The sequence below is a fragment of the Eleutherodactylus coqui genome, chromosome 1 (assembly GCF_035609145.1).
Source record: "Eleutherodactylus coqui strain aEleCoq1 chromosome 1, aEleCoq1.hap1, whole genome shotgun sequence".
NCBI lineage: Eukaryota > Metazoa > Chordata > Amphibia > Anura > Eleutherodactylidae > Eleutherodactylus > Eleutherodactylus coqui.
Genome location: NC_089837.1, coordinates 304,269,616 through 304,341,704, shown reverse-complemented (window position 1 = coordinate 304,341,704; position 72,089 = coordinate 304,269,616). Strand labels below are relative to the sequence as shown.

Here is a 72,089-nt window from a genome sequence, read left to right as displayed (position 1 = left end):
GATTTTTTTTTTTGAAAAATGACATTTACTGTCTAAGATTACGATTAGAGATGAGCGAGCGTACTCGGAAAAGCACTACTCGCTCGAGTAATTTGCTTTATCCGAGTATCGCTGTGCTCGGGTCTGAAGATTCAGGTGCCGGCACGGAGCGGGGAGCTGCAGGGGAGAGCGGGGAGGAACGGAGGTAAGATCTTTCTCTCCCTCTCTCCCGCCCGCTCTCCCCTGCTCCCCGCTGCGACTCACCTGTCAGCCGCAGCGGCACCCGAATCTTCAGACCCGAGCACAGCGATACTCGGAAAAGCACATTACTCGAGCGAGTAGTGCTTTTCCGAGTACGCTCGCTCATCTCTAATTACGATGAATGCAGTCTTACTTGGCATAATTTTTGGCCTAGAAGACCCTATATTGACCTTCTTTTTTTTTCCAGTTACACCCCTGTGCTCCGAGTGATCCCTACAGAAATACACTATTTTTACCCATTTTTGGCAGGAGCAAATTGTTGCCCAGATGTGTGGCTGTATTGCCATGCATTTTGAAGACTTTTGTATTAGAGAACCTTCTGGATGGCAAATTAGTGAACCTGATTTTGACTCTCATTGACATTAATGGGAGCTGGAATTGGCCGTCCCGACTCTCAACCATTTTTGTGAAATCGAGTTTCACAGAGGCAGTCAAGGTCCAATTACTAAATTCACCACTGACTCTTTTGGACCGGCAGACTAATAAGCTTAAAATTAAAATTTAACTTTTATTTATTCACTTAAAAAGTATGAAATAGACAAACAAACATACACATATATGTAGTGGATACTGTCTCACTTAGAGATCTCAATTCCTCAATTGAAGATTTCGGACAACTAGTGTGTCCAATTACTAGCAAGCTAATATAGTGCGTATATTTTACGCGTGCTCTCGGGTAGAGTGGCAATTTTGAATAATTCACAGGCTCTCCCGGCCAAAAACACACCAGTGGCGGTCGATTTGTATGATATATTTTTTGACCGCAACAAGTGTTTAATAAGTTCCCTACGCGTTTCACCCCCAACCACACAGGGGCTCCTCAGGGGCCAATAGTTGTACCAGGAATCAGTTTCTGGCAAGTGGTTATGGAGAACAAGAATGTCGTACGGAGGTCAAATCACCTCCCTCACGTACATATTCGTTAGTGATCGGCTAGTATGTTTCAAAATTATTTGTTAGTGATTAGCTGGTATAATCTTCCCACAAAAACAATCGTAGACAAAAAAAATTATCTTTTTGGGAGTTACCCTCAGGGGTATTGTTATTATAGGTAGGGAAACCCCAATAGATATTAATACGTCCCTCTATGGTTTCCACTGCCCTGTCCTCTAAGGAGCTAATCCCTCACTGATGACTCACTACAGGGAAGGTAGTAGCATCCAACGAGCAGTTGTTCTCCTTGGATATCTAATGCATCTACCTAACCTTCTCTCAGGAGTCAATAGTGACAACCCACAATCGGTTATTCACCCTCTGTTTCTAAGATAAGAGATAGCATTTAAAAGCAGATATCAGAGAATAAATGAACAGAGATGCAGCATGTCAGTCCTGATGGTGGGCTAACAGGAATAGTGAGGAAAAATAAATGAACAGAGATGCAGCATGTCAGCCCTGATGGTGGGCTAACAGCAATAGTGAGGAAAAATGAATGAGCAGAGATGCAGCATGTCAGCCCTGATGGTGGGCTAACAGCAATAGTGAGGAAAAATGAATGAGCAGAGATGCAGCATGTCAGCCCTGATGGTGGGCTAACAGCAATAGTGATGAAAAATAAATGAGCAGAGATGCAGCATGTCAGCCCTGATGGTGGGCTAACAGCTGTTAGCCCACCATCAGGGCTGACATGCTGCATCTCTGCTCATTCATTTTTCCTCACTATTGCTGTTAGCCCACCATCAGGGCTGACATGCTGCATCTCTGTTCATTTATTTTTCCTCACTATTCCTGTTAGCCCACCATCAGGACTGACATGCTGCATCTCTGTTCATTTATTCTCTGATATCTGCTTTTAAACGCTGTCTCTTATCTTAGAAACAGAGGGTGAATAACCGATTGTGGGTTGTCACTATTGACTCCTGAGAGAAGGTTAGGTAGATGCATTAGATATCCAAGGAGAACAACTGCTCGTTGGATGCTACTACCTTCCCTGTAGTGAGTCATCAGTGAGGGATTAGCTCCTTAGAGGACAAGGCAGTGGAAACCATAGAGGGACGTATTAATATCTATTGGGGTTTCCCTACCTATAATAACAATACCCCTGAGGGTAACTCCCAAAAAGATAATTTTTTTTTCCACGATTGTTTTTGTGGGAAGATTATACCAGCTAATCACTAACAAATAATTTTGAAACATACTAGCCGATCACTAACGAATACGTACGGGAGGGAGGTGATTTGACCTTCGTACGACATTCTTGTTCTCCATAACCACTTGCCAGAAACTGATTCCTGGTACAACTATTGGCCCCTGAGGAGCCCCTGTGTGGTTGGGGGTGAAACGCGTAGGAAACTTATTAAACACTTGTTGCGGTCAAAAAATATATATTATACAAATCGACCGCCACTGGTGTGTTTTTGGCCGGGAGAGCCTGTGAATTATTCAAAATTGCCACTCTACCCAAGGGCACGCGTAAAATATACACACTATATTAGCTTGCTAGTAATTGGACACACTAGTTGTCCGAAATCTTCAATTGAGGAATTGAGATCTCTAAGTGAGACAGTATCCACTACATATATGTGTATGTTTGTTTGTCTATTTCATACTTTTTAAGTGAATAAATAAAAGTTAAATTTTAATTTTAAGCTTATTAGTCTGCCGGTCCAAAAGAGTCAGTGGTCATTTTTGTGAAATCAGGCCAATCCTGACTCAATTGATTGTTCCAATAATCGCTTATCACTAATTGGAGGAATTGATATGTATTCATTTATAGTACATTATGAATTGAAGGTACAAGTTCAGTTGCTTAACCTTACCATTGCATTGTCTACGTTTACATTAATTTCTGTATTCTAAGGGCCTCCTGCCCACGGCGGTGACAGGCTCCACCAGCGGAATATTGCAGCAGAGTCTACCACGGCGACCCCCCAAACACCCATTCTCACCTCTCGGATCCGCTGCATGAATTCTGTCTGCCAGGCCGACGTGCATGCGCAGTACAGCGCATGCCGCAGCGGCAGTGGCCGATAACGTGGCCGGCGGTGGGCGGAGACGTGTATTCATACGATGCAATGGAAGCCGTCTGCCCGTATTCCTGCTGCAAATAGAGCATGCCACGATTTCTTTCACGCTGCGGAATTCTGCGGTGGAATTCTGCAGCGTGAGCATTGAGCTATAATGTTCAATAGAACGTAATAGCTGCGGAACAACACAGTGGATTTCCACAGCGCAAAACGTGACAGAAATCCAGCCGTGGGCATTAGCCCTAAATATTGCACATTTTGGTTACTCCATCTGCTGCATTGTATCCTGAATCCTGCGTCACTATGCCATCACCTGTGACAATACTATACACATCCTGTGGACTAGAATATCCATTTTTTTGAAGTAAGCAGCCATGTTTTTCTAATTCTATACAATCCCCTGTATGATTATAACTGGCATTTTAGCAAAGCTTACATGAAAGCGCTGGGGCAGAACTCCAGTCTTCAAGACAGCCCAACAGGTCATGTTTTTCAGGATTTCCTCAGTATTGCACAGGTGATGTAATTATTGTCAGTGCCTGAGACATTGCCACAGGTGTTCTTACTATAGGATATTCTGAAAACATGACCTGTTGGATGCCTTGAGGACTGGAGTTGTGCATTCCTGGGCTAGGGATGTCCAGCACTATCATCTAAACTGGAGTCTTAAAGAGGTTGGTAAATCAGCAAGAGCGGCAGACAGAGTTTAGTGCAAACCATACTGATAATGTTCTGCTTGTCTGCAGTGTGTACAGATGGTGTAGCTGAAGTTTGTTACTTTGTAGATATTTTGGAAACGTCCATAAAGTTTATATATACTTTGTTTTATGACAAAGCTTTCTGATACAAGAAAACAAAACTGCAATAACTTTTATTTTGTCATAGTCACCACAGGAAACTGCTAGATGACCACGAGAATATACAAACTTGAAAATACAGCTAAACATAGAATCTTATAAATAGGAGACAAGGGTTAACATTTGATGAATGTGTGTGACTGTAATTTGAGAGGATCTTTTTATTTAGTTTCCACTTGAAAATGTATTTCCAGCTAAATTGCACTTATACAACTTCCAAGTAGGAATGTAACTCGCTACATGGCAATTTTGGCCATAACATAGATCAGTGTAGCACAGTGTAATATGGTTACAATATGGCTCACAAGTTGCTGTGACCATGACCCACAGATTGCAAGAAAATCAATCATTTCTGGTTTTCTTGTGATCTGTTGGTGATGGCAACTAACAAGGTTAAATGCCACATTGACTTTTATTAAATGGAGAGCTTCCAGGGCCACACTGTTATCTTTGGCTTTGCAACCAAAATCACTATGTAGCTCTTGTTTTAGTGTATTATGAAAAAAGCTTGATTCAAAATACTATCACACGCATTTTTTTTAACTATGGCTGCATTCATACCATGTTTGGTAAGGAAGATGATAAAAACAGTGAGAACTAGAAGTATTAATACTTTAACAAGTGTAAAAGAGCCTTATGATCTCTGTGTTACACTTGTTATAAAAGGGTTAATACTTAGTCTCATTGAGCAGTTCTTGAAGCTAGTAGAAGAAGCATTTCCTGAAGACCATGTTTGGTCACTGTGTCCACATTCTGTTACTAGGATGGTGTGGGCAACTAGTCACATAATCCTTCATTAAACTTTGTCATGATTTGTTAGGTTCAGGAATGTGGTCCACCATGATAGACCACTTTACTTTCTTTGTCGGCTTGCACTATAAATAAAGTTAAAACTGGGCTAGGCTCTTTATAAAGAGCATAACAGTGACTTCACACAGTCGTGGGCTGCATTCCTACGAACGTATATCGGCTCGGTTTTCATGCCGAGCCGATATACGTCGTCCTCATCTGCAGGGGGGGAGGATGCAAGAGCCAGGAGCAGGAACTGAGCTCCCGCCCCCCTCTCTGCCTCCTCTCCACCCCTCTTCACTATTTGCAATGGAGAGAGGCGGAATGGGGTGGGGCTAATTCTCACAACATAGCCCCGCCCCACCTCCTTTCATTGCAAATAGTGCAGAGGGGTGGAGAGGAGGCAGAGAGGGGGCGGGAGCTCAGTTCCTGCTCCTGGCTCTTCCATCCCCCCCCTGCAGATGAGGACAACGTATATCGGCTTGGCGTGAAAACCGAGCCAATATACGTTCGTGGGAATGCAGCCTGATGTCTCTAGTTCTTTCTCTGATGATCACTGTTAATTAATTTGGACATATGAGAGAACTCAGACCCCAGTAACCTTATTACCAAAGCTTAATTTAAAGGGTTACTCTAACACACAGGGATAATTGTTCCTGGACTTTTAAACAGGAAAGAGCATTACTTAGTGAATGGAGGTGAAGCATTCATAGATTATTGATTTCCTATTTAAATAGGGCTAATACATTGTTCAGTTTCTGCACACAGAAACATCCCTTCCAGATGTTAGCTGTAAGTCAATAGGAAAATATGAAAAACCCTATAAACATTCCAAATTTTCTGGCATTTTCTCACCTTAGCTACATTTATTGAGTCCATGACATTCTTTCAAAAATCACAGCATTCTCTGGGTTTACAGCTTTTTCTGCCATCTTCCCATATGTTCTTATATAGGGAAATAAAGCCACAAAAAAATGCATGTATGACTAAAAAAACACCACCAGAAACAATGGGGCTTATTCACTAATATGATATAAAAGTTAAACACAAACTTACACTAGACAGTCTTAAAATTCACCGCCAAACACATGATAAATATGTCTTAAGCATGTAAGACAGTTTTGAAGACAGATGAAGCATAGGAGAACACAAACAATACAACAATTACATTTGGTATTCAGTTGTTAGGAAACAATCAGGGAGGGAATCATTAGGAGTTACAGGGGCAGGAGATGTACACGATAGGCAAAATGGAAAATGTGGGTAGCCATAGGGAGGTGCAGGGGGCACTGTGGGGGAGAGAGGGTTAGTTTAGGAGATTTGGTATGCTTCTTTGAAAAGGTGTGCTATTAAGGCATGCCTAAGGTTTGGTGCGCTGGAGATTGTCTGGATGTTTTGTCTGGGGTAGAGCGTTGCAGAAGAGGTCCTGGAGACAAGCATATGAGGTTCATACTAGAGGGGCGTTTAGTCTGAGTATGTTAGCAGATTGCAGTGTGCGGGCTGGGTGATGTATGGACAGGAGGGAGGTGATGGACGGTGGTGCTGCGCCATGGGAAGCTTTGTAGGTGAGGGTGATAGCCAGTGCAGCGATTGGCATAGTGCAGAGGCGTCTGAGAAGAGGCTGAATAGAAAGATGAGTTTAGGAGCCGTATTCATTTAGTGTAGATTGAAGAGGGGAGAGTCTGGAGCAGGGAAGGCTGATGAGCAGCAAGTTGCAGTAGTCAAATCGGGAGTGGATGACGGGGTAAAGGAGAGGTGGTCATAGGTGTTTTCACTCATAGGTTGAAGTGAGGAAGAATATCTTTGAGAAGAGAGTAGGGTCCCACACAGTGTATTTTCTCATTGCCGTGCGGCAGCCAAAAGCTCTAGATTGCTAAAGTTCACTAAGGCTGTTCATTGTTGAGATGTACAGTTCGCCTGAAACCGCGGATGCATCTCAGCTGGATCCCAGCCATGGAAAAAGGTTGTCCCATCAGGTTGCCAAAAGCACTTCCCATATGTTACATGATTGGACATATATCTTAGGCCGCCTGCACACAAACAAGTTTGAATTGCAGAACCCGTGGTAGTCTCCCACGTGGACGATCCGCGGCATTTTGTACAAATTCAAATCAATAGAGCATTCACATGTCCACTCACACGAGTGGACAGCAACTGAAAAAAATAAATAAATCGCAGCATGCTTTATTTTTTCCATTTTTCCATTGAAGTCAATGAATGCTGTCCGGCACATGTCCCTTCCGCAATTGACATTGCAAAAAGGCTGCGGGTACCTGCGTCATCGCCTAGCGACAGCATGGGAAAAATAAAATTTGAAAAAAATCTGTACTGCGCATGTCCAACAATGAGCTGTTGGGTCCATTCGCTGTACAGATAGATGACAAAAGACGGGTATGTGGGGTCGCCAGCCGGGATGAGAGCCAGATTTCGCTGCAGGCTCCCACATGCGGAGTCCGGCTCTGCCTTGTGCAGGCGGCTTTGATTGGAGGGGGAAATGAGGGTGCTAATAATCATTAGAAAGGTACTAATTTAGGGGGGGGGTTTTACAACACCTTTAAATACTTTCATAAGGATAATTAAATATTTTAATTTTGTGCAGAACTGATAAAGTTTAACTGCACTTTCCAAAAGCTTTTGACATATAATAGGGACATGTAAAAAGTTTTGATCACTGGAGGTCTGGCTGCCCCATCAATCACTAGAACATGCCAACTCAGTGGAAAGTCTATGGACCCGTCTTCAACTTAGCGAACAGTTAGAACCCTTGGATGAGTGCTTAAGCTGACTTATTCTAGCAGTCAGTGGGGGTCTCAGTATCTTGACTTTCAGCAATTAAAACTTTTCAAATGTCCTTATTACATGTCAAAGTTTTTTAGAAAGTGCAGTTAGAGTGGCTTCACACGGGCATATGTGTTTTTGCACACAATGCATTTGCTCTGTGAACAAGTCTTTTTTCTGAGCGTACCAGTGTATCATACTGTACTTTTTGTGCTTGCAAGCTATGTTTTTTTGTGAAATGCACACTTCCATGCCCCGATTTAAATGGCTATTTAAACAGATCTGTCTTTTTTCCTATGGAGTTGCACACGTATTGCGCATCCACACATCCCATAAGCTTCTATGTGGAGCTTTGCTGCGCAAATGTGCACAAAAGTCGAGCATGTGCACAATCCCATTGAAAGCAATGGGATCTATTCTCTGCGCATTGCATGTGCAAATTTTGTACACGCAAATACACCCATGTGTAGCCGCCTTTACACTTTAAATTTGACTTATCTAAGCTATCACATGATATCATATGACACGATTATTGCTCTATTAATTTCTTCACCTTGATTTTGAACATGTAACAAGAAGATATGCTTTCAAATCCAGGAAACTATCTTTTTATGTACTTTCAATTATGTAAACCCTATATTACCCTGGTGCTCTACATGGAGCTCATTACTAGATTACAGTCTTTTGAAATTCACAGATGTGTTTTACTGTTTGGAGAAAGTAATGTGAAAAGGTTCACTGAGCAAATAATTGATAATAACTGAGTCACTGCATATTTTAACTGTTACTAAACTGCATATAAATCAACATTCCAGAACATGTGGCTGAAAAGTGTGACTCAGCTTCACTGTCGTCCAATGTAAAATACAGAAATGCTAGTACTTTACTCTCAAGTTCTTTTCAGCAGTTAAGTATAACTCATCTAGGTCAAATTAAAACCTAAGGCCTCAGTGCTGTGTTTTTATGACTATAAAACTGTAGCAAGCAACATCCAAATGTAATTTATTCCCAAGGTGTAGCGAAGGGTTTGGCATAGGGGTGAAAATATCCAAAAAGGGCCCCAAACCCAGGTATTTGCATGATTACAACTGCAAAGGCACATCCTATTCATAGAGGTTATACAAAAAACAATATTACCACCATATAGTAGCAGATACCAGTCCTACACAGGCACTCTGTAGACCAGATAAGCGATTAAATACAGTAAAATCCAATGATTCACCAGTGGCTTTTTCTCTCATTGAATATAGTCAATTTTCCATCTTCTCCATCAGTCCCAGACCACCATGATGACTTCTTATAACCATGACTTGCTGCCCCATTAGGTCCTATTATTGTACCAGTGATGTGGCACAGTGCCCCCAAATGCATAAAAGTATTACTTCAAAAATAATGGTGTCATTATTTAAGGATCCCCGCACCCAAAAAAAAAATTGTGAAAAGAGACACACATACAGCACTATTGCAGATAACAGATAAACAGTGACCTTAATAATAATATTGCCAGAGAACTCCATATTGATCAAGTCTACATAGAAGAGCTTCATACATAATGAGTTCTGTTTTCTTGTTCTTCTTCTTGTTAATTTTTGTATAGGGCCAACTTATTCCGCAGCGCTTTCAGGTAATTTATTTATTACCCGCCGCCAAGCTGGGTACTCATTTTACCAACTTTGGAAGGATGAAAGGCTAAGTCTAACTTGAGCCGGCTACCTGAACCTGCGGGGATTGAACTTGCAACCTTCAGGTCATGAATGAGACCTTAGGACTGCATTTCTGCTGCCTTACTCTTAAGCCCAATTTAGATGGGACAAATGTCAGGCAAACGATGCCCGACACTCGTCCCTGCACATACACGCCCCCGTGCTCCTGCATGGGAGCTTTTATCATTGGCTCACAGCGGGGCGGCAGGAGAAGATTTTAGTTCTCGCTCCCGCCCCTCTCCATTCAGTTAACATAGTGGTTGTTCAATACTGAACGACTGCTATTTACACTGCACTGTCATAGTTAAACTCAAGAACTGAAATCTGCTCCTGCCGCCCCGCTGTGAGCCAGCGATAAAAGCTCCCATGCAGGAACACGGGAGCGTGTATGTGCGGAGACGAGTGTTGGGCATCGTTTGCCCAACATTCGTCCCATCTAAATGGGGCTTTAGTGTAAATGCCATTCTAGAATATGAATAAATTTGTTTTTTGGTGTTTAATTTTCCTGTAGGCTCACACTTCAGGACTACTGCTCTGCTTCCTACTCTTGGATCCGGAGGTGACGTCAGACGCCAGGTAACGGGCACCAGAAGCAGGAGCAGGTGAGCAAGCCAGGAGCAGGGGACACCGAAGCAGCACAGGAGCCTGTGCTGCCAGGAGTCCAAGGAGGCGGCCGATTAGCGGGCAGAAGCGGAAGAGCGGGTCCCAGAGCGGCAGGAGGACAGAGAGCGCGGCCGAAGGGAGAGAGGTTCTGCCAGTGAGACTGCAGGAGCTGCGGAGGAGCTGCCGACAGAGCTGATAAGTATAATCTGTGTGTCTCAGTGTATGTGTTCCTGTGGGTCTAAGTGTGTGTCTTAGTGTGTGTGTGCCTGTGGGTCTAGGTGTGTGTCTTTGACTAAGGGAGGGGGTATTACAGTTATTAGAGTGTGAGTGTAGAAGTGTCTGTGTGCAAGGTGTAAGTGCAGAAGGATTAGGGGATCGAGTGAGAGCGTTAGTTAAAAAAACTAAAAATAAAAAAGTGTGTGAGCGGTTGTGCATAGGTGGCAGCGTGTGAGCGGTTGCGCATAGGCGGCAGCGTGTGAGCGGTTGCGCATAGGCGGCAGCGTGTGAGCGGTTGCGCATAGGCGGCAGCGTGTGAGCGGTTGCGCATAGGCGGCAGCGTGTGAGCGGTTGCGCATAGGCGGCAGCGTGTGAGCGGTTGCGCATAGGCGGCAGCGTGTGAGCGGTTGCGCATAGGCGGCAGCGTGTGAGCGGTTACGCATAGACGGCAACGTGTGAGTGGTTACGCATAGGCGGCAGCGTGTGAGCGGTTACGCATAGGCGGCAGCGTGTGAGCGGTTACGCATAGGCGGCAGCGTGTGAGCGGTTACGCATAGGCGGCAGCGTGTGAGCGGTTACGCATAGGCGGCAGCGTGTGAGCGGTTACGCATAGGCGGCAGCGTGTGAGCGGTTACGCATAGGCGGCAGCGTGTGAGCGGTTACGCATAGGCGGCAGCGTGTGAGCGGTTACGCATAGGCGGCAGCGTGTGGGCGGTTACGCATAGGCGGCAGCGTGTGGGCGGTTGCGCATCGGCGGCAGCGTGTAAGCAGTTGCGCATCGGCGGCAGCATGTGAGCAGTTGCGCATAGGCGGCAGCGTGTGAGCAAGTCTAACTTTACTACTTCCGTAATTTAATTGTAGATCCCCATTAAGATGAGCTCCATGCCTGGCAATGTCATCCAGTGTGCTACTTGTGCAATGTATGCGGTCCTTGATCAGCCGATCGAGGGTGCATACTGTTGAGCAAGATGCGTGCACGTCGCACATTTAGAAGCCCAAATCCTGGATCTAAATGGGCAACTGGCAACACTAAGAGCCATTGACATCATGGAAAGGAGTTCTCTGAGCAGGCACTCGCTGGGGTAGAGGCGGGGGCGAAAGCTAGTACGGAAGAGCAGGGGGAGCAGGCAGTAAGCTGGGTGACAGATAGAAGGAGGGGTAGAGGGAAGAGAACCAGGGAGGCTAGCCCTGAACTGGCACAACCCAACAAGTTTGCAAAGTTGGCAGATGAGGGGGATGCCATTACAGATGCAGCACCGCTGCAGCACGACATGCCTTCTGAATGCCAGTGGTGGGGGACTCAATTATAAAGGGGACAGATAGGGCAATCTGCCATAAAGACCAGGATCGTCGAACGGTGTGTTGTCTTCCTGGCGCTCGAGTTCGACACATCGCGGATGCCATTGACAGATTACTGGAAGGGGCTGGTGAGGATCCAGCGGTCATGGTGCACGTTGGCACCAATGAACAAATTAGAGGTCAATGGAGGGCCCTCTAAAATGATTTCAGGGACTTAGGGTCCAAGCTTAGGGTGAGGACCTCCAGGGTAGTTTTCACAGAAATACTCCCTGCACCACAAGCCACACTAGAAAGGCAACAGGATCTTAGGGAGGTAAACAAGTGGCTCCAGAGTTGGTGTAAGAAGGAGGGATTTGGGTTCCTGACACTGACTTTGCTGTTGGCTACAGGCTCTACAGTAGGGACGGGCTGCATCTCAATGGGGAGGGTGCAGCTGTGCTGGGTGAGAAGATGGCTAGAAGGCTGTAGGAGTGTTTAAACTAGGGACTGGGGGGAGGGCAAAAAGAGAAATAAGGGGGTAGTCAGCTAGTGACCTGGGTCTAAGCAAAGGGAACGGGAGTCGAGCTGGAGGAGGGGTTAGTACAGTTAGAACTGTCAGATCAGCCAATAGTACCATTAGTAACAAAATAACTTTAAAGAACAAAAAAAACTGTATAAATTGTATGACCACGAATGCAAGAAGTCTGATCGGTAAAGTGGGTGAGCCCGAAGCGAGAATGACTGATGAAAACTATGATATAGTCGGAATAACGGAAACATGGCTTGATGATAAGTGTGATTAGGCGGTGAATTTACAGGGTTACAACCTCTTCAGAAGAGACCGTGGAAACCAGAAAGGAGGAGGGGTATGTCTGTACGTTAAATCGTACTTAATACCGAGGCTACGGGAGGATATAGATGCAGGAGATGAACACGTGGAATCTCTGTGGGTGGAAATGCAGGGAGAAAAAAAAATAACAAAATCATGATAGGGGTTTTCTATAGACCACCAAAAGCAACAGAAGAAACTGAAACCTTACTACTAAGGCAGATAGAAGAGATGTCAAGCCGCAACAAAGTAATTATCATAGGGGACTTTAATTATCCAGATATAATATGGGAAAACGAAACCTGCAAATCTCATAGGGGTGATAAATTCTTGAGAACAATTAAAGATAATTACCTTATTCAACTTGTATAAGAGCCAACTAGAGTGAGGGCCACTCTGGACTTAGTATTAACTAACAAACCGGACCGAATAATGGGGGTACAGGTCGAGGGGCACTTGGGGAACAGTGACCACAATATAATCAACTTCAAGCTGTCATTTAATAAGAAGCCTTTTCAGGGAGCAACAAATAAACTAAACTTTAGTGAAGCAAAAATTGATCAGCTTAGAACTGCTATCGGTAACATTAATTGAGACAACATCCATATATTAACAGCAAAAGGATTTGCACCGAGAGCACTGGCCCTTTAACAAATATTGCAGGAGAAATCATTGAAGATGATGGAGAAAAGGCAAACCTATTAAATAGTTTCTTTTCAAGAATGAAAAGGAAATGCCATATGAGATGCAGGGGACCAAAATGAGCCCCTCACAAAATATCTCATACCTAACGCAGAAGGAAGTGCGGAACTGGTTAAAGAAGATTAAAATCGATAAATCGTCAGGCCCAGATGGAATACACCCAAGGGTACTAGAGGAACTAAGTGATGATATAGCTAGGCCGCTATATCTAATATTTATGGATACTATCAAGACCGGGGTTGTACCACTGGATTGGCGCATAGCCAAGGTGGTTCCAATTTACAAAATGGGGTCCAAAAGTGAGCCTGGTAACTACAGGCCGGTAAGTCTCACTTCAGTAATGGGTTGGTGGTTTCTGAGAGACGCCATCCAAGAATACCTCAAGGAGAACAACGGTATAACTCCTGACCAGCAAGGATTCATGAAGGGTCGATCGTGTCAGACCAATCTGATCAGCTTCTACGATGAAGTAAGCCTGGGACCTGGGAAAGTCTATTGATCTCGTATATCTGGACTTCTCTAAAGCATTTGACACCGTGCCGGATAATAGGCTGATATATAAAATGAGACAGCTCGGATTCGGTGAAAACATGTGTAGTTGGGTAAAGAATTGGCTCAGAGATAGAAAGCAGAGGGTGGTAATAAATGGTTCGTACTCTGATTGGGCCACCGTCGCTAGCTGGGTGCCTCAGGGCTCAGTATTAGGCCCTATTCTGTTCAATATATTTATTAACGACCTGATAGAGGGACTGCATAGTAAAATATCAATATTTGCAGATGACACAAAATTATACAATATAATCAATGCAATGGAGGACAACGTACGGCTACAAGCGGACCTAGATAAGCTGGGGGCTTGGGCAGAAAAATGGCAAATGAAGTTCAATGTTGATAAATATAAGGTTTTGCACATGGGCAGGAGAAACGGATGTCACCAATATACACTTAATGGGGCATTGTGTTACCATACAGCGCGGCGCGTCGCTCCGGCGTCGGCTCTGGCGGCCTGGAGCCCTGTGTCGAGGTTATCCCAGCAGCTGTGGGCGGCGGCATGGGCGTGTCCGCCCGTAGGGTGCCGCCCGCCCTCCTCCGTTCTTCTTATACAGCAGTGGGCGGAGTTGCCTCCTCCCACTCTCCGCCCCTGGGCGGAACCTTGTGGTTAAAAGACTGGCAGTGAAGTGAGCTCATTGCCAGTTATTGGTTCTGCATGCACCTAGCCAGTCTGTCTGCGGTTCGCCTCAGCCAGTCCCTAGTTGTCGGTCAGCTCCCTCTGGTCCCCTATTACTCTGTCTGTTTGTGTTGGTTCTGTTTGCCTCTAATCTAGTCTGGCCCAGTCAGCACTAGTTGCTATCCAGCACCCTGCCAGTTTGCCTGTGAGTCCCATCTCCAGCCTTGTAAGTTTTGTTGGTCTGATTCTGCTGCCTCCTTTGTCGGCACTCTGTTCCCCCCATTAGGTAGTTTCCTGCTTGTCAGTCGCCAGGTCCCTAGCCAGGGCAGGGACCGCCGTCCAGTTGTCCGCCTGGGGTTAGCCAGGGCCGAGGCAAGTAGGCAGGGACAGTGGGGGTGCGGGAGATCAGGGCACCCCAACTGGCGCTCGGGGGGCAGAGTGCCGTAACATAATAACTGGCCCTTAAAATACTGTTTTTCTTTTCATGGCGGCGATCAGCGCCCTTGCAAACCAGCTGCAAGACCTGGTGCCGGTGATCCGGGATTTGTCAGCTCGCATGGTGGCCCAGGAGCTGTGGGCGTTGTCGCAGGAGCAGAATGCCGTTACCAGTCCCGAACCCAAGTGCCCTCTTCCCGAGGTGTTCTCTGGGGAGAGGAACAAGTTTTTCGTTTTTCAACAGGCGTGTCGCCTGTTTTTTCGGATGCGTCCCCGCTCTTCCGGCTCGGAGGTCCAGAGGGTCGGGCTCATAATGTCCCTGCTGCGGGGCTCTGCCCAGACTTGGGCCTTTTCCATTCCCAAGGGTTCCCCCTCCCTGCATTCGGTGGACTCCTTTTTTCAGGAACTCGGGGGCATCTTCGATGAACCGGACCGAGTGGGGTTGGCGGTTTCACGGTTGCTGGCGCTGCATCAGGGGTCGCTTTGTGTGGAGGATTATTGCTCCAGTTTCAGACGCTATGCGGGTGATACTGCATGGAACGATAGCGCCCTGAAAGACGTTTTTATGCAAGGTCTCTCGGACGCGGTCAAAGAACTGTTGATCTCCCATCCCGTTCCCGGGTCCTTAAAGGAGGCTATGGAGTTAGCAGTGAAGGCAGATAGGAGGCTCAGGGCTGGGAAGCAAGATAGACCGACCCATAGAGTCAGGGAGGTCATTTGTCCTGTCCCCTCCCCGTCCGTACCAGTCTCTGTTCCCGAACCTATGGAACTGGACCTGCTGGCCCCCGAGGAGCGACGCCGGATTCGGTTATTACATCATCTCTGTCTCTACTGCGGGAAAGCTGGACATCGGGTGATAACCTGCCCCCGGAGGCCTCAGCGTCCACAGTCTGAATCGGCAGAAAGACTTCCAGTCCTAGGCGATTGCAGGGAGGGTCGCCTAGGACCTCAGGTACGTCCTAGACTTCTGATACCCTGCCAGGTTAGATTCCGGAACTTCTCCCGCCTAGGGCAGGCGTTTATTGATTCCGGAGCAGCTGCTAACCTGATAAGCATGCGTCTCGTTGAGCCCCTGAGGGCTGAATTTGTGGCGCTAAAGACGCCAATTCGTTTTGCTAGCATTGATGCTACTCCTCTTGCTTCGGGCTTGGTACGATGGAGGACCCCAGTGTTACAACTCACGGTGGGGGGTCGCCATTCGGAAGGTCTATCGTTCCTGGTAATGGAGAAAATGTCGGTAGACATGATACTAGGGATGCCGTGGCTGGCGTTGCACAACCCCCAATTCGATTGGGCCACTGGGGAGCTAACCCAGTGGGGGCCGTCCTGCCATAGCCATCGCGCTTCCCTTCCTCCCTGCCCAGTCGATACCGCACTCAGTCCCCGAGGTCTCACTTACCTTCAAACCCCGCCCGCCCCGCTGCTGATGTCGCCACCGATGCCCTGCATAGGGGACGGAAGAAAGGGGTGGGGTCTCGTATGCAGTTGCGTTGTGAGGAGAGTCTGTCGGTATTTGAGCCGTACAGGGTGGGACAGAAGGGGTACCGGTCCTCTGGAAATCGCAAAAGGAGGGGTCGCAGGGGGTTCCATAAGTCGTTGTCGAAACCTGTTGTCTCTTCGGTGATGCCCACCTCCGGTCCCCCGCCGCCCACCCTGGTCTGTGATGAAGTTGAACACGAGGCTCAGGAGATCCCGGATTCTCGCCGGGGTACAGGAACCTTACAATATTTGGGGCCCCGGAAGAGTTTTTTGGAGTATGATAGCTCAGATGACAGTGATTTTAAAATTGGAGTTGCCTCATATTTTGAAGGCAGCGTCATTGGGAGTGAGGATGGGACAAGAGATAGTGGTGAACGTTCGGGCATTGACTCGGAAGACGACCTGAAACACGACGATATGTCAACGGTTGGTCCTGAAGAAGATGTAGAAAGGAGAGCCCCTGAAGGAAATGGGGCAGCCACAGGCTACCGAAGTCATGGACCTGAGGATCAGTCCATGGTGACCGCTCGGGAGGGTCACATTCTCGGGTTGGTACAGCGTTTTCACAGCCGTTTTTTGGATAAGCCTGGTCGAGTTTCCGGGGGCCCGGAGGTCCCCCGTCAGAGGGGGGGGTAATGTTACCATACAGCGCGGCGCGTCGCTCCGGCGTCGGCTCTGGCGGCCTGGAGCCCTGTGTCGAGGTTATCCCAGCAGCTGTGGGCGGCGGCATGGGCGTGTCCGCCCGTAGGGTGCCGCCCGCCCTCCTCCGTTCTTCTTATACAGCAGTGGGCGGAGTTGCCTCCTCCCACTCTCCGCCCCTGGGCGGAACCTTGTGGTTAAAAGACTGGCAGTGAAGTGAGCTCATTGCCAGTTATTGGTTCTGCATGCACCTAGCCAGTCTGTCTGCGGTTCGCCTCAGCCAGTCCCTAGTTGTCGGTCAGCTCCCTCTGGTCCCCTATTACTCTGTCTGTTTGTGTTGGTTCTGTTTGCCTCTAATCTAGTCTGGCCCAGTCAGCACTAGTTGCTATCCAGCACCCTGCCAGTTTGCCTGTGAGTCCCATCTCCAGCCTTGTAAGTTTTGTTGGTCTGATTCTGCTGCCTCCTTTGTCGGCACTCTGTTCCCCCCATTAGGTAGTTTCCTGCTTGTCAGTCGCCAGGTCCCTAGCCAGGGCAGGGACCGCCGTCCAGTTGTCCGCCTGGGGTTAGCCAGGGCCGAGGCAAGTAGGCAGGGACAGTGGGGGTGCGGGAGATCAGGGCACCCCAACTGGCGCTCGGGGGGCAGAGTGCCGTAACACATTGCTAGGGAAAAGTGATATGGAAAAAGACCTGGGGGTACTAGTGGATTGTAGATTAAACTAGAGTAACCAATGCCAGATAGCTGCTGAAAAAGCTAATAAAGTCTTGGGGTGCATTAAAAGAGGTATAGGGGCAAAGAATGAGAACATTATTCTACCACTATATAAGGCACTTTTTAGGCCCCACATGGAATACTGTGTACAGTTCTGGTCACCGGTGCTCAGAAAAGATGTTACAGTGCTGGAGGGGGTTCAAAGGAGGGCAACTAAACTAATACATGGAATGAAGCGGCTGGAATACCCAGAGAGGCTATCAAAATTGGGATTATTTACCCTGGAAAAAAGACGGCTAAGGGGTGATCAAATAACTATGTATAAATATATGAGGGGACAATACAAGGATCTCTCACATGGTCTGTTTACACCCAGCACTGCGACGGTAACAAGAGGGCATCCGCTACATCTAGAAGAAAGCAGGTTTAATCGCCAACACAGAAAAGGGTTCTTTACTGTAAGAGCAGTTAGACTGTGGAACTCTCTGCCTGAGGACATGGTGATGGCAAAATCCATAGAGGAGTTTAAAAGGGGACTTGATGTCTTTCTGGAGAGGAAGTATATTATAGGTTATAAATCTTAGGTTAATTGTTAATCCGGGTATACAGGCAGGTAGGAACTATTAGGGGTTGATCCAGGGATTAGTCTGACTGCCATTAGGGAGTGGGAAGGATTTTTTTCCCCAAATGGGCTAATTGGCTCCTGCCTCTTGGGGTTTTTTTGCCTTCCTCTGGATCAACAACATAAGAGGATAAACAGGCTGAACTAGATGGTCACTGTCTTCATTCAGCCTAACATACTATGTTACAAATTTTTTCAGGAGAAAAAAAATTGAAATATGCAACACTCATATTTCCAATAGACAGCTAAAATTTTCTGCAGTGCAGCACTTTTTGGTCCCCTCAAGAAGTGTCATATACACTCTCTTTTACTTAATTAGTGACCTAAAATATTTTTACTCTATTATTTAGAAAATTGGTTTGTTCCTACGTTCAAAAAAATTTACTCGTAGGAAGAAAGACGTGTACCATGCATCTTATGAAGCCATGATGGTCTTATTAAATTCTAAAGTACACTAAGATCACCACCTAGTGGGAACATGATTGCAGTGCAACTAAACAGGGCTTTAAGTTTTTGTAAGTTCTGCAAGTTTATAATATACTTTAAGTTTCAATTGCTCATCATTTTCAAGATATTGATTTGCTGTGAGTTAATGAGAACTTTGTTGTTAGCATTCAGAGGAAGCAAACCCTGATACAGCTGGTCCTTCTATCAGCTCAGAAATGGATATAGTTATATACATGCTGGACAATGTTCTATGCACTAAATACATCAGAAACACCTGTACGAATCTTATTGCTAGCTCTCTACAATGTATCAATCTGGAGTGCAGGTTGTTTAGGCTATGTTCAATTGGGACGGATATGCTGCTGAATTCCACTGCGGAATTTTCACAGGGCAGTTGATAAACCCTCCTGAAAACTGCAAGACATAAAACTTGCTGTTTGTTGCGGATTTTGTGATTTTCTTTTGGCTAATGGTGCATTTATTTCAGTGTAATTTTCATTTCCATTCATTTACTTCACTCAACTGTGTCATTGGAAGAACAATGCAAATTTACATTCAGAACCGCACTAAAACCGGCAATGCAACCAACGGAAACATTTGGGGGTATGGCTTTTATATTACGTCTATGTTAAATGTGACGAAAAAGTTTCTGCTCCGTATAGACAAAAAAAAAATCACTAAAAGTCATTAATATAGTTGGGATTTCAAAATGCTGTGGATTGTACGCTGGAAATTCCATAGAGGACATTCTGCAGTGTATCTGTCCTATGTGAACATAGCCTTAACCCCTTCCTGCTCCTGGGCATACATTTATGTCCTGCAGTGTTGGGGTATGTATGAAGAGAGATTGCAAGGTGACCTCTCTTCATACAGTGTGTGCATCAGCTGTTTATTACAGCTGACACCCGCTGGCAATAGCTGCAATCGGCTGTGCAGCTGATCAGCACTATTAACCCTTTAAATGCCTCGAACATCGTTCGGGGGTCCCGTACGCCCCTCCTGCTATTAGATCGCAGTGAGACGTGAGGTTGTCATGGCTGCCGGGGGCCACCCAGGAACAGGGGAGAAAACTGTCAGTTCTCCACGGTGAGCCTATCTGACAGATAGGCTCACCGTGGAGAATCGCAACAACGCTATGGAAAGCGTTCACTGCGTTTTCCGCGGCCGGATTATCACCGTGGGGAACGCAATGCATAATCGCCCATGGACAGGAGCCCTAACACTTTTTTGGGTGGGGGATAAAACAACTGTAGCCAAATTATGCTTTACGATATGTTGACATTGCAGATTTGCTGCAGCAGAGATTCCGCACAAGATGGGATGGATTTTCACAGAGGTTTTGGTGCGGATTAGCTGAGGATTTCGCCCGCCTATTAAAAAATCCACATAAATTGGCCATTTGTGGATTTAAACATTTTTCTGCAATGTGTGGATAGATATAGGATTTTTTGTAATTTCTTAAGGGTTCATTTACACGGTTGTATGCATGTTTAGTCTTTGAAATATACCGTGATTCTTATGCCTGTGTATTGCGTTTTTGCAGCGTACTTGGCATGTATTACTTTTTTGCATGTGTTTACTGTAGATGCACTGGGTTTTTTCACATGAACAAAAAAATGCAAGAAGGCCCAATCGATTTCACTATTTTTTAAACAATGTCTTCTGCCAGCATGCGCTAAAAGTTCAGCGAATATGTATGCAACTGTGTATTTATGCAATCCCATAGACTTCAATGGAAGTTTTGGTGTATGAATACATGGCAAAATAGTACATACTGTAATTTTTTTTTCACGCATCTGTAAGTCACATGGAAAATAGGTTCATCTGAATACTGCAATTCAAATCAATGGGCTTTATTCTGTCAGTATTACACGCATAATACAAAGTGCCACTTGTATTGTAATATGCAGCATTTCCACCCTGTGTGAACATATCCTGTGGGCTGCATTCACACAAACGTATATCGGCTCGGTTTTCACGCCGAGCCGATATACGTTGTCCTCATCTGCAGAGGGATGGAGATGGAAGAGCCAGGAGCAGGAACTGAGCTTCCGCCCGCTCTCTGCCTCCTCTCCGCCCCTCTGCACTATTTGCAATAAAAGGAGGTTGGACGGGGGCGGGGCTAAGTTCCGAGAATTAACCCAAACCCCGTCCCACCTCTCGCCATTGCAAATAGTGCAGAGGGGCACTGGTCCACTCTTCTGCCTGACCCCGCAGATTTGAGGCGTTTTTTGTGTCAAAAATGCCTTGCATCACTTCAGGGAAGTAGCGATCCGCTGTGTGATGCTTTGCCGGACGCATTGATAGTACATGCCACGATTTTTTCCTGCGATGCAAGACACAAATCTGGTGTGATTTTATTGTCTGTGTAAAAAGCAGCCTTACTATGCAACGTAATGACATGCACAAAACCTGCAGGAATTACCAAAATATGTAGAAATTGCAATTTTCAGGTGCATAAATACACAGCACATTTACGCAACTGAAAGCCACATATACCCGTGTAAACCTGTCCTTGCAGTCTGTGATTGAGAGCTTATTCACATAAACGCATTTGCGCTGCACATTATGCATGCAAACTTTGGGCGTGCAATAAGCAGTGAATAGAACATATTGAACTCAATGGGTTAGGTCATACGTGTATTTTGTGTGCACACATTTTGGCTGCGCAAAAAAAAAAAACTGCAGCATGTCCTTTTTTTGGTGCGTTTTATGCAACAATTAGCCCATATTAAACTTATGAGAGCTTCAAACGAGTGTGTATGTGTGCGTGTAAATTTTGCATGTGCAATGCGCGGAGCATAGAACCCATTGTTTTCAAAGGGTTTAGTGTCCAATCATAGGAGACAACTCCCTATGAGTAGAAAATCATTACAAAGTTTTAGTGCTGATGAATGCACATATAATGTGACTTGTGCTTACATTATCTTACACTGAGGAGGAGTGAAAGAATTCGGATACAATGACCAAGTAGGGTCTCAAGGAAACATTCAAATTCCCCCAATATAAGGACATTTCAGTCCAGGTTCATGAGCTTCCAAGTAATCTAGACTCATTGTCAAAAAAAAAAATCAAGCATCTAGAAGTTGTCGTTTTGCTGCATAACTCGGCATGCAGTTACATCTCAGCCAGATATGCAAATGATAAGAGTTGTGTAATTAGATGAATGGTCTTGCCACATGAGGCCCTAAAAGTGGTTCCACCCTTGGCCTATAAAAGGCTCTCAGAAGTTACTTGTATGTAGTGACCTCTTTTTCCACTTTTGTAGAGCTTGCTGACCACTAGACATGCCTCGGTAATAGAGATGAGCGAGCACCAAAATGCTCGGGTGCTCGTTGCTTGAGTCAAACTTTCCGCGATGCTCGAGGGTTCGTTTCGAGTAACGAACCCCATTGAAGTCAATGGGCGACTCGAGCATTTTTGTATATCAGCCATGCTCCGCTAAGGTCTTCATTGGTAAAAATCTGCAAAACCCAAGAAAGTGATGGAAGCGACACAGAAACGGATAGGGCAGGCGAGGGGCAACATGCTGGGCTGCATTTCAGGTTCCCAGGTCCCACTATTCAGCCACAATAGCGGCAAGAGTACCCCCCCCCCCCCCCCTAACAATTTTTACTTCGGACAAACCCTCATTAGTAAGCCACACTTTAGCTAAGCACCACACTACCTCCAACTAAGCACAAGCACTGCCTGCGGGACACACCCCTGCCTCTTCTCCTGGGTTACATGGTGCCCAACTCCCCCCCTCCCCCCCCCCCCCCCCGCACGACCCAGTGTCCACAGCGCACACCAAAGTGTCCCTGCACAGCCTTCAGCTGCCCTCATGCCACACACTGGCCTCATAGCCACACCACCCTCATGTCTATTTATAAGTGCGTCTGCCATGAAGAGGAAACGGAGGCACACACTGCAGAGGGTTGGCAGGGCCAGGCAGCGACCCTCTTCAAAAGGGGCGGGGCGATAGCCCACAATGCTGTAGAGAAGCAATGAGACATCCAATTCTGTGCCACCTCCATCAGGAGCTGCAATCGTGGGCATAGCAATGGGGAACCCATGTGCCACACAGTATTCATTCTGTCAAGGTGTCGCATCGCTCAATCCACACTGCAAAGGGAAAGCCGTCAGCGCTCTGCCCTCTACCCAAGTCAGTCAGTGTCTTTGTGCCAGACGGATCAAACACCGCGATGGGAACTAAGTTTGCACCAACAGCATAGGTGGATCCTAGGAAGCCCAAGACATGAACAAAAAATTGATCTGAGCGGCCAAACATGGCAGACTTGCACCGCGCCCACGATATAGGCCTCGGCCCACAGCTTCAGCAATCCTAGGCAGGAAGTGGACTTTCACTGCACCCAGGACATAGGCCTCTGCACAAACCCTCAGCAATCGCGGGCCTACAGCGGACTCCAATGCTAGCGTAGCTGTGCACGTCTCATTAGCGCTGTATTGCTCCTGTAGTTTGTCCCAATGCAGTGCCACGGATAGTAGAGCTAACGTCAGATTAAATACAAGTGGGCTTCGGCCCACACTGCATGCCCCAGTCTGACCGGGGTTTTTTATAAATAGTCACAGGCAGGTACAACTCCGCAATGGGAATTCCGTGTGCAACCACAGCATGGGTGGCTCCCTGGAACCCACCGGTGGTACATAAATATATCCCATTGCAGTGCCCAGCACAGCTGAGGTAACGTCAGATTAAATGCAGGTGGGCTTCGGCCCACACTGCAGGCCCTAGTCAGACTGCGGTTTTTTATTAGTAGACACAGGCAGGTACACCTCCATATTCTGAAGTCCGTGTGGACTGACAGCATGGGTGGGTCCCAGGAAGCCACTGGCGGTACATAAATAAATCCCATTGCATTGCCCAGCACAGCTGAGGTAACATCAGATTAAATGCAGGTGAGCTTCGGCCCACACTGCATGCCCCAACCTGACCAGGGTTTTTAATTCATAGACACAGGCAGGTACAAATCCCCTATGTGAAGTCCCTGTGGACCGACAGCATGGGTGGCTCCCTGGAACCCACCAGCAGTACATAAATAAATCCCATTGCATTGCCCAGCACAGCTGAGGTAACGTCAGATTAAATGCAGGTGGGCTCTAGCCCACACTGCATGCCCCAGTCAGACTGGGGTTCTTTATAAGTAGACACATGCAGTTACAACTCCATGTGGACCAACAGCATGGGTGGGTCCCAGGAAACCACCGGTGGTACATAAATAAATCCCATTGCATTGCCCAGCACAGCTGAGGTAACGTCAGATTAAATGCAGGTGGGCTTCGGCCCACACTGCATGCCCCAGCCTGACCGGGGTTTTTAATACATAGACACAGGCAGGTACAAATCCCCTATGTGAAGTCCCTGTGGACCCACAGCATGGGTGGCTCCCTGGAACCCACCGGTGGTACATTAATATATCCCATTGCAGTGCCCAGCACAGCTGAGGTAACGTCAGATTAAATGCAGGTGGGCTTCGACCCACACTGCATGCCCCAGTCAGACTGGGGTTTTTTATAAGTAGACACAGGCAGGTACAACTCCCTATTCTGAAGTCCGTGTGGACCGACAGCATGGGTGGGTCCCAGGAAGCCATCGGCGGTACATAAATAAATCCCATTGCATTGCCCAGCACAGCTGAGGTAACGTCAGATTAAATGCAGGTGGGCTTCGGCCCACACTGCATGCCCCAGCCTGACCGGGGTTTTTAATACATAGACACAGGCAGGTACAAATCCCCTATGTGAAGTCCCTGTGGACCCACAGCATGGGTGGCTCCCTGGAACCCACCGGTGGTACATTAATATATCCCATTGCAGTGCCCAGCACAGCTGAGGTAACGTCAGATTAAATGCAGGTGGGCTTCGACCCACACTGCATGTCCCAGTCAGACTGGGGTTTTTTATAAGTAGACACAGGCAGGTACAACTCCCTATTCTGAAGTCCGTGTGGACCGACAGCATGGGTGGGTCCCAGGAAGCCATCGGCGGTACATAAATAAATCCCATTGCATTGCCCAGCACAGCTGAGGTAACGTCAGATTAAATGCAGGTGGGCTTCGGCCCACACTGCATGCCCCAGCCTGACCGGGGTTTTTAATACATAGACACAGGCAGGTACAAATCCCCTATGTGAAGTCCCTGTGGACCCACAGCATGGGTGGCTCCCTGGAACCCACCGGCGGTACATAAATATATCCCATTGCAGTGCCCAGCACAGCTGAGGTAACATCAGATTTAATGCAGTTTGGCTTCGGCGCACACTGCATGCCCCAGTCAGACTGGGGTTCTTTATAAGTAGACACATGAAGTTACAATTCCGTGTGGACCGACAGCATGGGTGGGTCCCAGGAAACCACCGGCGGTACATAAATATATCCCATTGCAGTGCCCTGGACAGCAGAGCTAACGTCAGATTAAATGCAGGTGGGCTTCAGCCAAGAATGTTTTCATAGTTGCAGGAGGAGGACGGGAAACTTTTTGAGGCAGTACGTGTCCTGTCCCCGTGTCCGTGGTTATATGCACCTTCCCAGTGACCGCGTCGCTGAAAAGTTGTCGCGCCTGTGGAACCCAGTAGCGTGGCCTCGTCAACATCATGTCTTTGGGAAGCCTCCATTTCCACTACCCTGTAACATTGCAGTAGCAGCAGTATCGGCAGAGCCGAGAATTAGTAACATTTCAGCGATAAGAGTATGCACAAACCCCTGTAACATTTCATAGGCAGCAGTGAGGACAGACCCCACTAACATTTCATTTGCAGCAGTATACACAGACCCCAGTAACATTTCAGTAGTATCAGTATAGACAGACCCCAGTAACAGTAACGTAGAAGCAGTAGGGACAAAGCAGCAGATTTACATTTCCCTGGCAGCAGTGTAGGGAGAGCGTAGTATTGGTAAGATTTCAGTAGTAGGAGTATAGACAGGCCTCTGTAACATTAATGTAGAAGCAGTATGGGCAAAGCCCACTATTCGTTACACTTCTGTTATAGCAGTATAGACCTGCCCCAGTAACATTTCCGTTGAAGCATTATGGGCAGAGCCCAGTATTAGTAAAATTACAGTAGTAACACTATACACCAACCAAGGTAACATTTCGGGAGCAGAAGTATCGGCAGACCGAAGTAACATTTCTGTTGCTGAAGTATAGTCAGACCCCTGTAGCATTACTGTGGCAGAAGTATAGGTAGGCAGAACAGAGTTACATTTCTATACCAAAAGTGTAGGCCAACCGCAGACACAGTGGTGTACCATGAGTGCAGGCAAAGCCCATAAAAATTACTTGGATTACATTGTAGGCGAGGGCCCGAAAAATTGGTGTACCGACAGTACAAATGTACCCCAGAAAAATTGCCCATGCCCAACCCAGAGGGCAGGTGAAACCCATTAATCGCTTAGCGTACTGTGGCTTAATTTTTAACTAGGCCTGGAGGCAGCCCAGTCTAAAAAACAATTGGTTCAGGTAGAAGTTTGAATGCTTTAATGAGAATTGAAACAGATAAATATTATTTAGAAAAGTTATATGAGCCTTTTGGCCCACAGAAAAATTGCCCATTCGCGGTGATTACGAGAGGTTTCAGGAGGAGGAGCGGGGGAGGAGGACGAATACCATACAAAGAATGACAAAGTTCTTTAGGTAGCGCTACTGTCCGCTGGTGGAGAAGAGAAGTCTGGGGAAATCCTGGCTTTGTTCATCTTTATGAGTGTAAGCCTCTCGGCGCTGTCAGTTGACAGGCGGGTACGCTTGTCCGTGATGATTCCCCCAGCTGCACTAAACACCCTCTCTGACAAGACGCTAGCCGCAGGGCACGCCAACACCTTCAGGGCATACAGCACGAGTTCGGGCCACATGTCCAGCTTTGACACCCAGTAGTTGTACGGAGCAGAGGCGTCACGGAGGACGGTGGTATGATCTGCTACGTACTCCCTCACCATTTTCTTACAGTGCTCCCTCCGACTCAGCCAGAACTGGGGAGGTGTGAGACAGTCTTGCTGGGGAGCCATAAAGCTGGCAAAAGCCTTGGAGAGTGTTCCCCTGCCTGCGCTGAACATGCTGCCTGATCTCTGCGCCTCCCCTTCTACTTGGCCCTCGGAACTGCGCCTTCTGCCACTAGCGCTGTCAGATGGGAAGTTTACCATCAGTTTGTCCACCAGGGCCCTGTGGTATTGCATCACTCTCAAACCCCTATCCTCTTCGGGAATGAGAGTGGAAAGGTTCTCCTTATACCGTGGGTCAAGCAGTGTGTACACCCAGTAATCCGTAGTGGCCAGAATGCGTCTAACACGAGGGTCACGAGAAAGGCATGCTAATATAAAGTCAGCCATGTGTGCCAGGGTACCTGTACGCAACATATGGCTGTCCTCACTAGGAAGATCACTTTCAGGATCCTCCTCCTCCTCAGGCCATACACGCTGAATGGATGATAGGCAAGCAGCATGGGTACCCTCTGCAGTGGGCCCAGCTGTCTCTTCCTCCTCAGGCTCCTCCCCCTCCTCCTCCTCCTCCTCCTCACGCTGAGATATAGACATGAGGGTGCTCTGACTATCCAGCGACATACTGTCTTCCCCCGCCTCCGTTTCTGCCCGCAAAGCATCAGCCTTTATGCTTTGCAGGGAACTTCTCAACAGGCATAGCAGGGGAATGGTGACGCTAATGATTGCAGCATCGCCGCTCACCATCAGGGTGGACTCCTCAAAGTTTCCAAGGACCTGACAGATATCTGCCATCCAGGCCCACTCCTCTGTAAAGAGTTGAGGAGGCTGACTCCCACTTCGCCACCCATGTTGGAGTTGGTATTCCACTATAGCTCTACGCTGCTCATAGAGCCTGGCCAACATGTGGAGCGTAGAGTTCCACCGTGTGGGCACGTCGCAAAGCAGTCGGTGCACTGGCATATTAAACCGATGTTGCAGGGTGCACAGGGTGGCAGCGTCCGTGTTGGACATGCGGAAATGTGCGCTGACCCGGCGTACCTTGCCGAGGAGGTCTGACAAGTGTGGGTAGCCTTTCAGAAACCGCTGAACCACCAAATTAAAGACGTGGGCCAGACATAGCATGTGTGTGAGGCTGCCGAGCTGCAGAGCCACCACCAGGTTACGGCTGTTGTCACACATGACCATGCCCGGTTGGAGGCTCAGTGGTGAAAGCCAGGAGTCGGTCTGCTCTGTCAGACTGTGCAACAGTTCGTGGGCCGTGTGCTTCTTCTCTCCTAAGCTGAGTAGTTTCAGCACGGTCTGCTGACGCTTGCCCACCGCTGTGCTACCGCGCTGCGCGACACCGACTGCTGGCGACGTGCTGCTGACAAGTCTTGATTGCGAGGTAGAGGTTGCGTTGGAGGAAGAGAAGAAGGAGGAAGGTTTAATGGAGGTAGCATACACCCCCGCAGATACCAGCACCGATCTGGGGCCTGCAATTCTGGGGGTGGGTAGTACGTGAGCGGTCCCAGACTCTGACTCTGTCCCAACCTCCACTAAATTCACCCAATGTGCCGTCAGGGAGATATAGTGGCCCTGCCCGCCTGGGCTTGTCCACGTGTTCGTTGTTAAGTGGACCTTGCCAGTAACCGAGTTGGTGAGGGCGCGTACGATGTTGCGTGAGACGTGGTCGTGCAGGGCTGGGATGGCGCACCATGAAAAATAGTGGCGACTGGGGACAGAGTAGCGCGGGGCTGCCGCCGCCATCATGTTTTTGAAAGCCTCCATTTCCACAAGCCTATACGGCAGCATCTCCAGGCTGATCAATTTCGCTATGTGGACATTTAAAGCTTGAGCGTGCAGGTGCATCGCTCCAACGATTCTCTTAGCGACAGCTGGACGCTGCGTTGAGAGACATTGCTGGATGGGGCCGAGGTGAGGGTGTGGGTCCAGGCCAGGAGACGGTCGTGCCTGTGTCCTGAGAGGGGGGTTGGATCTCAGTGGCAGGTTGGGGCCCAGGGGAAGAGGCAGTGGCGCAAGCTGAAGGCGGTGAACGGCCTTCGTCCCACCTTGTGGGGTGCTTGGCCATCATATGCCTGCGCATGCTGGTGGTGGTGAGGCTGGTGGTGGTGGCTCCCCGGCTGATCTGGCGCGACAAAGGTTGCACACCACTGTTCGTCGGTCGTCCGCCGTCTCAGTGAAACACTGCCACACCTTAGAGCACCTTGGCCTCTGCACGGTGGCTTGGCGCGAGGGGGTGCTTTGGGAAACAGCTGGTGGATTATTCGCTCTTGCCCTGCCTCTACCCCTGGCCACCCCACTGCCTCTTCCAACCTGTCCTGCGGCTGCAATTGCCTCCCCCTCTGAAGACCGGTCCTCAGTTGGCTTATCACACCAGGTGGGGTCAGTCACCTCATCGTCCAGCGGCTCTTCCTCCGAATCCTCTGTGCGCTCCTCCCTCGGACTTACTGCCCTTACTACTACCTGAGTGATAGACAACTGTGTCTCATCGTCATCGTCCTCCTCACCCACTGAAAGCTCTTGAGACAGTTGCCGGAAGTCCCCAGCTTCATTCCCCGGACCCCGGGAACTTTCCAAAGGTTGGGCATCGGTCACGACAAACTCCTCCGGTGGAAGTGGAACCATTGCTGCCCAATATGGGCAGGGGCCCGAGAACAGTTCCTGGGAGTCTGCCTGCTCCTCAGAATGTGTCATTTTCATGGAGTGAGGAGGCTGGGAGGAAGGAGGAGCAGCAGCCAGAGGATTCAGAGTTGCAGCAGTGGACGGCGTAGAAGACTGGGCGGTCGATAGATTGCTGGATGCACTTTCTGCCATCCACGACAGGACCTGCTCACACTGCTCGGCTTTTAATAAAGGTCTACGACGTGGACCCAAAAATTGTGATATGAAGCTGGGGACCCCAGAAACTGTCCTCTCTCCTACTCCTGCAGCAGCCGGCTGCGATTCACCTGGACCAGGAACTCGGCCTATGCCCACACCCTCACGTGGACCTCCGCGTCCTCGACCGCGTCCACGTCCTCTACCCCTAGCCCTACCCCTCAGCATGGTGGATTAAGAATCGAGCAGAGACAGAGCGGTGTAAAACTTTTTGTGAATTATTGCCGCCAGTTGGTGGCTGCCAGCGGTAATTTAACGCAAAATGAAGCCAGAGATAAATTATAAGGAAGGCTGCACGCAGGCTAGGCTGTGAACTATGCAGTTTGGATGGACGTGAAGTCCCACAGGCTACGCAGGCACATGCACTGGGTAACCGTTAGCCGTAAAAAGGAATTTTTTTGTTAAATCTCCTTATTTTACTCTGCAATGCAGGCTGAGGCTAGGCAGTGTGTATTGCACTTTCAATCTATGGGCGTCGGGAAGACCGTGAACGTCTGAGACAGCACACGTATAAAAGAGCGTTGTAGAAAATGTGCGGTTTCTTGGCGTACACTTAGAGGCACACTACAGTGAGGCTACGCAAAGTGCGGACAGAAAAATATTTCTAAATGAAGGCTGCACGCAGGCTAGGCTGTGCAATGCAGAGGTACTACAACTCCCAGTAACCATGGAGTTAAATGCACACGGTCGCAGGTTGCCCTAAGAAGAACCGTTGGGGTACTTGTAGACAGGATTCTACACTACCACTGTCCCTGCCTGACCAATAGTGCCCCTATACTGAAGTACAGACTGCAGCCTGAGAACACTACAGCCTGCACGCCCGATATACATTAAAAAAAAATTGGTGCAAAAGTGATCACAGCACCCACTACAGGTACTACAACTCCCAGCAACCACGGAGTTAAATGCACACAGTCGCAGGTTGCCCTAAGAAGAACCGTTGGGGTACTTGTAGACAGGATTCTACCCTACCACTGTCCCTGCCTGACCAATAGTGCCCCTATACTGAAGTACAGACTGCAGCCTGAGAACGCTACAGCCTGCACGCCCGATATACTTTAAAAAAAAAAAAATTGTGCAAAACTGCTCACAGCAGCCACAACAGTAATGCACTAGGTGAGCTGTGGCCCTAAGAAGGGACGTTGTGGTTCTTGAAGACACTAACACTGTCCCTATAGCAGCAGCATCAGCAGCACTGTCCCTCATCTCTCTTAGCGTGTGTCTGTGGCGAGCCGCGGGCGGGGCAGATTTAAAAACTCGGGGGTCACTTGATCTCGCCAGCCACTCACTGCAGGGGGGTGGTATAGGGCTGGAACGTCACAGGATGAAGTTGTTATGCCTTCCCTGTGCTTCTATTGGCCAGAAAACGGCGCAAATTTCTCAGGGAAGGAAATGTAATGGAGTCGATTGCCGCGTGGTGCTCGTCTCGAGTAACGAGCATCTCGAACACCCTAATACTCGAACGAGCATCAAGCTCGGACGAGTGCGCTCGCTCATCTCTACTCGGTAACACAACTGAAGATTATTATTGAAATGCGAGAAGCAAGATAGTCGTATCAATGAATTGCCGCCACCTGGGCTGTTTTGTGCAGACTATTAGGAGGTCTTGAGACCAATGGATGCATGAGGTCACATACACAAGGCGATCGAGCTTAGGACGCCCTCAACAGACCACCAGTAGAGAGGATCGTCTGATCATCCGACAAGCATGAACAGCTTCAACTGTTTAGCTGTCTGCTATTCAGACACAGGTTGGCTTGAAAAAGATGTTAATGTTTAAACACCGAAACGCGTTGCCTGCTTGTTACATTAAAAACCTTTGGAACGTACCCCAGTGGATTGGAGTGTACTTATCTTTGATGTTCGAGTCAACACTTCAAGGAGGGGGCTTCTGAATACCACATACCCCCCTCCTGTCCAGTATAACTGCTATAACTTTGGTTCTTAGGACAAGTATTTTGCTCATACCATATCACATTATCACGAAGCGCAGAAACGTTTTTTCTAATAGAATATTATTTGTATCAACTGTGTGAAGTCAGCACTGTCCTCTTTCTGAGAGACCAGTCCAGTGCTAGCTTTATTAGTAGAACAAAGAAAGATATAGTGTCCAATCATGGGAGACCACTCCGCAATCATTACAAAGTCTTAGTACTTAAAGGGGTTGTCCCGCGAAAGCAAGTGGGGGTATACACTTCTGTATGGCCATATTAATGCACTTTGTAATGTACATTGTGCATTAATTATGAGCCATACAGAAGTTATTCACTTACCTGTTCCGTTGCTAGCATCCTCGTCTCCATGGTGCCATCTAATTTTCAGCGCCTAATCTCCCGATTAGACGCGCTTGCGCAGTCCGGTCTTCTCTGTGTTGAATGGGCCGCTCGTGCTGGAGAGCTGCTCCTCGTAGCTCCGCCCCGTCACGTGTGCCGATTCCAGCCAATCAGGAGGCTGGAATCGGCAATGGACCGCACAGAAGACCTGCGGTCCACCGAGGGTGAAGATCCCGGCGGCCATCTTCACAAGGTAAGTAAGAAGTCACCGGAGCGCGGGGATTCGGGTAAGTACTACCCGTTTAGTTTTTTTTTATCCCTGCATCGGGTTTGTCTTGCGCCGAACAAGGGGGCTGTTGAAAAAAAAAAAAAACCCGTTTCGGCGCGGGACAACCCCTTTAAGAATGCATACATAACATGACATGTGCTTACATTACTTTTCACTGATGTAAGAAAAGCATATACAATTAAATATGGTCTCCAGAAAGCGCTCAAGGTCCCACTACAAGGACACGCTGCTTCTATGAGCTTTCGACTAAGGTTTATATTAACCCTTGAATAGCAAGTGTAACAGGGAGATCATTTTAATACTTTCATAACAAATGTAGCTACAACATGCCAAAGAGACGCTTTAGGCCTCATGTCCATGGGCAAAAGAAGAATTAAAATCCGCAGAGGATTTTAACTCTTCTCCTGCCCGCGGATCCGCATCCCATAGGGATGCATTGACCACCCGCAGGTAGATAAATGGTCAATGGTCAATAAAACTGGTTTAAAAAAAAAATGGAGCATGAAAAAATCTGGACCATGCTCCATTTTTGTGCGGGTCTCCCGCGGGGACGGCTCCCGCAGGCTTCTATTGAAGCCTATGGAAGCCGTCCGGAACCACGGGAGACCAAAATCGGAATTTACTCACCTGCTCCGGATCTTCCCTTCGCTGCGGCTTCATCTTCTCTCCGTCGCGGCCGTATCTTTTTTCTTCGGCCCGGCGCATGCGCGGGGCACGCAACCGACTTGCCCTGCGCAACCACCAGGCCGAAGAAAGAAGATCCGGCCGCGACGGAGAGAAGATGAAGCTGCGGCGAAGGAAAGATCCAGAGCGGGCGAGAGGTGAGTTAATTCTTATTTTTATGCCTCATGTCCGCGGGGCAGGAGGGACCCGCTACGGATTCTCCATGGAGAATCCGTAGTGGGCCTGATTTTCCCCGTGGACATGAGGCCTTACAATTCCCCTTTACTAATTGGTATTTTGGTATGAAACTTCACAGCCTCTAAAACTTTGGCTTATAAACATTAAAATACTGTGTTGGACTTAGGCGGGCTGTTTCAGAGGAGTTATCTCACACATATGTATAACTAGGACAATCCGAAAGAGTTATCAAAATACCATTATCTCTAGTTATTACAAGTTGGTAGTAAAGGTGTAGAGGCTTGCTCTCCAGTAATACTCCAGTATTCCAACTGAGAACTGTACCCCCTGAGAAAGCTTGAGGGAAACGTGCGTTGGGGCACAGATGATAAAGTTGGCATTATTGATATGTTTATGTTCTTATTATTGTTTTGTACATGTAAATATGTAGTATTTAATATGCTTGTTTTATAATTATCATTATTGTAAACATGATTGTGATAGCATTGAATATTATTTGCATATACAAGTCTTTATGAATATGACATGCTGAACGCCTTCCTTTTTCTCATTAATTATTTCTTTTTTTGGGAACTCATCTCTTCTGCAATGTGAAATTTTTAACATTATTCTATTTAATAAAATTTAAAAGTTCTTTTTATTGAAGGTTTTGCATATCCAAGTAATTCTGGCATTCTTTTTTCACCACATATTGTACTTCATTTAGGTGGTAAAAATAGACCCATAGAATTTGTGTATATTTATTAAAAGCGGCAAAATTAGGAAAACTTGGCGAAAAAAAATCATTTTTTCACATTTTCAATTGTAATATCTCAAATATGTGCAAACATACTGAACACATTTTTGATAATATATATATTTCCATCTGTTTATTTTATTCTAGACCCACATTTGAAAAAACTAGTTTTTTTAACCATTTAGGAGACGTACAAATTTAACATTGATTATAAAGATTTTGAGGAACACTCTCTGTTTTCCTACACCAAGCCAAGATTGCAAAGGCTCATTGGTGTCAGAATGATGGATACCCCCACAAATGACCCCATTTTAAAAACTACACCCCTTAATATATTCACTGAGTGGTGTCATGGGTATTTTGACCCCACAGGTTTTTTTTCAGGAGTTAATGCAATTTAGAGGAGAAATAATAAGATTTCATATTTTTGCAAATATGTCATTTTTAAGGCAGTTTTTTTTTTCTATAATGCACATGAAAATGAGGATTTACACCGCAAAATGCATACCTCTGTTTGTCCTGTGTTCAGAAACATACGCACTGTGGCCCTAATCTTATGTTCATATGCACAACAGGGCCCAAAATGAAAGAAGCAGCCGGCTTTCAGAACACAAATTTAGTTTGAAGGCCTTTTAGGCTGCATTGCACTCTTGTAAAGCTCTTGACAATCCAAAATGATGGAGAACCCCAACAAATGACCCCATTTTGAAAACTAAACCCCTTAACGAATTTATCTAAGGGTGTACTGTGTATTTTGACGCCACAGTTTTTGAATGAATCTAAGCAAAGCAGAAGAAAAAAATAAAAATTTTCATTTTTTTTGGCAATTGTGTCATTTTAAAAATTGGGGTTTTTTTGTAGAGCACAAATATGAATGAAGACTTGCACCCCAAAATAGATACTCCTGTTTGTCCCATGTTCAGAAACATACCCATTGTCTCACTAATCTTATGTCCGTATGAGCAACGGGGCCCAAACTGAAAGGAGCAGCCGTTAGCTTTCAGAACAAATATTTTGCTTGAAGCTGATTTAGGCCCTATTGCCCACTTGTACAGACCTCAAGCATCCAAAACGATGGAGAACCCCCACAAATGACCACATTTTGAAAACTAGAACCCTTAACAAATTCATCTAGGGGTGCACTGCGTATTTTGACCCCACAGTTTTTGAATGAATCTAAGCATAGCAATTTTTTGGCAATTGTGTCATTTTAAAAACTGGGGTTTTTTTGTCCAGCATACATCTAAATGAAGACTTGCACCTCAAAATGGATCCCCCTGTTTGTCCCATGTTCAGTAACATACCCTTTGTAGCCCCAATCTGCTTATAGGACACATGGCTAAGCCTAAAATGGAGGGAATACCCATGGCATAACTGAATAAATTCCAGGCCCGATTGCTCACTTGTGCAGAAAAAAAATTGACTCCCTAAAAAATAATCCCCCCCCCCTCCACGCCCCTTTTGGCATTCCCTAAATCTTAGATAAAAGTAATAATGTAAACTGTGTGGTATGTCTGAAAGGGGTAATTACAGAGGCCGGGTTGGGAAGGACACATGGGGCAATAAAAGCTCCTCCCATGATTTTTTGGAGGGTATTTCTTGACCTCTGTGGCAGGGATGGGGTGCAAAAAGTGGCTCCCTGTGAGGCTTCATAAACTTGCTGAGGTACGGGGGTCTCAAACAAAAGGCGTCCAACAAGCTGCTCCTGGAACTGCAGGAAGGCGAGCGTTCCCAGGGACTTTTTGGAAATTATGTATTACAGGTAGCAATCTGAATAATGCCGAGCTCACAGGGCTAGATTTGGAATCCGCTTGTGGAGGCCTGCGGCAGATACCAGCTGTGAGCCCGTACACTGCGTATGGCCACATAATGTACTATGCATAGCTGCGTACTTACACAGGCGGTCATGCGCTGTATACCTTTTTTTGTTTGTATTTCCCATGCCATCACTTAGCAATGACGCAGGTACCCGCAGCCCGTACACAATGTGGTAGTGTATGGGCTGCAGGTATATGCGTGACCATGGAGCACAATGGGCTCTATGTTGCGGATATCCGCGATAAAATAGAACATGCTGCGATCTGTGGATTATGTAATTCCGATCCGCTAATTTGAGCAAATTGTGTAATCCAGTGCATTTGATTGAACCACATATTACCGCTGATCAAACGCATGCAGAATCCTTAGTCGTGTGAGACCGGCCTAAGGCAGATCGCTACCTTTTTATCACGTGACAGGAGACCGCTCAACGAGGCTACCGGTCACTGCTCCAGGCACCGGGAGGAAGGAGATTTTAAATTTCCCGGGCCCTCTTCTGCTCCTGTGCATGTGTCCGGTATTTTGCCGGCAGGCACATGAGCAGAAGCCAGGGGGAGATCCAAGGAGGAGGATCACGTTGAGTTTCAAATGCTGAAGCCTCTGGTAAGAAGTTTCATCTCTTCCCACCAATAGTATCTGTTAGGAACGATGAAACTTCAACTTTTATTACTTTTACGTGATCACCATTATCCATTGAATAACGGCGATCACGTGACTAGGGTCTGCTCACCGCAGCCCCCTGTGACATCTCCAGGCTCTCGGCTATCTTTGGTAGCCAGGAGCAGGGAGATTTTAAATTTACCGGACAATTCTTTACTTTTGCGCATACGTCCGCCATTCTGCTGATGGACGCATGCGCTGAAGCTGAGAAAGATCCGCGGATAAAGATTCAATCAGAAGACAAATCTGGGGATTTTAGGTATATTTTAGGTATGTTTTTTATGCTTTTATACCTTTATGCAAGTTCTATTCAAAGTTAAAATGAGAAAAACTTATATGTCGCCTTACATCAGATATTCCAAAAGTTTGCAAGGCTGAGAGACATGTGTCCAGAAATTCAGAGATGATACAGAACCGAACACGAAGGCCGTGTGCTTGGCTGTTTTCCCAGAGGCGCCGTATCAAGATAACGACTGTTCAACTACGTATATAACTTTCACTGTCTCAGGCCGGAAATCCGGACTATACATATATGGTTATGCGGTGAATTTGAGCCAATGAGACCATCACCCATTCCTAGTGATGAGACCAAAGGGTATAAGATCCCATGTAATCTGTAATAAAGTGCGCAGTTATGTCCCCTTGCGAGGAACTATACCAGACCTCCGTGTGTGGTGTCTCTTCTTTACCGCCGGCAGCGGGGCATTGGGGTGGGCCTGATTGGTGCTGTACGCAGAAATTTCCCTGACAAGATGAAACTTTACCTTTTTAAACTTTTTTTTTTACAATTTTTAACTTTACATGATCACCGTTATCCTATGGATAATGGTGATCATGTGACGGGGAACCGCATACAGCGGTCTCCGGTGACATCTCCCTGCACTTGGCTATCTTTGACAGCTGGGTGCAGGGAGATTTTAAATTTGCCGGGCTCTCTGGCCTTCTGCAAATGCGTGCCACATCAGCGCATGCACAGAAGCTGGCGGCAGGTCCAGATCACCATGGGACATCATGGAGGATAGAGGTGAGTATCTTCAGTTCTCCTCGTGGATCCGATCCATGAGGGCAGCTGGAACTTTAACTTTTTTGACTTTTCCAATGGATACCGGCGATCATGGGCTCAGGGACCGATCACCGCAGTGCCCTGTGATATCTCCTCCCAGGAGATCACAAATTTCCAGGGCCTCCTGGCTTCTGCGCATGCGGCTGACGTAATGACGTCTGGCACACACGCACAGAAGATCTGAGTGAGGTCCTGGAGGACGCGATCGCTGAGGACAAGGGTGAGTATTTTCAGCTACCCCCTGTTTACTTTAATGCGATCACCAGCTACCTCTGGGAACTGACAGCATGGAGTTGTCACATCCTCAGCCAACGTGGCTTTAATCCCCAGAGGGAGCATTTTTTTACGTCCCTGGGGATTAAAGCATACTAAAGCAGGATGTAAAAACACTATGGGGTGGTCACTAAGGGATTAATTGCAGCAACTGCTGCATCATTATTTTTGGGGTGTATTCAGACATTGAGAGTAATCTATCAATAGCATTTTACTAGAAACGTGGCATCAAAAAGTCATAATATTGGCACAAAGAATGTTCTTCTGTGCATTGAGAGTTTATAACAGCCACAACTCTTTTTTAAAAAGTGGGTAGGGCTATTCAGAAATGGGAATGGGTTCCACATTCTGTTATTTTTAGGGCTTAAAAAACATTTTCAGCAAACTTAAAACCCCTTATTAACCAATACATCAGGAATCACCGCAAACCGAGAATAGACCATTTCTACCTGATTCAAAGGAAACCACAAGGAGAATTCAGCAGTCCTAGCATTCAGCACTTCTACCAAGCGAATCACCCTGCTAGATGGTTCTTGTTAATAGACACCTCAATAGATACCCCCACAGTAAACCTAGAAAGGTCGCTTCTCACACCCGAACAGCAGGATTTATTCTGGTTTAATTCCCTGGTTAAAAATTATGATCGCTTTCTTACCCTATCACCTATGCCACAACAATGGCCCTACTGGGAATTTGCAGGGTAATACCAGACCTACAGAAGCTTTCTCCTATCACCCCGGCATCCCTGGTACCCTCAATCTTAGCTAAAAAAAACCCTTGATAAAACTATAAACATAACACGCTTAAAGATATAAAACTAGACTCCCCTAACCAAGTTGAGACTTTCATACAAAAACGTTCATTCACTTTTCTGGAGAAGCTGGATATTTTTCAATCCACGAAAAAATTTCAAACCCAGTACAGCGACAAACTTAGAGACTCAGTCTGGTTTGAAACATTGAATGGCTGTGATTGGTCCCTACGCTCAGCCAATCAGAGGCAGCACTCAGCCATTCATTCAATTCAATGAATGGCTGAGCGCTGCTTCTGATTGGCTGAGTGCTGTGACCAATCAGAGGCAGCTACTCTCAGTGCTCGTTCACACAGGCATAAGCTCATTTTGGTCATGCAAATACTCTGCATGCAAAATTCCGCCTCCAAAAGCTGCTACAAAATCTTTGCCTTTCTGCTACAAATTGGCCAGTGAATCCAGAGTTATCAAAATCTGCATGCAGGGCTCCGACATAGAAAATCGTGTTTGCACATCCAGAAGTGACGTCACTTTTTGACACAGAAACTTGTGGAAACACGTTGGAATTCTGCATGTGTATTTTCCTCATTGACAGGGCTAATTCTGTGTATGGGTCGGTTTTATAGTGCTCCTTTACACGGGTCCATTTGCGCATGCATGTGCGTGCAGAAATATGCTTGGTTTTGTGCGTGTATTTCTGTCGGGCAAGAAAAAATATGTGAGATGCTCTATTTTTCTGTGCATTTGCAAATGTGCATGAACATGCGTGAAAAGCTGCGTAATTGCGCAGCCACCTTTCAGGATACTATAAAGTATGCAGCTAATTGCAGGGAAGCAACGGCAGACATGTTGGAGATTCTCTTCAATTTAGTTGAGCGGAGGCCGACACTCTGGAACACCAGAGGATGAACCCCGAACCGCTGACTCCTCCATCTAGGAACATCCTCCACCATCTCTGCCCTAAAATTTTCTTGCCTGTAGTATTCACGCCCCAGAAATCCCCGCAGCGAGAACGAAACCAATGAACTCCTATTGAGATCAGTGGTTTTGTTTTATCACATTATACGGTCATGATTATCCCAGCTTTGTAAGGGGAGGAAAACATGTCCATTAGTTTAATCCCTGAAGGACCAAGCACTGTAAATTTACGGCGCATGGTCCTGGGCTTTAATCACAGTGGAGAGCAGAAATACAAAGCGGGATTAAGGCCTCTTTCACACGGCCAACAGCGATATCACCGCAAGAAAAACACAGCAATATTGCAGTTGTGCGATATCTCTGCATTTTCTCATGGCGATATCGCGATTTTGTGGCGCTAAGCCCTAACCCAAAAATAAGCCCTAGTTGCATAAAAAGAAACAAAAAAATATATATATATATCCTAACAGACGCTATCTGCTCCGCTACACTTCTTCTGAAGCTCCGCCGCACTTGTCTGCAGTCTTCAGCGAGCACTTCCTAGTCAGCTGATGCAAAAATCCTGCCTCCAAGAAACGATGGCTCTAAATGGTTCGCGAGCGCTGCAGTGATTGGTTCTTGAGAGCCCCGGCTCAGCCAATCAGAGCCAGCACTTCCTGGAGGCAGGATTTTTGAAACCCACTGACCTGGAAGCAGTGGCTGAAAACTGCAGACAAGTGCGGTGGGAGGAGAAGTGCGGTGGAGCGGACAGCGCATGTTAGGTAATGTTTTTGGTTTTTTTTTAATGCAGATAGGGTTTATTTTAGGGGAAAACAGTAGGACTTTCTATTGTAAATGAGGCATTGCAACGCATGAAAAACTTGATTTTTGTGATGTAATGCAACACAAAGAAAGGCTACAAAACATAGTAAATCGCAGCAATATCCAGCATGCCATAATTTTTTTCTCTCGCAATGTAGCAGCCTACAAAACATCGCTCATGTTGCCTCCCGGCTGCAGTGTTTTGTTTTTTTTACCATCTGCGGTCGTGGAGCCGCGGTCAGTGTCCTCGACGGCCCCATCCCATGGCAGTCACTCTCTCCACCGACTGCACCTCTCTCCACCAGTCCAGCAGCAGCGGCCCGGTGGAGCTCATGTTGCAGTGCCCCTACCATCTGCTGCCACGGAGGCTGCCATCTGCTGCCAGCTGGTTCTGACCCAACTGTCACTGTCTCTGCCGGCCTGACATCTCTCTTCGCCACAGCAGCAGTGGCTGCTGGAGGAGCTGCTGTAGACATGTCCTCCAGCCAATCCGAAAAAGACCCGGCCAGGTACACACGGTCCTCGACTGCGTACAGGGTCGGATTCCGCATGCCGACTCGCCTATGGACATGAGTCCGAAGGAGAAGGGAGTTTTTAATTGCTTCTGCCTTCCTCTTTTCGCTCAATTAGCAAGTGAAAGTGGAAGTGTATTTTCCACTACATGACGCTGCGATCATGTGACCACCAGGAGCCCCCTGTTACAGCAGAGCTGCAGGGTCCTAGCAGACCCTGATCAGCTCTGCTGGTAAATATTGTCACTACAGGGGGATACTTCCCCACTGTAACTGGGGCTCCTATGCATGCCCCAGCTACAGTGGGGAAGTGTGTAATGAAACAAACCTTAACATGTGAATGACCCCCAGAGGTCTTATATGATGGACATGGATGGTAAAAAGATAGTTAATATAAATAAGCTAAAAAAATATAGAATAAAATAAAAATATATACATAATAAAATGAAACTAAGTGGACGACAACCAAAACCGTCACCGTATGCGCCCTGTAATCCAAAACCATACATTATCTATCAAAACATCCAAAACAAAATGAACCCAATACGTTATTTTAAAACTTTATTTACTTTATTTTAGAGTAAATGTACAATTTTTTAAAAACTATAAATGGTTAAAAAAATCATTTTTTTAGCTTTTTACCCACCAATAAAACAAAAAAAAAGTCAGTAAGAAAGAAAACAAAATAGCCCTATGTGTCAAAAAAAGAAAAAAAATGCAGCAAAAATAATTTTGGTAGCTTAAGGAAAAAAATAGGGCAGTAAAACCGCCACATGGGTAAAATCCCTAAAACGTCTCTGGTTCTTAGGCCTCATGTCCAAGGGGACAGATCTGCAGTGGGTGTCCCGCATGCGTGATCCGCACCCCGTAGGGATGCATTGGACATTGGAGGTAATTAAATACCTGCGGCTGTCATTTTTCCTTGAGGCACGGATTGCGTGTGCGGGAAAACACCCGCAGCATGCTCCATTTGAGTGCAGGTCTCCCGCGGGGACGGCTCCCGCAGGCTTCTATTGAGGCCTATGGAAGCTGCCTGGATCCGCGGCACACCCGCAGCTGAACTCCTGCTCTCCGGCGCGGGAGCACGGGAGAGCAGGAGTTCAAAAAAAAAAAAAGAGTGCGCGCCGCATGTGCGCGGCACGCTGCCGGCGTGCCGAGCACATCCGCTGGACCAAAGAAAGAAGATCTGGCCGCAACGGAGGGAAGATCCGCAGCGTCCAGACAGGTAAATAATCCTCTTTTTAGGCCTCATGTCCCTGGGAAAGGAGGGACCCGCTGCGGGATTCTGCATGAAGAATCCACGGCGGGCCTGATTTTCCCCGTGGATATGAGGCTTTAAGGTTCAAAACAGCCTGGTCCTTAAGGGGTTAAACCCTTAGGCCTAAGGGCTTATTCAGAAGGGCATATATCGTTGTCCCTCTCTGCAAGGGGAGGAGGCGGCCTGGCCTGGAGCTAGTGCGCTGAGCTCCCGCCCCTCGTCACTGCTTGCAATGGGAGGGGGCGGGGTGGGTGGAACTTAGCTCTGCCCCTGTCCTTCCCATTGCAAGCAGTGGCGAGGGGAGGAGAGTGGGCGGGAGCTCAGTGCACTCGCTGCCTGCCAGGCCCGCCTCCTACCCTACCAATATGCGCCTGTCTGAATAAGCCCTCATGTCTACAGATGGATTGGATTCTGCATGCAGCAGCCCGCAGTGTAAATCCAATCCTGCCCGCAGCCGAGGACCCTGCATACCTGTCCGGGTTTTCTATTTCCTTCCTTACATATTTGTACAGAAGTGCCGCCGCACATACACAGCAGAGTTTTCTTTTATTTTTTTAACTCCTGCTTTCCCGTGGAATCCGCGTCCGCCCGCCTGCGATGTCCATTGTGGACGGCCGGCGGATCGGATGGCTTCCATTGTCTTCAAAAGGTCCACAAAACAAATATGCATGCTTTAATGCCGGTGCGACGCCCCGTGCTTCCCTACGGACGGCTTGATTTGCGGATCTTCCGCGCATCAGATGCACCCGCGGACATTGGGCCTTGCAGACTAAAATCAGCTGTGGGTCTGCAGCAGAAATCCAGCCAGAATCCACACCAATAACGCAGTTTTGACTCATTTTTGATGCAGAAATGCTGCAGACTTTTCTACTGCGGACATTCCGCAGCGTTTCCGCCACGTGTGAGCACACCAGGGACGTCACGGAGTTTCACATCGGGTTTTATTCATTGCAATGAGTGAATTCCACAACAGACATGAGCGGTAACCCCGCGTGGGGTCTTCACAGCTATCATCTGCACCAATTTGTATTTGTGCGCGCCAACGCTGCACAGCCACCACAAGGGGGAGCTGTTACAACGTCTTTAGTCCTTCATCATAGCTATCGTCTGCACCAATTTGTATTTGTGCGCGCCAACGCTGCACAGCCACCACAAGGGGGAGCTGTTACAACTTCTTTAGTCCATCATAGCTATCATCTGCACCAATTTGTATTTGTGCGCGCCAACACTGCACAGCCACCACAAGGGGGAGCTGTTACAACGTCTTTAGTCCATCATAGCTATCATCTGCACCAATTTGTATTTGTGCGAGCCAACGCTGCACAGCCACCACAAGGGGGAGCTGTTACAACGCCTTTAGTCCTTCGCTGCGCTAAACTGAACAGGCGGAACTTTGATCTCTGTCTCTGAGGGAAGGGGGAATAGTTTTGTTGAGCACTCTCTACTTCCGGTTCGGGCCTTCCGAAGATGGAGACTATCCTGGAGCAACAGCGGCGCTACCATGAGGAGAAAGAGCGGCTCATGGACGTGATGACCAAGGAGATGATGGCGAAGAAACCCACGGTGAGAGCGGCGGCTGTAGTGTGTGTCTTCCGGTGCCGCTCCGTCAGTGTGCACACATGTAATCCCGCCCGCACATGCTGTATGTACACTGCACCATACATGTGCCGGCTGTCACGTATGTGCTGCCCCTGATATGAGGGGTGTTCTGTGTAGAGCAGCACTACTAGTCTGGGGTCACGTGCTGGGAAATGCGCATTATTCACGGTAAGCAGACATCCACGGCTGTTCTGTGGTTCTTGCTGCGGATTCGCACACAGATCTCGCCAAATCAGCGGGACAAATTCTGTTTGCAGATTTCCCAGTGCGTATCTTCAGGGAAGTGACATCTTCATGCGGATCTGCGCAAAACCATCAATGGGACTAAATTCTTGTACGGACCCGTGGAAACCGTTGTGGTAGAATACCGTGGACTTCTGCTGAAGCCTTACAGATGATTTGCTGCAGAAAACTCCCTGGCAGAACCCCCCCGTGTGACCCGCAGGGCTCCTTCACACCGGCAATCGCTATTTTGCAACAAGAAAATCGCTTCTTAGTTCCCGTAATTTGTGAGCGTCAGCGATGCTTTTACGTGCAAAAACATGGCTGCTGATGGGATTTTCCTCGTGATATTTGTTTTTCTCACGAGAAAGACTAGGAGTTTCTAATATTAAAAATGTATCGCACGGTTTTCAAACAGACTTACAAATCCGTGTGTTGCGATAAAAAGGAGGCTCCATTGGAAAACATGGGAGATTTTAAAAAAAAAAAAAAAAAGCTGAAAGGGCAGGCTGCAATTTTTCTTTTTCCTCATCGCATCATTGGTTTCATAATTCTGCGTTTTCACTTACATCGCTTGAAAATCACGCAATTTTATCACAAGTGTGAAGGCCCGTCACAGTACGAGACCTCTAAAATCTCCTGTGCAGGGAGGAACTAATTTGAGGAACTGTATAATTACTTGATTTCTCTCACTGAGAACAATCACGCATCACATGTGAAAAAACAGGTGTTTAAAAAAACATTTTAGCCCCCATTAAAGTGGGAATGAGTGCTTAAAAAAACCGATTCACTCACATGCCATGCAAGTGTAATTTGTAAATGCACCCATTGACTTCTATGGGCGAGAATCAGACTAAGGCCCCCTGCACACGTGGGGATTTGCATTGCAGAGTCCGCAGCAGGTGTCCGCCTCTAGACTCCGCAGCAAATGCAGCCCAATAGCATGCTATGGAAAGTCGCGATTTCATCTGCATCAATGGAAATCAATTGCAATATTTTTATTTTTTTTTTTCCACTCGCAGAGAAGAAATCGCAGCATGCTGCAATTCTGTGTGGGCTACGCACCGACGGCTTCCATTGAAGTCAATAGAAGCTGTCTGTCCTGTGTCACTTCCGCAGTGAGCACTGCGGTAGTATCGCGGGATCTGCGTCATCGCCTAGCGCCAGTGGCTACTGCGCATGCGCGAAAGAGTGCTGGCCGGCACATCCGCAGTGCTGACAGGAGACATCGGACCGGTAAGCTGAGGGCATCGGGCCAAACTCTGCTGCGGGAATCCCGCATGCTGGTCCGACCCACCTGTGTGCAGGAGGCCTTATTTAGGACATAGTGTGTGGTTGTTTTTCAGTTGTTTTTTTTTTTACTTGGACTATCCATCTAAGTAAAAAAATAAAAATCGGAGCTATAATTAAACAGAAAAAACACCCTTGTGAAAAATCCTTTGGCACCGCTTAAAACAAAAACACACGCGATAGTGCTACCTTCACTGCGCAGAAGTATCTGTGCCTTTTACAGTACTCTTTAGGCTGCTGCGGCCTGTTCACATGGGCAGAGGACACACCTGTGCCGGGGTTTAAAATGCTCTACAGCCTTAATTATTCCCCAATGTGTTTTTCCTGTGAAATTGCGCAGTTCATTGCACAATTCCCTGGAATTGGGTGTGCTTTTGCACATCCCCTATTTTTTGCGCACGCAGAGCAAATGTGTGAATGAATCCATTGAAAACAATTGGTACTATTCTCTGCGCGTTGCACACACCATTGTGTTACTTTCGCACAGGACACTTTTTAGCGCAATTAGCGTGGCTTCCCAAATGACATGCTAACCGTGGTACAACACCGCCCTTGATTTCAATGGGGCTTCGCAGAGCAACGCTTGAACTTGGCATTCCTAAAACCACAATTTTGAGGCGTGTTAGCGCTTTTTCGCACTCCTAATCACCCATCACAGTTAGGTGGTGCGTTAAAAAAAACGCTGTAACGTGTTCAAAAACATGAAGCGCAATTGTGGTAGAATGCGACGCTTTAATGCAACGTTTTCTGAACGCATGTGTGAGAGCAGCCTTAGGCTCCATTCATACGGAGCAGTTCGGTTGCAATTTTTAAAAAAGCGCACCTAAAAAGTACATTTACAAAACTGTTTTATGGCACATTTTACTCCAAACATAGTAAAAACGCACGTGGTTTCACCAAGGCACTTTTTGGTGCGGTTTTCATTGCAAGTGAACTGCCCGTGTGAATGGAGCCGAAGAGGCATCAAGTGTAGAAAGTACAGAAGATCATATATTGATGGCGGAGGACTTGTTGGACCTTCACATCGGCGGGGGCTGCTGCATTCTCGTGTGCCTCGTATAACATCGGCGGTCCTGGATGGGTTCTCACATAAGGTCTGCCGCCACATCCTGCTGTCTGTAATGGCTCCATTCCATGCCAGGAATAAGACTGCGATACCGTCGGCGTGACGCAGGAAACCTTTCCCAAATGTAACTTTAATATAGCTCTTCTGGCTTTGAGTCGTCTTGTCTGGCCTTGTTGTTGGCACTGAGCATACGGCTTCCACAATTTTTTGTGTGTGTGTAGATTTTAACCTCTTCCTGACCAAATAACTTAAATACTCATCATGTGGTTGTGAAGGGTGTACAGAGTGGGCGTAGGAGCCGGCAGTAACTGCCACAATCAGAGTTGGCTTTGGTAATGGTGGTTAATTGTTTAGATGGTCAAAGCTGACCGCGCATCTAAACAGTCGGCGGAGGACCCCTTCCTGAACGCTATCGGCATTCCATGCAATACAAACGGGGGGTGCTTATAGGTTAATATGGCAGCCTGAAGCCTACAGAACCATACATAGGTGCTATCAAGCCTTGTCTGTGGCAGGGCTCTCAGGGCAACATTAAACTGAAGTATTGTAATATATAGCACAAGTGAACGAATACTCACAGTGAAAACTAACTAAAAGTTCAAAAAAAATTTCAGTTTAAAGATCCCACATACTTGTTAACATCGCTATGTATGTAAACGTCTGAACTACCATAAAATATCACAGTATTTACCAACTACCATCTAAAATATCACAGTATTTACCAACTACCATCTAAAATATCACAGTATTTACCAACTACCATCTAAAATATCACAGTATTTTTCCTGCGCCATGAAGCCAAAAAAAAAATACAGAATGCAAGATTTGCTTTTTTTTTTTTTTTCTATTTATGTGTAGAAGTTGAGCAAAAAGTCACGTTTCCCAAAATGGTACTAGTAAAAACTATAGCTCGCCCTGCAAAAATAAGCCCTCACTGCCCTATCGGCAAAAAAATGTAAAGTTACAGCATAAGGGGACAGACGGAATTTATAAGTACAGAAACATTTAAAAAAAACTATATAAATTTGGTATCCCCATAATCGTACTGACTCGTAGAACAAAGTTTATATGTCATTGTTACTGCCTTGTGAGCGCTGTAGAAACGTAACCCCTTAACAATGGCGCATTTGTATTTTTTTCATTTCTCCTCACTTATAAATTAAGTTTTTCCATATATTAATTATGTGGTACATTTAATAGTACCATTAAAAAAATTCACCTCGTACTGCAAAAAACAAGTACTCATTTGGCTGTCAGGGTAAAAATTTTAAAAAAATTATGGCTCTTGAAAAACAGAAATTAAAAAAAAACTAAACTCTTGTCATTAAGGGGTTACATTTACGTGTAGATACAGATGGACTGCAGTGTGGTTTCCATTACAGTGAGTGGTTCACTTAATGGCTGAGGATTTAATGCAAAATCAGCATGGATTCATCAACTCTGCAGAATGACTAATACTTGTAGCGGCCGTTTGTATTTTTTCGCACATTGGGCTTTGTTCCTGTTTTTGTAGTAATCTGTAATAACGGCTTTTCTCTCTCATTCCAGTTACGTGAGCAAATCAATTCAGACCACAGAGCCAGAGCGATGCTGGATGTAAGCATTGGTTATTAATGAAGTTCATATACACCAAATCCAGTCAGAATCTGCTTATTTACACTTGTTTTCTGTTTGTAGAGATACATGGAAGTGAGCTCCAACGGCAGAGATTTATATGAAGATAAAGATGGGTAAGGATGGGATGCTTTAAAGGGGTCGTTCAGGGACATAGTTTGGTTCAAAAACTTCTTCAGCCTGCAGAAGTAAAATACCAGAGCTCATGCTCACCCTTTCGTGTTCCCCTGATGCCTCTCCAGTCCCCACTGATGTAGGGAGCTGGTGCAAGTCTGCAGCAAAATCCATGGTGGAATTTTTCTGCCACATCAGAACTGCACCTAATCCAGGCTGTCATTCGGGATCAGTGCAAGAAGATTAGTAAAATAATCCAACTTTAAGTATACAGTGCTTAAAATAACACGTTTTGTGTGCGTTTCAGATTACGAAAAGAAGAACTAAATGCGATTTCTGGACCCAATGAGTTTGGTGAATTTTATAACAGACTGAAATTAATAAAAGAATTTCATCGGAAGCATCCAAATGAGGTGGGTTGTAAGTTAGGTTCAGCATTGTAACCGCTAAAAGTCCTTTCAAGTGGCATTCGCTCAACATGAGAAGTTAATGTAGCCGAATGTGCTTCTGCTCTCACCCATTTTATATCTGAATGAGGCCTCATGTGCGCTGGCAGGTTAGATTACGCATGCAGGAGCACACGGTGGAATCCGACCATGCCCACAGCTGGCCACCCTGCGTACCTGTCCAGGTCTGTACTGCGGATGTGTGTGGAAGCTGCATAGCTGTTCTATATACTGACTGCATAAAAATACAAGGTTTTAGCACCTATTTTGATCAAACCACTATGACCAGGGAACCTTTGTTTCAGATGGATTCCTAAGGCCGGTCTCACACGACCAGATTCGAATTGCAGAATCCACGATCATCAGCCACGCGGGTGATCTGTGGTATTCTGCACACATTAAAAGAACAGAACATTCACATAACCGCTCAAATGAGCCGATTGTGTTTTCCACAAGCGGAAATAAAATCGCAGCATGTTCTATTTTTGTGCAGTGTTCGCATGGGCGGCTTACATTGAAGTCGATGGAAGCCATCTAACCCATGGCTCATCCGCAATTGACATTGCTGTTAGGTCGTGCATACCCGCGTCATTGACGCGGGAAAAACATTTGTGAAAAAAAATCTGTACTGCACATGACCGACTGCGAGCCGCCACAGTCATCTGCAATACAGAAAAGAACAGGTATGCAGGGTCACCAGCCGGGGACAGAGATGGCTTCTGCTGCAGGCTCCTGCATGTGGAATCCGACCCATTCATGTGAGACCGGCCTACCTGTAACAGATACCTCTCTTTGGGTCCAAGTCTCTAAATGGATTCAGGGAAAGCAGAACACGAGGCTATCTAGCCAAATATAAAGACTTGAGACACATGGGTCAGCAGGGTGCGTAACAGATGCACCCATAAAACTAGGCACACAGGACCTTTTTGTTTTTCTACTAGTTAGTATCTAAAACAGTTATGCGATTTTATTCAGATATCAGCACATTCTGTTGCTGCTGTATTTGTTGCAGCCGTGGTATACATGAACCTGCACATTTAATTTATTTGTAGGAAGGGCTGACTGATTCTGTTTTATTGTTGCATGAGCAATTATTTGTATTGAAATTGGGCAAGTGTGAATAGGCTTGTGATAAATCTATCAGTTCCTGTAGGCCAGATGCATGTCAAAGTATCCTCATAGCATTCATTCCGGAGCTAAATAATCACAGAATAATGTAAACTGCTATTCAGTTGTGAAAAAAAAGGAACGTTTTGCATATACATATTTATATATTTTCCTTTTAAATACATAAGTGCTCAGAAATATATTTATTGTGTACATTGGGGCAGATTTACCAGTACAGCTTAATCATTACAGTCTTAAAATGCTCCTGATTTATCACAGTGACTTTGGATGATTTATCTGGCAGAACCTTAGACTGTTTGATTTCATAATTATTGTATATACTCGAGTAGAAGCCGAGTTTTTCAGCACATTTTTTTTTTTTTGTGCTGAAAAAGCCTCCCTCGGCTTATACTCAAGCGAGGTAAAAAAAAAAGTCACAATACTCTCCTTTCAGCCGGCGTCTGTGCCCCCTAAGTGCGGCAAGCTGCTTGAGACTTCTCCCCGCTTGGCTTTAAATTCCCCCGCCATCAGTGCTTTGTAAGTAAGCGCTGTAATTGGATGGTGTGCCAGCCAATCACAGCCAGCGCTCGATTATTCAGTGAATGACATCACTGGCTGTGATTGGTTTATCGAGCGACGGTTGTGATTGACTGGCGCTCCATCCAATCACAGCGCTTACTTACACAGTGCTTACGGTGGGGAAATTCAAAGCCAAGCAAGGAGAAGTCTCAAGCAGCTTGCCGCACCGCATGGGGAGACCATTGCGGCGGGGACACAGACGACAGCTGGGGGGTGAGTATTGTGGGGGGTTTTTTCTTTACCTAGTATATACTCGAGTATAGCCAGGCTTCTACTCATGTCAATAAGTTTTTACATATTTATTTTTTTTTTTTTGTGGTAAAACTTATTGACTCGGCTAATACTTGAGTATACACAGTAGTTCATTCAGAAATTGGGGAAAATTTCCATCACACGTGGTGCAATTTTGGCTTCACAATGACACATTTAAACCACGAGACAGCAAAATAAACCAAAAGCTAAAACACATCATAAATGCTGTACAAAGCGTGCAAGACAGTTTTGTTCTGTAATTTGCTCCAGAAATTGACAAATTTTCAATAGTAAGTCTTACTTTTCCTTCAGAGGGGAAGGATATGCCTAATCCTTATCTGAAATCCTGCTGTGAAAGAAGCCTTTTTTTTTTGGTTGTCTTGCTTATCCGTTGGATCTGATACACTATAATATACAGGAAGTCTGTAATTCTGTAGCAAACTTTATACTTTATTACAGTAACTCACTTTTTTCTCTCCTAGATCTGTGTTCCTATGTCAGTTGAATTTGATGAGCTGCTGAAATCCAGGGAGAACCCAAGTGAAGAAGCTCAGAGTAAGTATTTTTTTTTTGAGAATTTATTTTACTTACCTAGCAGGCTCAGTCCAGGTCCTTCCTGCTACTCTCTAGAGCCCCAATATGGTTCCCAAAGTCCTCAGCCAGCCATGCAGAGTCACTTCCTGGTTATGAATTGACTAAGTGGTCATAAATCCCACCTCCTCAAAGCAATGGCTGTGATTGGCTGTTCAGTGCTCGAAGAACCAATCAATACAACACTCAAAGAACGAATGAGTCATTTTTTCGTGGAGGCTAGGGCTTAATTTCAGGGTAGGTCTTATTTTCAGGGAAACACAAGTTATTTATATTCCATGTAGGGGAAGATGAGGGCTACTTTGGATTGTGGGCATACCATTTTAAAGGAAAGACATTATGTATTTCAGCAAGATAAATATATTTGCAGGCAGAACTATACATGCATGTTGACTAATATTTATGCGCTGTTGATAGAAAAGGAACAGAATCCAGAATATGATATATTAATATCTAGTCCCTCTCCCTTGTTCCCCGATACCTACCAAAATGTTGTAGCTGTTGAAAGGTGTTAAAGTGCTTGATAAAAATGGTCTTCCTCCCAAGCACTATCCTTGTCAATAGTTATGCTAAAAAAAACTAGTGTATTTAGCATTGAGGGGTTCCATTGTATATCACTTATTTAAACAGTCAAAATTATTTTATTTTATTTTTTTATCTGTCTTAATGTACTATGCCATGCTTTTCACAGATCTAGTGGAATTTACAGATGAGGAAGGTTATGGTCGCTACTTGGATCTCCATGACTCTTACTTAAAATACATCAATCTCAAGTCATCAGAGGTAAGATAAGATGCTAAAATGTCCAACAAAAGGAGCTATGGAACATAAATAAGCACACAATTGCAAGCGAGAACATTAAAGGGGTTGTCCCGCGGCAGCAAGTGGGTCTATACACTTCTGTATGGCCATAATAATGCACTTTGTAATGTACATTGTGCATTAATTATGAGCCATACAGAAGTTATAAAAAGTTTTATACTTACCTGCTCCGTTGCTGGCGTCCTCGTTCCCATGGAGCCGACTAATTTTCGCCCTCCGATGGCCAAATTAGCCGCGCTTGCGCAGTCCGGGTCTTCTGCAGTCTTCTATGGGGCCGCTCGTGTAGAATGCCGGCTCCGTGTAGCTCCGCCCCGTCACGTGCCGATTCCAGCCAATCAGGAGGCTGGAATCGGCAATGGACCGCACAGAAGCCCTGCGGTCCACGGAGACAGAGGATCCCGGCGGCCATCTTCAGCAGGTAAGTATGAAGACGCCGGACCGCCGGGATTCAGGTAAGCGCTGTGCGGGTTGTTTTTTTAACCCCTGCATCGGGGTTGTCTCGCGCCGAACGGGGGGGGGGGGGGGGGGGGGGTTAAAAAAAAAAAAAACCCCCGTTTCGGCGCGGGACAACCCCTTTAACTTTCAAGTCTTCCAGGGGTGACCATCGCTGTGCATATGGACCCAGTACTGCAGCACACAGAGGCCGTGTGGCTCTGTACTGGTGCCTTAAAGGGGTTTTGTGAGGGTTTCTTTTTTTGGCTGCTTCTGTTTACTTTGGCTGCAGGGGTTACATGGATTGTTTATCGATGTGACCACTGAGGTCAATAGGAGGCCGGATAGGGTTCTCATCAGTGACGACCCATAAATCTGCCTCAGGGCTTCTACACTAGTCCACAAGACAGGTTTATCGGATGTTACTCAGCCTTCTGGCCATGTCACATCATCTGTCAGGTGCCATAGTGGGGGTTCGGCGCCATAGTGCGTATATTACTTTTATATGGTTTTGGGCACGAGAACTATACAACTCAGAAAACACCTTTTAATTTCCACCTGTAGTATCCATATTGTTGTACTTGGTAGAGATGTACTACTGTGCTGCAAGTGTGTAAAATCCAACTTTACAAGGTCTGTATGATGTCAAAGCATATTCTAAAACCATGCATTATGGCTACTTAACGTGTTTCTCGTTTTTCTAGAAACTGGATTACATTACGTATTTATCAACATTTGACCAACTCTTTGACATTCCCAAGGAGCGAAAAAATGCAGAATACAAAAGGTAAGAGTTGTGTATTTTGAGGTACTTGTTTGGAGTTGTCATTCCCTGTATAGTTATGCTTATCTACCTCTCTTAGTAATTGATTAGACTATTTTTAGTCAGTTGTAAAAGAATATCCTCCTTAGTATTCAGCAGTCTGAATGTTTTCATAGGTATTACCAATATTTGTGTGTATTATTCTTTTCCATTTTGGATGAAGGCAAATAAATATTGAATCTATTAGTAATTTACATATATTTTCACAGGTATCTGGAAGTGCTTTTAGAATACCTCCAAGACTACACAGACAGGGTAAAGCCTTTGTTGGATCAGAATGAACTATTTGGAAAGATACATAATGAATTTGAAAAGAAGTGGGAGTCTGGTAGCTTCCCAGGATGGCCGGTATGTAACACACACCAATAGCACAAATCTCTGTCCTTTGCTCAATCAACCAAACAGCTATTGGTCTGTCAGTGACGGCTATATTCTTTTGTCTAACATGAAGTAGTTTACCTAAAATTACTTTTTGTGCTGTGTATACCCTGTAAACGTGTGTTTAGCTCAGACAAGTTTGAGGCTGGGTTCACACGGGGCGTAATTGCTGCAGAATTGTATCCCGGGATTAGCCAGCAAAGTGGACGAGACTTGCAAAAATCTCCTCCACACGCTGTAGCTGATCAGTTGTGGTCAAGCCGCGCTGAAATTGACATGCCGTGCAGAATTCGAAGACGCGGCATGTCAGTTCTTTTCCCGCTTCTGCCGCGGCCACTGTCCCCTCTATAGGGGGAGATGGCCACAGCGGAATGCAAGTGGTGAAGCCGCTCCAAAATCTGCGACGAAAGGCCATGGGTTTTGAAGCTGCATTTTTGCCGAGGAAATCTTGCGGTATTTCCATGCGGTCATTCCGCGAGATTTCTGTCCCCCAGCCTGAATGTTATTTCAACAACGGAATAAGTAGAGACCAGTCATCTTGAGGTAGATTTTATTGTAATGGTGCGCAGCTGTTTCATATAAACATACATCTGCCCTCTGTAATGACTGATGCAGAAAGCTAGAAGGGAGTTGCCTTAGTTATTAAAATGCGCCAGACAGCCATCCTCCTGCGGTCATATCACCGATCCATGAGGGTGGAGGAAGAACTATACGATGCGACTGAGGCTTCCTCCACACGGCCAAGCGCAATATCGGGCTGTGAAACTGGGCCCGATGTCGCAATTGTGCACGTGCAATGTATCAGCGGATATTAGGCAGTTTTCTGTTTTGTTTTTTTTAAAAACCGCCTTGCGTCACTTCAGTGCGGTTGCGATCCTCCAGTGTGGCTTTCAATGGGAAGCCTGGAATCGCACTCGCATGCATTGAGGGAACGCCCAAAGATAGGACAGGCCACCGGTTTGTTGTTTTGTTTTGTTTTTTTTTTCTCCGAATTGGACAGAACTAGAGGTGCCGGTACCACTGGACCCAGACTGGATTTGTATAAATATGCTTAATCCCCTCTATTGATATGTTTTATGTAGGGCTCAAAATAAGCGTTTATATAGTGCTGCTATCCAAACTTTTTACCAGTACTAGATAACTTCTGTAGCCAAGCTAGATATGCTATGTGAAAATTCCCTCCTAGATCTGGTACTTGTCTGGCACAGGATTGATCTTTTGATTATCTGGCAATGAAAATAAGTTCTGGTAATATAAACTACTATGTCTGATTCTGAACAGACTGCTGCAGTGCTTACACCTTCTGTAACCATTACATAGCTTGTTATCTGTATGGTACGAGGAAGGCTAGTTTCACACGGGTGATCACAATTTTGCTGTGAGAAAATTGCTGCAAAATCAGGTCGTTTCCCCCCCCCCCCCCCCCCCCACACACACACACACGATTTTTCAGCATCAGTGCTGCTTTTTCTTGCAAAATCATCGCTGCCGCTTGTGATTTTTGCTATCAATAGGACTTTCTAATGTTAAAATTGCAACGCAAAGCGATAAAAAGAAGGCTCCATATGGAGACATGGCAGATAAAAAAAAATCGCACATCGCAGAGAGATAGAGCATGCCGCAATTTTTTTTTCTTCTCTCAACATCACATCAGTGAAAACATCGATAGTGGGAAGGAAGCTATTGAAAATCATTGGTTTCATAATCTGCTTTTTTTACGGACTCTCGCATCACCCACAAATTGTGAAATTTTCTTGCCTTCTACAGTAAGGCATTCCATATGAATTCCATCTGTTTAGTTTTTGAAGCAGAATGCTGATTTATGTTTGTATTCCTTTTTTTCCCCTATTGCTTTTAATTGGTTTTGAACAAATAGCGCAGTCTACAGTAACTGTTTCAGTGCTTTTTTTTTTTTTTTTTTCCCCCCACAACTCATCCAAAACTTTTAGAAAAGGGTGCAGGTGGGAGTTCAGACTAGCATGGATGTGGGAAGGAGGCACAGCAATATATCATTGATATATTGATACTCATTGAGAAATGTAACTCACGGTGCAATATAAAACCTCTTTTACTTGGCATGTACTGTAGTTGCACAAGTAATTTGCCCTGACTGTGTGTTCTGTTATGTAGATTCACTAGAGCAAATTTTAAACTAATCAGCTTCTGAAGTGCGAGTATGTTAATGTAAAAGCATCTTTAAGTCTTTTGAGATAGATTGAAGTTACAAGTGCAAGGCCAGAGGCTGGACTATTCAAAGATCTTGACATTTCCTGTTCTGATTTGTCAAATGCACCATTGTCTTTGTAACTTTGGTGGATGCAAATCACCATAAGGCTGATCTTGCATGATTTGAATTGCTTATTCGGCAGTCACCATCCGCAGTAATTGCATTGACTTTCGCCGGTTTGCTCACACTTGTGGGTAGGAATTATATATTCCATGAGTGAAAGAAAAATCGCAGCTCTGTTTTACTGCAGATACCGCGCATATAAGCTCCATTGACATTGCAAATGGACGCAGATTTGCTCGTAAGTTGCTAGGAGACCAGATACAAATGGAATTTGTGGGCAGGACAGAGTCTCGGGAGCAACACACCCATCCAGTCTGCAACCTCCGCTTGCTCATCTGGACTCTTCCTCCACAAGAATAAAGATGCATTTACACACACAGATGATTGCTCAAAATTAGTCATCTCCACACTAAGATTATCGCTCAAAAGATGGCTTTCAAGCAATAATAGTTACGTGTAAAAGGGCCTTAAGTGCTTTGTTTCTGTTTTTCAAGTGGTTTATACTATTTTTTTTTTTTTTTTAAAGTAGTATCAAACCAGTCAAGCCTAGAGAGCAGAATCACATTCTGAAGGCTCTCAGAACATCTCTCCACGACAGCACAAGCGAATGTGGCCTGAGCGATAGAAGGGTGTTTTCAGGGGTTGGTCTGATGTCATTCCCTACTTGCGTGCGTTCTTTTGTGCGGGTGATATGATGTACTTCGATTTACATCCATGCAGAAAACCACACTTGTGCACAACCATACCCAATCGGCTTTGCTGATCATTTGCAGGTCATCCGTTGCAGATATCAGCACACCGAATCCGACCCGTTTGTGAGAGTCCGGCCTAAGGCTGCCTTCACACTGGGAGTAAATCGCACGATTTTTGTGTAAGTGAAGAATAAGGGGAAAACATGCAATGTGTTGTGCGATTTGGAAATTGCTGCATGCCCTATCTTTTTTTGCGTTTTTGCCTTTTTTTTTTCTCGGACATGTTTCCCTTTGCAATATTCATGTAATGCATTTTTAACATTAGCAACACCTCTTGTCGTCGATCACATGAGAAAAACACAGACTGCTGCGATGCGCAATGTTTTTCCAGAAAAAAACATTGCTGACGCTCAAACGTCACATGAGCAAAATTTCGATATTACTGCGCTTTTTCTCGCTGCGATATCGCGCTCGCCTGTGTGAAGGAGCCCTTACTGTCACAGGCCAGATAAATTTTGAGTTTATGCGAGTTCTCCATCTACAGATGGTTGGAAATGATACAAATAAGCGTTTTTGTCTTGCAGAAAGAAACCAGCAGTGCGCTTACACATGCAGGAGCTCATCTGGACCTTTCAGCCTTTTCATCTTGGGAGGTATGCTGTAATTTGTTTGTGTTTTATGAATTATGAACTGTCCTGGGAAGTAGGCTACTCAGCTTGGCATGCATGTAGGAAAAATGGTTGTCCAGGAAATTAAAAAACATGGTTGCCAATAGTGCAGCCTCTGAGCAATCTGCCCTAGAACGTATGACAGGTTAGAATCCACATTTGTTCGCCTACCCCATGAGTTCCTGGAACTCTGATTCTAGGAAGAGCGAACAAGCCCCCTACTTTCCCAGGGGGTCTCCGTGTTCTGGGTGTTCTTTCGCCATTAGTTCCTCCATGTCTCAGGTGACCTAATTCCTAGACAAATTCTACTATCGTGGGGGTACGAGTGCTCCTCCAATGTCTGGGAGTCACAGCCCTGGCTGCTGTAAGGAAATGACGCAAGAGGCCCTTTTTATTGCCGACAAGCTCCCAGGGATGATGGAGAGCAATGCCTCAGGTCCGGGCGTTCCCACCAAATGTGAAGCATCATCCCCACCACAGAGATACATCACCAGCATTGATCCAAAATTGATAGATATATTCAATGGATTAGAACTGGACACCTGTATCTGGAAAGAATTTTACAGATTGTCTTCTGGGCAGCGCAAGCCATTGGCAGTTTGTGTGAAAGCAAATATGCCCTGTCCCAATCAGAGCCTGGTATCGGAGTGGCAAGCTCATTCTCCCAACTGAGGACAAAAAAGGGGGCGCCCGAGGTGCCGTTACCCAGCAATATACTGGATATTCTTGAAAGGCCGTGAGGAGGAAGGGATTCCTGTGGAAACAGGTTTTCAATTTCTGTGAGGGCTTCCCCGAGCTGGGAGGATTCTCTTTGGGAGTTGAAAAAGGCCGATAGCTGGCTATGTTTGAACCATGATAGTGTTTTGTCTGGGTGCTCGTCTTGAAGTGTGTGCAATAAGTGCACGACCCCGTGTGGGACTGCCTCTGTCACCCTTATGTTGTCGGCTGCCTCCCAGCATAGGAATTTGTTTGTGTGTTGTCCAGGAGGGGAATGCAGGGTTATGAAAAAGAGCAGCCAAAGCTCCTATGCGCACTAGGAGACAACCACTGGCCACCGACCCATCACAGACATCCAGGCAGGTCACTGCAAGTGCAGAGTGTGATGTACAGGTAGGTCTATCACTTGGTGGAGTCCAGGATATTAAACCATCGCCCTCTCTACCTCCACCCATTGTTTGGATCTTAAACAGAAGCACCAATCGAGCAGTGTAGTCAGTATGGCTGCTGAGTAGTATAGCTTAGGATCTGGGGCCCCCACCCCTCCATAGCACTTATGGTGAGAGTAAGTGCGATAGCTAGGTATACTGCTCCCCACCCACCAAACAAATCTTCAAAAGACTGCCTGAACTTGTTTGAAGTACTGACTCTAATACGGAGCATCTGGAAGAGGAACAGGGGAACCACATCCATCTTAACAATGTTGATTCATCCAAACCTGGAGATCCTAGCCATTTAACACTCAATTTAAAAAGTGTCTGCCTTGTGCAAAAGTAGTAAAGCCTAAAAAAAGACTATGAATAAAATGAACATGTAATGTACACTGGACAGTGCATGCTGTTCTAATGAAACCCAAAAACTAAAACATTGCTGTGTTCCTCACCCCAAAAGAGAATAGGCTTTTCAATGCAGTATATATTCCCCAAACTAGGGTCATTAAAAAAAAACAACTTGTCCTGCTGTAAAAAAAAAAACGCATCCTTAAGGGGTTATTGTAAGATTATTTTGTAAGACTTGTCTATACTATTCATTACTTTGACATTCTTATTTCCTTGCCAGGAGTTGGCATCTCTTGGATTAGACAGATTGAAGTCTGCATTGCTTGCTCTGGGTCTGAAATGTGGAGGGTAAGTGATAACGCTATTACTCAAGTTTTTGTCTTGAGGATTAATAAAATTGCAAGTTCCACACCAATTCAGTTGGTCATTAATATGAGGCTTTTCTGCAACCTAAACACAAAGCAATACAATTAGGTTCAATACAGATTTATAGCTCATGTATGCTGTAAAATATAGGCAGTGGTTTACCAAAAAACATGACAGATTTCAGTTGCAAATTATGTCGACTACATGGCGCACACACCCGATTTATAAAGCATTTTAGACTCTTTACCATGTCTCCTTTTCTACTGTTGAGGAAATTCGTCAAATGCATGCAAAAATTGCTGTACAGTAGCACGCTGCACCAAATTTATCATGCCATGTGCATCATTCTGATAAACCTGGTGGAATTTGAGCTGTTTTTGCTGACTCAAATTGATGCATCCTACAACACCACTGATAAATCTGCCTAAGGTCGGTTTCACATGACTGGATGCCTATTGCGGAATCCGCGGTCGGCGTCCGCACAGAGGATCTGCAGCAAATCGCTTGCATTGAAAGGTATGTACTTTTGTTTTTTCCTTCACACTCACGGAAACTAATTGCGTATTCCGAGATTGAAGGAAAAATCGCAGCATATTCTGTTTAGCTGCAGACTCCGCACGGAAGGCCCCCATTGAAGTCAAGTGGAGGGTATGTGACCCTCAACACATCTGCAGTTAACACCGCGGACGGGCTGCGGCTAGCCGCTTCATCGCCTAGCGACGGTGCGGGAAATACAGATATTTTAAAAAATAAAAAACTGTACTGTGCATGACGGACAAGTGTCCACAGTTATCCACAGTACAGATTTTGAAGGTACGCGGGGTCGCCGGCTGTTATCACAGCAGGATTTCTCTGTGGGATCTCGCATGCGGAATCCGGCTCAGCCATGCGCAGCTGGCCTTATTGTCTTGTTCTACAATCGTTGTAAAAGTAAAACATTCACAATGAACTAGAGAAATTAAATCATGCAAAGTGACAGACAGTGGGGACAAGATTATCTCCTGCCCCTTCCGTGTGCACTAACATAACAAACCTCGATCTCTGAGCTTTTTTATTGGCTGCAGCCCCTTTGGCGTACTGTACACTGGGCAGGACTGCAGCTGTGAACAGAGACCGCTGCACCGAGCGCTGTCAGGCGGGACACAGCGGGTAGACGTGTGTACATGACAGTTTGCCATTGCACAGGGAAGGGGTTCTGCAGAGCTGGTACAACCAGGACAACCCCTTTAAGTACTGACCGTATATACAAGTCTAGAGCATGCTTGTGACAATGATCTCGTCTGAAGATTATTCCAGTGCCTACTAAGGACTGCTTAGACTTTCTTGTCATATTACTAGAAGACCGCTTTTTGTTTACCAAAATAAGCCATTAGGTAAAATACTTTTAAAAGACTGAATAAAATCTGTTCAGCTACAGTGTTAACCCCTTAGTGATGGCTAATGCGTCTTTTAACTGACCTCAATAGTAGGCGTTAAACCTTAACATACATATTTTTAAGGCAGTTGTTTGGCTGTCTACTCTGCTCCAACCGCCAGGATTGGAGCAGCCTCAGTTCTCCGCAGTTTAACCCCTTAGATGCTACAGTTATGGTGACAATGAAAATCGCTTGATCCTAAAGGCACAAAATAGGCCAGTCGCTAAGGGGTTAAGAATTTCATTTTATGATGATCCATGTGCCTATCCACATCGCTTTCTGTATACGTTACTGTTAAAATCATATTTCTGTTACTTTTTAGAACTTTAGAAGAAAGAGCACAGAGACTCTTTGGCACAAAAGGAAAATCTCTGGAATCGCTAGAGCCTTCGTTGTTTGCCAAAAATCCAAAAGCAAAAGGTGTCAGAAGGTAAAGTTTATGTTGTCTTGTAAGACATAAAAAGAGACTTTTGGGGGGTTTATTAAAAAAAAGCATATTTGTGGTATAATGAAAAGCTGAAGAATACACACTGACAAACCATTTAGGCCACAGCGGTTTTGAGCCTTGAGGACATAGATCTGTCTACCTTCAGGCAACTTTTCAAAATGGAAAAGAAGTATGAATTCTGTGTAAGATGTAGACTGTAAACCTAAAATGGGCAGCTGTGCCAAATTTATCCCAGTAGATCATGCTGTATGATGCATTTGGTGCAACTTTAGACCTTATGTCTAACTCTACACCACCTGTTGGTTGGCTTACTTTATGGGAATATGAGGTTTTAGTGCAGGTTGTCGCATCTGAAGTCATTCCCACTAAGCTGCATCCAGGAATAAGGTGTCAAAGACATATACATGTGGTGCATTTAGCTTACTACATCTCCTCCATAATGTATTGAAAAACTTCTACATTTCTTTTTACATGGACATGTTGGGGAAATAAAAAAAAAAGGGGGGGGGGGTGCAATTCTTATTTTTACCACAATACCAATTTTATGTAGTGTGAAGTGTTCGTTCATACTGCCTTTCGGGAAGATATGTTTAAGACTGGTAATCCTATGGTAGTTTTTATAGCAATGAGTAGGAGAGGGAAGATGCACGGACAGTATTGAGAATCACAGTATATTTTAAAGATTGGTGCATAAATATAAATCTACGCCAACTATTAGTTGGCATAGATTTGCTCTATGTTCTTGACACTTGCTCTGGATGCAGCTACTACACCCAGGCTGTTCATTTACTTGTCACTGACTACATAGTGCAGCACTGTAAATGTACAGTGAAGGTCCGGAAGGGTTAGATGCCAGTGATGTAAAAATTTGTGGTCAAACTAACAGGCATGTTAGTAGGATAATAGGCTGAACAGGATGTTCATGTCGTGTTTTTTTTTTTTCAGCCTAACATATTTGTTACTATGTTTTAGACCGCCTGCACACGCAAGCGGGAATCCAGCTCTCACCCCAGCCGGCAACCACGTGTATCTTCGTTTTTTTGTATTGTGAATGACCACGGAAGCCCGCCGTTGCTCATGCTCAGTATCAATTTTTTTATATTTGTTTTTCCTGTGCCGTCGCTAGGCAATGATGTGGGTACCTGCAGCCAATCTGTAATGTTAATTGCGGATGGGCTGCGGGTCAGAGTTCAATAGAAGCTGCCCGTGCGGAGTCCGCACGAAAATAGAACATGCTGCGATTTTAAATCCGCTCGTGGAAATTGCAATCGCTGTCCACTCATCTGAGCAGACATGCGAATGTTCTATATTTTTCTATGTGTGCGGAATACTGTGGAATTGCGGGCAACTATCGCAGATTCCACAATTAAAATCCGGTCGTGTTCAGCCGGCCTTACACAACCAAAATGTGTGGAGGGTGTTTCTTAAAGTAAACGGTCACGTTGCTGCTTTTAATTTTCAGAAGAACCTCAGAAAAATGAGTTCATTGCTTGTCATTGACCATTCCACCAAATTTGAATTCAATTAAATATCTTGCCCTAGCAAATGACTGCCTAGAGATTGTTAGGATAAATAGCCACAGCTCATTATAGAGCACTGGATCCTTCTGAATGTTTCCCGATGCATCACCACATTTATGTCTTTGCCTATTATAGCTGGAATATGTCTTTAAAGCAGGCAAAATGTGTCTGCCAATCCGCTTGTCCCTGGGGCCCATCTGCAATCTTCCAAGGTGGCCAAGGAGGATGCCTTTTAATATATTTGTCTTAATATGGGATCTCTTTTGAAGGACATGCATTTATGTTTTTATGTTTGTATATTTACAGGGACACAGAAAAGAACAGAGACATAGCTTTTCTGGAGGCACAAATATATGAATATGTTGAAATCCTTGGGGTAAGCTTTCTCCTTCATAAAAGTAATTACTTGCCTTAAAGGGGTTGTCCCGCGAAAGCAAGTGGGGGTATACACTTCTGTATGGCCATATTAATGCACTTTGTAATGTACATTGTGCATTAATTATGAGCCATACAGAAGTTATACTATTACCTGCTCCGTTGCTGGCGTCCTCGTCTCCATGGTGCCGTCTAATTTTCAGCGTCTAATCGCCGGATTAGACACGCTTGCGCAGTCCGGTCTTCTTCTTTTCTGAATGGGGCCGCTCGTGCCGGAGAGCGGCTCCTCGTAGCTCCGCCCCGTCACGTGCCGATTCCAGCCAATCAGGAGGCTGGAATCGGCAATGGACCGCACAGAAGCCCTGCGGTCCACCGAGGGTGAAGATCCCGGCGGCCATCTTCACCAGGTAAGTAAGAAGTCACCGGAGCGCGGGGATTCAGGTAAGCACTATCCGGTTTTCTTTTTTAACCCCTGCATCGGGTTTGTCTCGCGCCGAACGGGGGGGCTATTGGAAAAAAAAAAAACCCGTTTCGGCGCGGGACAACCCCTTTAAACTTGGGGAAGAATTGCTAATGTATGTATTGTTAAGAGCTGCTATTGTTCTCATTACTACATGACGTCAATATACATAATTTGGCTGCAAGTATCCACCATTATGTAGATTAAAGCATATCTATATGTTTCACTGTACCAATTTTAAATGACCTTGTTTATGTTAAACCGTATCTAACTGATTTAATAGCCTGTGCGTCTCATCAATCCTGTAATATACTTTCTTAAAACAAAAAAATTAGTTTTTACACTGTAAATCCCCTTTTCTGTAGTAACAGGAACTTTGGGGACTCCTAGCTGTGGGGAGGGGGCTGTCTTCACAGGCTTAGCTTCCCTGCACTTACACAGCTGTTAGAGCAGAGGTTTAATGAAAGTATATTACAGGGCTGAGGAGAAACACGGATTATTAAATGAGAATAAGTTCTCTAAAAGTTAGGTACTTTTTAAGAATTTTTGATGTTTTAAGTAAAAAATCAACAATCTGAAAATCTTTAGAAAAATGGAATATATTTCACTATCTGTTTTAATTGGTAAAGAAATATAGGTGAAACCTTCCCTGGCTCAGTAATCAGTCAGCTTCTTGAAAAGGGGTTGTCTTTCACCCTTCGGTCGGGCTCACACGAGCGTATTCATAAAATACTGTGCTTTACTGTTGTGTATAGCAGCGTTTTGTTTTTTTTTGGTTTTTTGGGTTTTTTTTGCGCACGCTGTCTTTTGCAGTCCTATTTCCCACTCTGTCACTTAGCGATGGTGCGTATAAACCCCGCACATATGCAGTGTAATTGCCTATGTACCACTTTAATTACGTCCCCATAGAGAACAATAGGGTGCTATCGCATGTAATACGTGGCAAAATAAAACATGCTGTGTTTTCGTTTTCTTTTTTTTTTTGTGCGCATTACATGCATGCATGTACGCAATTGTGAATGGATCAATGAAAATCAATGTACTTTTTTTATTGGATCCATTCACTATTAATTCAGGTTATGCTCGTGTAATATGTGATTAAATTACGCTCATTTGAGCCTGCCCTTAGAATGTTCCAATGTTTGACATTTAGCAATTAAAGGTCATGGTCACTAAAGGGTTAAGCTAAATAACGGTGTTTAAAGAACATACTCTTTCCTTTTTTAGGAGCAGAGACATCTGACGCATGAAAATGTACAGCGCAAGCAGGCTAGGACGGGTGAGGAGCGAGAAGAAGAGGAGGAAGAGCAGATTAGCGAGAGTGAAAGCGATGATGAGGAAAATGAAATTATTTATAACCCTAAAAACCTTCCTCTTGGATGGGACGGCAAGGTAAGCTGACTACTGCTAATGTCATGAATCTAGATTGCGAAGTCTTGTCTACTCTGTTGGTGTTAAACACACACGTGATTAGGACTGTGAAAAGATATTTACCTGTGCTATATTCTCATACACACCTGCGTCATATCTTAGTACAAGAGTGTAGACATGTGACAAGAGCCTTGACAATTGGTGGTATGGTATCGCAGAGATTAGGAACTAAGTGGAAACTGAACAAAGCGCCTTGTGTATACGTGTAGCACTGTGGGAAAAGGTACTCATTTGATCTACCTCGGAAGGATGGAAGGCTGAGTCGACCTTGATTGACAATATACGTGGTCAATCCAGGTTCATGAAACATGTCAGCCTCCTAATACTTTTTATGGATAGCTCTGATTTGAGAAGGTAATAAAACCAGTAGGGGATGGAGATTGGTTGAGCAATCTCCACAACAAAGGTGCTTATTGGGTCATTAGACTTGACACCCACAATCCTAATGGGTTAAATTATAGAAGTGCTCTTTGGTATATTTCATTTTGGGGTAATAGCTGTGCATGGTGCTCATTCCTGAAAGGCGTCAAGTTTACAGTATGTTTACTGGTATTGATTGTGAGACATAATGCATTCATAATACCAATTAAGTAATCATTTTTTACTATGTAATGTGGGTGATTGAAACTACTAGTGATTATAAGTATGGAGACTACGCTGCTGACATCTTAGGCTGCGAGTAAGAATCCTACTGGCTCGAAATGTGTAAGCCTTATGGATGGATATCTGTCTTATGTCATGCTATGTTTCTTGCTGTGTTTTAGGCCTCTTTCGCACCGGCTACAAAATCATCACTATAAAACTTATGTATGTGAAGCCCATGGATTCCGATGGGTTCTTTCAGGCTACAAAACATCTCATGTCAAAGAATCCATTGGAAACCCTGGGCTTCACATATCCTTAATGGATTCTGCTGAGTTGAGTGCTAGATTTTTACTTCTACTTTTCCATAATTAAAAATTAGATATTTTAGCATCCTGTAACCATGTAACAAGTTGTAGCACTAGCAGGTTTAAGTTTGTTTCGTTTGGCACATATGGGTCTTTAGATGGCATTAAAGGTGTTGTCAGCAGACGGCTTTGTACGATCTATGATATTAGGTGACCCCACGGCTGCTATTGTTTTGATTATTCCATAACTTTTTATTTGCAGCCCATACCGTACTGGCTGTATAAGCTTCATGGACTGAACATAAACTACAACTGTGAGATATGTGGAAATTACACTTACCGAGGGCCCAAAGCTTTTCAGCGTCACTTTGCGGTAAGTATAACCAAGTGCTGAAGGTTTATTGTGTTGTACCGTAGTATGTTTTAATGGTAAATTGCTATTTTGATTGTTATGCCCACATTATTTCAGTGCAATTCAGTATGCAGACTTATTTCATTTAAATGGATAGTCCATAGCTTAGAAAACTGTTGCTTGCTTAAAGAGCACCACAGCTGCCTACAGGTTGTTTATGGTATTACAGCTTATATCCATTCACGTCAATGGAGCTGAGCTGCAGTATCAGACACAGCCTGTGAATTAGTCATGTTGTCCTAATCTTGGACAACCCCTTTTAATTTCAGTATTGGTTAGAAGTCCCTTCTTAAAAAGTAAGTAAAGCAGAAACCATCTCCAACATGCAAGTATTATATGTTCATTCTCAATTAACAAGTGTGGATTAATTTCATGTGGTCAATTTTCAGGAATGGAGACATGCTCATGGCATGAGATGTCTGGGAATCCCAAATACTGCACACTTTGCCAACGTCACACAGATTGAGGATGCAGTTTCGCGTAAGTTTATTTTAATTTTTTTGTATGTTTGCAAGGTATGGCTAAACATACAAATGAGAATTTGCCTATTCCAACAATAGTCATGGCAATCATAGAATATAAAAAGATTCCAGCGCTACTATGTGCTACAAATGTGGTAAAGAGGAGGACTTGCTTCACAGGGGGGGACTTGGATACCAACAGGTTCCCCCAATCCAATAGCTTCAAATGGTGGTAGGTGTTGCCAAATCTTTTTTTCCCAGATAGATAGATATATAAATAGTATATACAAACACATAGAGCAACAAATAAAGTAAAAGAATTATATAATTTTTTTAAATTATATATAATGTATATGTATGTGTCTGGTTTTATATCGAGTAAAGAGTTACTCATACAGAAGTTGTTTAACTATTTAGCGCCAGGTGCTTAATGATGACGTCATTTGGCATCGCATCCTACGTGGTGAACGTGCAAAAAGTAGCAAAGGGTAGTACAAAGATTTGCTCCGTCATTATGCTCCACGTGACGGTTTTGTGAGAAAGTTGGTAATTAGGGGAGAAAACAGTTATTTTGTTCACCATTATATTTGGCTACTTTTTGACGAAAGGCTATTTCAGGACATGCAACTTAGTACACTTTTTATTAGGAAGCAAGGGTAAAACACACATGATTATTCACATGTATCCAGTCTTAGTATCTGTCAAAGACGTAATATCTCAGCTTAGGAAGTGTGACAGGCTGGTTTTCACCTTCTACATCAACACCTGAAATACGTGTAACTAGTTCAAGATCACTGTTACTAGTAATTTATCATTGCCTTACTGCTAGGGTATATAGATTAGGGCACACTTATAGGGAAACCTAGTGCAGGCGCTTCATTTATGATGAGCTTTGTGTGCCAGTTTGTCTAGTAGGAAATATTTTATTCAATATAATGATTTATGCCGTGAGATTATGGGTTTTGTCGCTGGTATAAATTTCTTGGCATGCTTTTTTATTTTTTTTCTAGTGTGGTCAAAACTCAAGCTCCAGAAGGCGTCAGAGAGGTGGCAGCCTGACACTGAAGTAAGTAAATAGAAAGGCAGACATAAACCATCTTTATACGTTTCCAGGTAGTGACAGGACACAAAATGGCTATTGTTGTAGCATCTTTCTTTCATCATTTATAGGAAATGAATTCAGCTGGGACTTGGCAGAAGCCTCTTAGGTATAAGGTGTTTTGGGCTCTGACACAGGCCCTGATGTGCCTGCTCTGCTTCGCTCGAACCTAGTAACCCAACAACAGATGTCAAAACAGTGTATTGCTTGGGAACAAAATCCATGTATACAATAAACTTTCAAATTGAAGGTGAAATGTTTGATAAGGCAATCATCCAATATAGTTAGATTGTAGTTTGTATTGTAAATTGAGGAACATATCTCATCATATGCAGATGATTCGTTCTGTACGGGGGATGTTAGTAGATCAATGAGCCCTATTTTGTGTGTATGTGTGTGTATATGTGTATATGTGTGTGTGTGTGTGTGTATATATATATATATATATATATATATATATAGGCTCATTGATCTACTAACATAACAATATTAAATATTATATGTATATATTAAATATTATATGTATAGGGTCTCACTGGGAGAAATCTGATTCTTCCTTTAGATCCTTTGCCAGTGGGCTCTTCATCTTCATTGGAACATACTTAATTAGAAATGGTGAAGGAATTCAAATATTTTGGGAGTTGTGGTATCTTCTAAGCTATATTACCCAACAGCTGAGCACCCGATCTCCCTTGCATGGGAAACCCGTGCCAGGCTTCTGATGCAGCTGCCATGAAGACAGCGAATCAGAATAAAGCCTCCTCGCCGCTGCCATCAAGACGTATGGGCGGTTGTTAAGGGGTTAAATATAGTTAGATTTGATTGTCTTTGGGTGGGGTAATGTGATTTTCTATGTATACTATGCTTATGCATGTACTAATGTTTGAAAATAAGCTGTAATTGTATTCAAAAAGATAACTAAAAATTATCTAATTTTAAAAATTAAAAAATAAATGTTTAGACGTTACACTACACCACTGAAGATTTTGACCACTAACCATTTACAACCACTTTGTCATTGCTGGTTCATGGACACAATGCCAAGGAAGTCGTGTAGGGAAATGTTAATACTGACTCTTCCTGGTGTGCTTCCGGCACCTCTATGCAATTGGACAGATGAACACACAGTGCTTGTTTTTGTCAAGAGTGAGAGAAAAATGTCATTTCTGGGCCTAATGTGATTGTTCTCAGTAAGAGAAATCAAGTAATCTTGTAGATATGATTCCTTTTAATAGCTTACAAAAATACATGATGTTATAGAGAGCTTTCCAACCTACTTGGGGTTCTTCCTCTGCAGCCGGGACCGATACGATCTCCTTGTGTGCAGGGGGAGGAGGATGGAAGAGTGAGGAGCAGGAACTGAGCTCCCACCCCCTCTCCGCCCCTTTGCACTATTTTGAATGAGAGGCGGGATGGGGGCGGGGCTAAGAGTGTGCCTTAGCCCCGCCCCTGTCCCGCCTCTCCTCATTGAAAATAGTGGAGAGGAGGCAGAGAGGGGGAGGGAGCTCAGTTCCTGCTCCTTGCTCTTCCATCCTCCTCCTCCCCCCTGTCCCGGCTGCAGAGAGAAGAACTGCGCATGCGCGGATGAGAAGAGGCTCGTTCCCGCGCCGACAAGAGCTGCTGCGGCCCGACAAGAAGAAGAGAAGATTCTTATTGTAACCAGGGACGACGGAGGAGCAACACAGGGGGGGCACCCCTTCAGGTAAGTCCAAAACTTCTGTTTGCTTCATTTTCCATGCACAATGTATATTACAAAGTGCATGGAAATGGGCAAACAAAAGTAATGACATGCAATGTTTCTGGCCGGACAACCCCTTTAAGCCTGGGGATGACCCCTAAGTAGGTTCGAAAGCTTGCTGTAACATCATGTCTTTTGTAGATATACCTCTTAATGGCTAACAAGGACTACTTGGTTTCTCTTACTGAGAACAGTCACATTTTGCTCTACTGGCTTGCGCAGTACAAAAGATTCCTAATTCCTTATGAAATCTAAGGTAAAATGTAGACTTCTTGGCTACAAAGCATTTTTCTACCGTCTAGGTGACTCACAAAAACAGCTGAGCACTCTAGTCTTTCTACCCCAGTCCCATAGACTTAGTATGGAGTGACACCCTGCATACATGGCCATCACTCCATTCAGTTTCCTCCTCACTGCAGGACTGTACAGGGGATTCTTGACCTCCATTAAAAGTGATCAGCTATGTCACAGTGGTGTTGGGTCCCCTGGCAATCAGTCATTTATCGCCTATTCTGTCGATAGCTCAAGTCCTTTTTGAGGTAACTCCCTTCATACTCACAAATGGGCATTTTTGTATTATTGACCCTCTCTATCTATAGTTCAAGCAGTACAGCCTACATATTTTTTGACACTGAATGTGTTAAATGAATAAACTGGCATCTAGTGGCTAATTTTCTTTCATCTTATTGTGTTTTTAGGAGGAATATGAAGATTCAAGCGGGAATGTTGTCAATAAGAAAACCTACGAAGATTTGAAACGCCAAGGACTTCTTTAATACAAATCCATTTTTCCAGACACACTTTTCTGGTTTTAGTACCAGATTAAAATTACTTTGTTCCATTATGTTTCTGTTTCGTAGAAGCCACTATCAGTGTGGTTTGTACTTGTAAAATTGTCTTTTTTTAATTAAAATTTAAGCAATGTTTTCATTACGTTCTGCTTTTTAGGTTTCTGATTTGTTTATACCCAAATGCGGCTCATCATTTAACCCCTTGAGTGGCGGGTTTCCTACCACCCTGTCGTGCCCACCAGGGCAGGTTTTTTAAAATGGTCTAATCATTGAATTTCAACTAATTTTGCAGTTGCGTCTCAAGAGCCATAACTTTTTCATTTTTCCATTGACATGGCCATATAAGGGCTTGTTTTTTACGGGACAAGTTGTGATTTTTTAAACAGGAGGGAGGAAAAACAGAAATGGGGAAAAAAGAAAAAAAAGAGGCCATGCCATTAAGGGGTTAAATAATGCATTAACTTCCTTCTCTGGGTCATTACGACGCATGGATACCCCATGTGTGATTGTATTTTTGATTTTTTTACAAAGTAAAGGGAGACAAGTGTTTTTATTATTTTTTTTATAATTTAACTTTTTTTTTTTTTGTCCCTTTAGGGGACTTCCACAGGGACCCATCAGGACCCCTGATCACATTCCGGGGGTTCGATGGTGACAGCCCTTTACATGCTGCAGTCACATAGACTGCAGCATGTAAGGGGTTAACACAGCAGAGATCGGAGGTTTTCTCTGATCTCTGCTGTAAGAGCTGGTACCTAGCTGTCCTCTGACAGCTAACAACCAGCTCTCCCTGCCACAGAGATCATCGGCTTGCTTCTGACAAGCCGATGGTCTCTATGGCAACCTGTAAAGAAAGCAGGAGATTGCCGACATATCGGCAATATCTTCTGCTGGTTTTTCAAAGCCCTTGCTTTGTTCTCTGTGGGACTGTGCAGGCAGAGCACACTGTCACAGCTTGTGGCATTGTGCTCTGCAGCTCCCATAGTGATACATAGCCCGGAAATCTTCCGGGCTATGTTGCTATGAGCAGTGGAGCTCGTCACGGAAATTTTCCGGGCGTGCCACTCAAGGGGTTAAGGGGGCAGTCTATTCCCATTTTCCCATGAGGACTGGAGTTGGGAAACGCTGATCTAGAATTAATACACTTGTGTGTAACTTGCAATCCAAACATTTTACACTTTGCAGTAAGACTTCTGTCTTTTGGCTTTGGTGAAGCTGTTAGTGTAATACAGCAGTGCTCTGCAAGTGGGATCATGTGAATCCGTTCCCAGGAAAAACATTGCTCTTTAAGAATACCAGTCATATACTGCCATATCTTATGCTGGCCAGTCATACACAGTGGGGAGGTCAAGCGGGGACAGACTCTAAGGCGCAATGTCCACAGGCAGATTTTAATAAAAAAATCTGCGTGTCTCCTATGCGGGAGATCTGCACCTCTTGCCGCCCATAGGGATACATTAGCATCCACACAGCAAGTAAAAGCATGCGGATGTGATTATTTTTTTTTCCTGGTGTGCAGGTCGAAATCGCAGCATGCTCCAATTTCCTGTGGATCCCGCAGGGACGGTTTCCATTCAAGTCAATGTAAGCCGCCCTCGCTGCGGCACAGCCATAGCTGTCACTGCAGACGTGTCGAGGATCCACAGGAAAAGCAGGATATTCAAAAACAAAAAGGAGAGCACTGCGCATGCGCCGGGCTCGTCGCTTGACACTCCGGAATGCATCCGCGGTGCTGAAGCAAGGAGATCTGGCTGGCTCAGAGAAGACCCGCGCTAGATCCGGAGAGGTAAGTAACTGTCTCTTCCTCTCCATATCCGCGGGCACGGACTGATACCACTGTGGGATTCAGCATTGGAATCCATGCGTGCAAGTGGACATGAGGCCTTACGGTACTTACAGAGTGTTCCCCATCTAATTAAAGCAGCCAATGGCAGCTATTCGAACCTTATGTTGGCAAACTGCAAATATGCAGTGGAGATGGGAAAGAAATGCTAAGGCCAACTAGTTCTGGGTGACAGAATTGGGGAAGATGTAAGATAACATGTACGCAGTTGCTCAGTTTTCCTTTCTGCAGTACTGTGCTGGCTAATGCTGCCACAGTGCATTTCTTTCAAACCGCATGTTTGCTGGGCACCTGATGTTGACCCAGTTTTAATTTTAAAAAAAGTAACAAAGAAATATGATGTAAGCAGCCTTTTTTTGTGAAGGTGCGCTATCTTATGGGGGCCACTAATACTATATGTCCACCCATACATCATGCCTTCAAGAGGTTGTACCAGGTTATAACTTAATGATTGATGGGACCCATGATGATCCCAAGAATGGAATTCCCGTTGGTCCCTGTGTGAATGGAACGGAGATCGTGCAGTTGCGCAGCACTGGAAATTGCAGAGTTCTGTCATTAATGTGAATGGCGCAGCGGCACGCCTGCATGACCACTCCTCCATTCACTCAAGGACTGACCTGACCCCTGTCCTTTGAATCGGTGGGCATCTTAGCAGTCCAAAATATAACTTGGCACAATCCCTTTTAAGGGTATGTTCGCACATAGGGGAAATGGTATGCAGCAGGTTTTACCCTTTCCAATTGAAGGGGTGAGGTATGCTGCGGATCTATATTTAATTTAAAAAACACGCAATTTCTGCCACGTGTGAACGTGTAAGAGAAATTTGGGGTTTTCTGGGTTGTGAACCGCTAAACTGAGAAAATATTTCTCTGCAAAAC

General features: G+C 45.3%; 1 protein-coding gene across 1 annotated transcript; it reads left to right on the top strand.

Annotated features, from left to right (window-relative positions):
- Nucleotides 1-42,883: 42,883 nt before the first annotated feature.
- Nucleotides 42,884-69,507, top strand: SF3A3 (splicing factor 3a subunit 3). The gene is made up of 17 exons (XM_066574823.1): nt 42,884-43,041; nt 47,204-47,251; nt 47,333-47,385; nt 47,691-47,796; nt 50,250-50,322; nt 51,050-51,141; nt 52,317-52,399; nt 52,645-52,783; nt 56,380-56,448; nt 58,240-58,307; nt 60,063-60,170; nt 62,015-62,084; nt 63,771-63,935; nt 65,127-65,237; nt 65,666-65,756; nt 66,748-66,803; nt 69,273-69,507. The coding sequence occupies exons 1-17, from the start codon at nt 42,946-42,948 to the stop codon at nt 69,348-69,350; spliced, it is 1,506 nt and encodes a 501-aa protein (XP_066430920.1). The 5' UTR covers nt 42,884-42,945; the 3' UTR covers nt 69,351-69,507.
- Nucleotides 69,508-72,089: the final 2,582 nt, after the last annotated feature.

Excerpts from the sequence above, each read along its gene's own strand:
- SF3A3 (XM_066574823.1), top strand. The coding sequence starts at position 42,946 with ATGGAGACTATCCTGGAGCAACAGCGGCGCTACCATGAGGAGAAAGAG. Across the intron at positions 50,323-51,049 it reads CCCAAGTGAAGAAGCTCAGA|ATCTAGTGGAATTTACAGAT; the intron begins GTAAGTATTTTT and ends TGCTTTTCACAG. Across the intron at positions 65,757-66,747 it reads GATTGAGGATGCAGTTTCGC|TGTGGTCAAAACTCAAGCTC; the intron begins GTAAGTTTATTT and ends TTTTTTTTCTAG.